This window comes from Oncorhynchus masou, chromosome 31, assembly GCF_036934945.1.
Source record: "Oncorhynchus masou masou isolate Uvic2021 chromosome 31, UVic_Omas_1.1, whole genome shotgun sequence".
Classification (NCBI taxonomy): Eukaryota; Metazoa; Chordata; class Actinopteri; order Salmoniformes; family Salmonidae; genus Oncorhynchus; species Oncorhynchus masou.
Window position 1 is genome coordinate 24,567,008 of NC_088242.1, and position 70,482 is coordinate 24,637,489.

Here is a 70,482-nt window from a genome sequence, read left to right on the forward strand (position 1 = left end):
AGGTCAATACCTCAGTCCCCTAGAGGTTTAAGACGACTCTACAGTCATTTGTGGAAGAAACAGATCAGTTAACAGAGGGACAGGTAGAGATCCTTTTGTACTTTAACTATTTGTACACCGTTACAACACTGTATATAGACATGCCATTTGAAATGTCTTTATTCTTTTGGAACTTCTGTGAGTGTAATATTTACTGTTAATTGTTATTGTTTATTTCACTTTTGTTTATTATCTACTTACTTGCTTTGGCAATGTTAACATGTGTTTCCCATGCCAATAAACCCATTAAATTGTCATTTAATTGACTAGAAGACATACAAATAGAGGAAAGATGGGCGTCACAAACAGAGAAGGGAGGGTTGAGGAAGACCTGCGAGTACAGAGACAGAACAACCTCCCCCACACACCTCTAACTGCTTTCAAGATGCTGCATTTACTATTTGATTTTTAATGGTAACCTTAGTCATTTCCCAACAAGTCCAACTAATTGTTTCCTATCTGTTTTGAATTCTGTATACAAGTGGGGCACAGTGTGCCAGGCTATACAAATAAACCTGTTATTACAGTTCAATAGCAATGATTGATGTTGACAAAATAATTGGATCTAACACACGAATACTAATTTTCCCCGTGAGTAAAGTTGTCGCCAATATCAATTTAGGGGCTTTATTGGCTTGCCAAAGCAAGGGAAATAGATAATTATCAAAAGTGAAATAAATAAAAAATGAACAGTAAACATTACACTCACAAACATTCCAAAAGAATAAAGACATTTCAAATGTCATATGTCCATATAGTGTTGTAATGATGTGCAAATAGTTAATGTACAAAAGGGAAAACAAATTAACAAATATAGGTTGTATTTACAATGGCGTTTGTTCTTCACTGGTTGCCCTTTTCTTGTGACAAGTCACAAATCTTGCTGCTGTAATGGCACACTGTGGTATTTCACCCAGTAGATATGGGAGTTTATCAAAATTGGATTTGTTTTTGAATTCTCTGTGGGTCTGTGTAATGAGGAAAATATGCATATCTAATATGGTCATACATTTGGCAGGCGGTTAGGAAGTGAAGCTTATTTTTGGAACCAGGTTCTCAATAGCAAGGCTATGCTCACGGAGTCTGTACATAGTCAAAGATTTCCTTAATTTTGGGACAGTCACGGTGGCCAGGTATTCTGCCACTGTGCACTTTGTTTAAGGCCAAATAGCTCTGTTACTTTGTAAATTCTTTCCAATATGTCAACTAATTGTCTTTTTGTTCTCATGACTCAGTTGGGTCTAATTGTGTTGCTATCCTGGGGCTGTTTGTTTGTGAACAGAGCCCCAGGACCAGCTCCCCTCATCCATTCGAATAATTAAAACAAGTGCATGCTATTGGTTGTCAGAGATCAGTGATTTTGTGAGGTTTTAATGTGGGAGAAGCAGGAATCAGATGATACCGCAAAGAGAAAAATAAATGAAACTCATTTCCTCATCGTCAACCTCTGCTTACGGTACGGTCCCTCTGGACTTGATTTATATCCAATTACTTCGTACAAGAATAAATAAAACCACATAACATTGAAATTCAATGCAATCTTCCTAAAAAACTGCATCTCAGTATCAACATTCTGTTCTTTAGAGGTCATAAATAAACTATGTTAAGGGTGTGTGGGAAATTGGCTTATTGTGCAACTGGTAAACAAAGGTATATTGTGAGAAGACAAAAGTCCTGACCACGCTTCCGATTATCATACACATTTATTTTAAAATCAGATCTTGTGGACATTGGTTCTGAAGTGTGTTCTGTTAATTTCTTAATGGATGCATCACATCAATCATCATGAGAAAGAAAGAAAGAGAAAAGTGCATCTTAGGAAAAAGAGGACAGTACTGTGAAGCGACTGAGCGCCACTCAACTCTAAACACTCACACACACAGCCTCTCCAATACAACATTAACACACTCAGGTTGCTCATCAAGTATCTCCACAGACTACCACTGTTCATTTCCCACATGACCAGAGTCCTTGGTGCATCCAAAATGGCTCCCTTATTCCCTATACCGTGCACTAGTTGACCAGAGCTCTATAGGCCCTGGTCAAAAGTGGTGCACTATATAGTGAATAGGGGTACCATTTAAGACACAGCCTATTGAAGTTGACGTCTCAGTATTTTTCTTTCTGCAGGCAAAAGATGCAGCACTGAGTCAGCAGGAGGAGGGGGATCCTCAGATGGTGGTGGTGGGGGGGGGGGGGGGTCCCCCTGGCTGATCCCCCCCCTGACATGGTAACTTCCTGTAAGACAGAGGTCTCATGGGAATGTTCACATGTTGGTGCTCATTCGTGATTGGCTGTTGGCAGAGTTGAGTTCGCCTTGGCTGCCCTCCCTGGGAGGAGACTGGAGAGAGAGGGAGGGAAAAGGGAGGAGAGAAAAATAAGGTTGAGTGGTTGACATCCTCTATAAGCAAAGACGGGGGAAAACCTAATTCTCATCCGGCATTCTGATGCCTTTACCAGTCTTCAGACATAAGAACATACAGTATATGTATCAAAAGGAAAACGTACCAGGCATACAATATAAAAAGTGTTGCAACTATTCTCTGGTACTGTAAGATCATGACAAACTGGGGAGAGAGGGACAGACGACAGAGATTCCTCCTCTGAATCAAAGGCATTTTATTTCAGAGCCAATGATGTGGAAATGAGCAGTAGTGGATGGCTGAGAGGAACAGAGGCGAGGAGGAGAGGGGAGGACGGCCTGTAGAAAAGATGGGTGGATCAGAGGTCAACGAGATAGAATGAAAGGAAGAAAAAGCGGATATGGGAAAAGGGAATGAAAGGAGATGATTAGATGGCGGCACTGATAGGGAGGCTGATTGAGGCAAGGATGTCAAAACAAAGAAAGACATAGCAGTTCTGAGAGATATCCATATCCTACAGGTAAAAGACAAAGGGGGGGGGGGTCAAGATAGATGAGTAGAGAGAGCAGCCTGAAAAGCCCAGGGAGACCCTGTGTGCAGAGGTACCTTGACGTGTATCTGGTTGCGCAGCACAGCAGCTCGCAAGATCATGGCTTTGGCTCGCCTCTGGAACTCCTTGCCCATGTGGATAGACTTCTCAAATGTGTGGCTCCGCTGGTCCACGTCCCGCGCATACAGGATCTGGGATGAGGAGGGAGAGTATTTCATAGTCTCTTTGTACATAAATGTGCTCGGCATCTCAAAGAGAGAAGGGAGGAGAGAGAGGCTGGGGATAAGAGCGCTGTGGAAAACCATTTGGGTCACTGTCAAATCAACATCCCATGCTGCATTATAAGATTATAAACTGTTAAACAATGAAAGAGTGATCGGAGCTCATCTAGTGTGAGTGAGAAAGCTAGGGGGTGGGGTGTATATGTGACTTGACTCTTGAGTGTGTGTGTGTTACCTTGCTGTGGGAGTCTATGCGTGCATTAATAAGTCCCTCCAGTATGAGCTGGGTGAGTTCGTCTTCCAGAGCTAGCACCGTGGTGTTGAAGGCCTGGGCCATCTTAGTCATGTCTGCAGACACGTACGGGCTGAAGTACTGCAACACACACACACGTTAACATCTTAGTCATACATGCAAATGAAAAGTAGAGACTGAGGTACTGCACACGCATGCATGACCCTCGCCCACGGAACTACACACAGAAAAGTGTACATTACAGCAAACACACACACATTAATACTGGGGAGAGAAAACCTGCTCTGAATGTTAATGATCCCCAAATCAAACTATTTTGATTACATATTTATTATTTACAAACTCACACCCTCCAACAAGTATCCCAACCATCATCCCACTGCAGTGAAACAGAAAAAGGAGACCAAGAGGTCAAGCAGAAGAACAATGTCTAATTTAGGGCATGATATTAAATAACATTAGCAGAACAACAATTTTAGGTGCCATACTTCACCTGCTAGTCCAGTTAACGGTCAGAAGTAGTGATCTATAGAAGGAATAGGGTGCCATTTGGAATGCAACCCCTGTAGATGTTTGACCCCAGGAGTCAGTGTCATTCAGACACATTTCCTCAGCTAAATGTAGTATTGATTGCTGCCTGAGCTAGAAGTGACAGGTTTCCATCCAATTAGTGACAGATTTTCATGTGAATATTCTAGAATCCACATACGGTGATATGATGGTTATTATATCAATATGTGCGCAGAGGCATTTACACCTCCATTTCTCACATAATTCATTTTACAGACACAAAAAGATCCTACCATGTCGAACCAACAAATTCTGTCAGCATTTTCAAAAATTGGACCGAAACGGTCACTTTTTTTTTTTAAATTTACAGTATGACTTTACTCGCATAAAAACTGGATGGAAACGTGGTTAGAGAGAGAAATGCTTTTTATCCGATTCTTTCCCCCAGACGCAACTATTGCCTATTTATTTTTTTACGCCTATGGGGGAGCCATTGACTGACTAATTGACTATTCAAACCCATCCATAGTTGTGAGTATATAAGGAAAACAGAATACTCTGGATGTCCATGATGTTCAGTATTATATGGGAGTACTGGAGGAAAAGTGTTCCTGTCCCCAGTCTCACCTGTATAAGGGCTCTGTTCCTGATCAGTGTGTAGAGGGTCAGTACGTGGGGGGCCAGGTACATGTCTAACAGCAGGTTATCCTGAGAAATAAGGCATTTAGGACAGGTTTCAAATGTGTTATCAACATAATGAAAATACAGCACTAGGAAAATACATCATAGCTAAGAAATCATGTTACTTGGTTCTTACTTCATTGAATTCCCATTTTGTGTTTTTCACATCAACGCAATCATTGGATCGATTGATAATCATAGATCATTAATTAGATCAATCTCACCTTGATCTCATCCAGCATTTTGAGACAGGAAGCGTACTTTGACTCATAGAACTTAAAGATGATGTCACGGACCTGAGGCTCCAACTCTAAAAATAATTTAAAGGAGCTGGGAGGACATAAAATACATGAATAGAGTATTGTGGATGGTAACACAGCTCGGTCAGTTACATGAAAAACATACACCATTTATACAGCAGGTACACAGGCGTTTGCGCGCTCACACACCTGCTTGAGATTACGTTCTTCTGTAGCTCCTGTCTGTCGAAGGTGGCGAGGGCACACATCCCTCCGTACACAGCTACATTGCTGGGGGACAGGAGCTGGACACACAATACAGGAGGTTGGTACAACGCCAACAGAAAAAAAAATATATATTTTAATTTGTCAAGCAGCAATCGTCTTTACAATTGTCCAAGTACCCTTGTCCTAGTTGTTGTTGCCTTCCCAATTGTTGATAAACAATACACAAATTATCACAGAACAACACAGGGAAGTCACAGACATCACCTTTAAAGTACTACACAGACAGGCAGACTGACTAACCTCAGCGAAGTCACAGTGGTCGAAAGAGGCCAGCAGGAAGCACTTGGCTGCTTGTTTGTACTTTCTGGAGGCCAGCTCAGCTAGGCCTGGGGGAGAGTGACAGATATACAGATGTGGAGGAGGAGGAACAAGGAGAAAGAACGAGAGGTCAAATTAACCAGAGTGTGGGAAGAGAACTTTGTAATCTAATCAAAGCAGAAGGGGGTTTAAAACAAATACATTTTCATTGAAACAAAACATTAGCATGAGTGTCTGCACCTGTTGAAGATTGGCATCTGTTAGTGAGTTGTATACCCTCTAGAGAACAACAGGTGAAAACACTTACAGTATGTTGCTCTAAAAAGAGATGTACAAAGAGTGAGTGAATTACCTGCAGCACATTTTAATTTGGTGAGGACTGACTGACTCTGGCAATCTCTCTCTCCTCTTTGCTGAAACAAAAATAAATATATTCCCTCAGTAAAGATGGACATGTCTGTGTTTTTTTTTAAGACAGTAGAGGACTTATGCACTCTGGCTCAGAGGAACCTACGACTTACCTCTGCTATCTCCGGAGTGGATTCAGCTTTGCTCACATAGCTAAGGACATGGGACCAGTTCTGGAGGTAGACGCTAACCTGATAGATGAAAACAGTAAACTCAGTAAGAAAGCCTGTAGGACACATTAATACCGCCCTCTAGTGCTAGTCATTGAAGTTAATCACATCACAGAGAAAGGAAGAGGCTGAGAACAAGTGAGGCTGAGAGAGAACGAAAGAGGAATATAGCCCTTCTGCCCTCCAGACTTTACATCAGGATTAAGAGCATTTACCAAAAAACCAGGACCACTAACTGTCATTATGATAAATGATGACATACCTTGATGACATTAAGACACATGTTTATGACATGCTTGGCGCTAGTGCAGTAGTCTCGGGCTCGGGAGTAGCACTTAAGGGCGTTGCTGAGGTCACCGCAGTCCAAGTAGTGGTCCCCAAGGTCATCATGACCCCTCCTGAGGTGAAAGAAATTATTATAGAGAGCGTTTGGGCCAGTACCAGAGAGGAAGAGAGGCCAGGAAAGAAAAATTCAGATCCCCCCTTAAGCCTGAGCAAAGCACTATGCAGAATCACTGATCAGCAAATAAATATTCCATTCCAAATGACCTTACATTAAAAAGCTACTACTACTAGTCAACAACTCAGTGATTACTTCAAGATCTGCAAACAGACGCAGCACATTGCTCAGGCCGATCCTCTTGGAGGTGAGGATTACCCAATCGGTTTATTATCTACTTGATATTAACAACCGTAGCGTCTCCCACCCACCTGATGCTCTCTTTGATGGAGTTGCCTTTGTAGTTCTTCAGGTCAGTGTCCAATTTCTCCAGTTTGAGCAGGGCCTTTTTCCTGGTCGACTCGGCCCATGCTGTGTCCAGAGGAGGGGGTTCGACTGCCCCGCCCTCCACCGCAGCATCTGGAGCCCCCTGGACCTCTCTGAACAAACACACACACACTCGAATCAATCAAACACTCAACAAAAACAAAAAGCCCTTTCCAAACCAACAATGAAAAATAACATACTATATACTAGTAGTAACCACTGTGCATTGTTGTACCTTCTCTGTGCTATGTTGGAGGGTACTAGGCTAAGCTAGGGCTGTGATACACCTACCTGGTGGCCTCTGTGAGCTTGCGGTGGATCTCCTCGTACACGTCTACGTTGAAGGTCCTGTGGACAAAAGACAGGGCCATCTTCAGGGCCTCGGCGCGGAGCTGGGGACAGTGCTCTGCGATGAACTGCAGCCTCTCAATACGCATCAGACCACAGTAGCTGGATGCATACTGCTCCAGGTCCTAGAGAGAGGGAGACAAAGACACACACTTCAGTGGGAAAAAATAGTCACTCAATAGTCTGCATTTCTATTTATTAAGGATCCAAACACATTAACGCACTTACATTACACATAAAACAGTACATCATATAACATTATTACATCACTACATATCTACAATACAACATGTATAATACCACCATACAACATTATAAGTATGCTCGTGTTTGTGTGTGTCTCTTCACAGTCCCTGCTGTACCATAAGGTGTACTTTTATCTGTTTTAAAATCTGAATATACTGCTTGCATCAGTTACCTGATGTGGAATAGAGTTCCATGCAGTCATGGCTCTATGTAGCGCCTACCATATTCTGTTCTGGACTTGGGTATTGTGAAGAGACCTCTAGTGGCATGTCTTGTGGGGTATTCCACTTCTACAGATACCTTTGATTTCAGTTTAACATTTAAATAGCAGTAGAAATGTCATTTGTGTGGTATTTGAGTCCCATCTACATGAAACAAGCCCGCCTTTACAATGCCAGTTGGGGGAAATTCTGGATAGATAGACCATACCAGCGTGGGGTTTTCCACGACATAGTTGACATCTGGTGCATTCTGCTGGTCCTCCTGTGGGTCAGCATCTATCTGCATGGGCTCAACAACCCCCTGAAGAAGAGCGAACATACAGGTAACTGCCAAAATAGAAGAAACACCAACATAAAGTGTCTTTAATAGGGTGTTGGGCCACCACGAGCTGCCAGAACAGCTTCAATGCTACAAGTGTGTGGAACTCTATTGGAGGGATGCGACACCATTCTTTCACGAAAATTCCATAATTTGTTGTTTTGTGGATGGTGATGGAAAACTGTCTCAGGTGCCGCTACAGAACCTCCTAAAATTTGGGCGGCAGGTAGCCTAGTGGTTAAGAGTTTTGTAGTAACCGAGAGGTTGCAAGACCGAATCCCCGAGCTGACATGGTAAACATCTGTCGTTCTGCCCCTGAACAAGGCAGTTAACCCACTGTTCCTAGGCCGTCATTGAAAATAAGACTTTTCAATGACGGCCTAGTTAAATAAAGGTAAAATAAAAAAAATGGGTTGAGATCAGGTGACTGACACACACACATTAAACCCCCTTTGCTCTTTTGAGACCCCCTCTTTCAAAGTCACAGAGATATCTTCTTCTAGCAATGATAGCCAAAATAACCGGCAATTTTTATACATGACCCTAAACATGATGGGATGTTAATTGACTAATTAACTCAGGAACCACACCTGTGGATGCACCTGCTTTCAATATACTTTGTGTTCCTGATTTTATCAAGTGTTATCTTTATTTTGGCAGTTATCTGTAAATACTGTTGATAAGTGTCATAGCAGCGTGGGACAATGAGGGGAATACTGACAGTCTTGCAACCAGGTTACCAAGGTAATAAATAGCCATACATACACGACACTCCCACAATAGACAGATCGCTCATGTCCCACTGGATACTTACATTGGAGACACAATGTACATGTGTTACTGAACAAAATTAAAAAGGGATGGCTAAACTACTACTAGCTGGATAACAGGTCAGTCAACTAACTACAATAACAGAAAACTAGCTAGTTAGCATGACTGTCAAAGTGCCTGAAGAAACCATAAATAACCAGCGAACAGTTTCCTGGGGTGCACCTTTCTAATTTTGTCATTCTAACATTAGTCAGTTGGTATAGAATAACAGTGAATGGAAATATAATGCTGTAGAGTTAGCTATATGAACTTACTAAAGTTAGCCTAGCTAGTTAGCTTGCCAGTACTGCTAGCGGCCCAAACTACTCCCGATGTATGCAAGGCTTGTGTGTTTATCGGAGTACCCACCGTCCCAGTTAAGCGCGGGGAAAGCCTTCTCCACGTGCATACCGTTTTTATATAAACATGCATCAAAATAGATTAATTATTACCTGAAAGTTGAATACTTGCACGGGCAAAGGCATATTTCACGGTTTGTGACGTTCAGCGGAAGAAGCGAAGCGAGAGGATAACTGGGACCAAAATCTGTCTTCTCCAGCAGGTGGCGTTTTTCCCGCTGATCAAGGGAGGAGTTGTTGTATGGAGATCAATGAATGTCGAATTTAGTTAACAAAAAAGTAATGTCTTGTTTTCTACTTGAGGCTTATTTGATCGAATATACGTTTGGTAATGCTTACGTTGTTATGAGTGTACTGATATAAGTAGGACACATGATATCCTGCCAAGTTTGAGGAAAAAACACTTTATATATGATTTGTGCCTGTTATCACACTCGTATCTGCCCTCTCATTGGCTAGAGTGGTCCCACCTGATCTTGCCTTCTCCAGAGTGCCTTCCATTTCTGAAGACATGTATTTTCATTGTTGGAGCAGCCAGTCGATTAACTGGTCGATATGGTCCCGTGTTTCAGTTGGTAGAGCATGGCGCTTGTAACGCCAGGGTTGTGGGTTTTATTGCCATGTGGGACCAGAAAAATTTACATTGTATCCACTCGCTACTGTAAATAGCTCTAGATAAGAGTGTATTTTAATAGACTAACATGTAATATGATGGATAATCTGAGACTACAGCAACAAACAACGTCTCGCTATCACATCCGGGGCATGGGTTCACAGGGCTCTTTACGTAATGACGTCAGCGCTGCTCCAGATGTGTCCGAGGCAGTGTTATGCAGCTTTCAAATCAACGCCGAACTCGGAAAAATACGAGGTCAAACATTGACGTCAGTGATATTCAGGTTGAACATTCAGAATTATAGAAAGAGGCCCGATATTCCCAGATCGATTTTTACCAATGGGAGATCGTTTGTTTCCGAGTTCCCAGTTGTTTCAACGCACTAAAGTCATCAGAGATTCCCGAGTTCCCAGTTGTTTTGAACGTGGAATATTTATATCAACAACAACAAAAAACAGTTGCAAACTGATGGTAATTTGTATTAAGATACAACTAGTTCAGATATAAAACATGAATTACTCAAATTGTACATTCTAACAATTTATGAGGTCACCCTTGAGATGAATACGTGTTTTTTTTAAATTACTTTGTCACACTAGTTGGCTAAGCCTACAGGAGGGATTTTGCCGCGAGTTGTTTTGTCTGACAACTTTTTCCATTGTCAGCACAAAATAGGCTACGCGAGCCTACGACATCCAGAGCGAAAATAGCAACACAGTGGCGACCCCAACAGCTGTAGCCTACTACACTACAGGGACATTTAATTTGCAAGGCCAGGTCAGCATCAACCAGAGGGCGCTCAGTTTCAGAGGAGTCGCGTTTGGTGCGAGAATCGCACAGTAGGTGATTTGAGAAGAATCCGAGAAACAGAGGTCGTTTATAATCGCAATAGAAACAAATGACGTTGTTTGACTCGCTTGCACTTGACTGGATGAGTGCACAGCTAGGCTTCTTAATCGCGGTCGAATAGAGAAAGCGGGCTGCTGATGGTTAAATTCTGAGCCCAATCAAATCATAGTCAAGACGAGGAGACAAAAAAAGAGAAGATCGTTTAGTATAAAAGCGTCTGGAAACCCTGTATTGTATTTTTATTTTCTTTGATCAGATTGGTGTTTTGTTGCTGCATTTGGGAGGAGGCACATCGGATTAAATACGTGATTTATTTTGTTTCCATGTAAGTATAAGGCATTTTCGTGATCATAGAATAAGTGTTTTAAGTAATTCGTCATAAACAGGGGTTTTCATAGAATTTTTTTTTTTTACTGAACACTCTTGCCTTTCTTTTGTTTACCGTAGGACAGCCTATAGACCCGTATGTGCACGACATGCACACGGAACAACTCCTAAACATCCCCGTAAACTTTAAAGTTACCTTTATAAGACCCAATAATGTTGGTTAATCGCGTTGTTGTTTTCATACATTTGTTGTGAACTCTACAGTTAAATGACCGAGCCCACAGCACTCAGACCTGTTTCTATTGGCAGTGACCCAATCTGGCAGATTTGAATCTACCAAATTTGCAAATTTGCATAATCCCAAACCAGGCACCAAAATATGAAATGTTAAGCATTATGTTTATTTATTTCCCCCTGTAAATTATGTATAACTCCTTCATAAACCATACTATCCTTCATGCTATATCCACATATGTGCTGAGAGCTCATATTTTACTAAGGGGGCTAATGTTAGTAAAGAAAAAAGGGTTTGATTACATCCCTCTGCTTCCTACAACTGACATCTGCTACTGGTTGAGGTATCATTGCCTCTGAAAATAGCATCAAACAGGAAATTGCTCACACACTGAAGGTAAATCTGTCAATTAAAGGTGACCTGTATAAACTGACTGGCAAATGGAAGGGCATGAGTGACAATGTGCCAAGAGGAGAACTTCCAGACGTTTCAGGCCTGTCTTTGCCAAATCAGCAAATGTTAGTGGTCAGACTGAGAAGAAATAGTGTCTGCCATTTAAGAGGGACTCAATCAGAATGTATATAGAGTTGTACAGTGAAATCTTGGCCCTTTTTTATTTTTTTTTATTTCACCTTTATTTAACCAGGTAGGCAAGTTGAGAACAAGTTCTCATTTACAATTGCGACCTGGCCAAGATGCAGAAACGGACTAGTCTGTCTGGCACCCAGGGTAGAGTAAACCCATGCAGGAGCCAGTATCCATACACTCAGATTAGGTTTTCAAGTGTGTCACTGTCATCTTATTATGCGGGGGGGTGGTGATGTCTCTTCAGGTTCCTGTGTGATGTCATAAAGATGGGACGCGGTGGAGTGGGAAGCAAAGCTGGCGCCGGGGGCTGAAAGGCCCCTCCAGCGGCCAATCAGGATGCATGTCTCCTCGATGGGTGTCAGCAAATTCTGCTTTCTGTTCTCCCTGGCCCTTTGTGCCCTCCTGCTGCTCCTCATCCCTGCCCTCCAGCCCTCACAGCATCAGGGGGACCTGCCTCAGCCCCGGGCCCAAATCAAGCCTGCCCGGGCGGGCACAGGTGCCAGCAAAATCCACCAGCACCCTGGAGGTCTGGTTGTCCCTCTCCAGGCAGATGTGGGGAAAGTGACAGTGGGAAATAATGGGATTGATGGTGGATCTATAGGGCAGGACACACCCAGAGAGACCAAGAGGACTGGGGATGGGGACTGGGTGTATACAGCTGGTCGAGGTGACACCCAGGGCAATGAGAAGCATACAGACTCTCAGATAGGGCCGAAGGAGGACTTCCTCCACAGAGCTGGAGTTGTGGTGGGGGCTGGAGGGTCTCGGTCCAGGACCCCTCTAGAGCTGAAAGACATTTTCATAGCGGTGAAGACCACCAGGAAGTACCACAAGTCCAGACTGGATTTACTGTTCCAGACCTGGGTGTCCAAAGCCAAAGAGCAGGTAGGGAGGAACACAGACACATGCATACAGACACACACACACTCAAGTCTGAACCTGGCAGTGGTTCAGATGCAGCCTATGGCCCTGGATAAGGGTATTTGTTATGTCAATACAAACACAGCCCCCCCCCCCCCCCCACCCCCCAGGTTATGTTTTGTCGACAGGGTAGATCATCTCATTTGTCTTGTACTGTTAGCAAGACCTCCAGACAGGGCATGTTTCTAGAGTACACAAGGACTCCTTCCCCTCTCTCTGTTCTCCAAGCAGCTGTAGTAACAGTAAAGAGTGAACATAATTTCACTGCAACCACACTGCAGCTCCATTTCTCTTAAGAGTTGACTGTACTCTTTCAACAAGGGTTTGATTATCATATAGAACATGGAAGTGGAGGAAATGTGCTGCTATGGAAAATTCTGGTTTAATATTCTATCCCAGTGAACACAAGATTTAGAAAATATTTATTTTCAACATCTTTCCAATGTCTTCATGTGCTCATAGGGATGGTTTTAGCCATAGGGCAGCAGGTAGCTTAACAGTTAGAGCATTGGGCCAGCAAACAAGAGGTTGCTGGTTTAAATACCCCAGCCGACAAGGTAAAAGAATCTGTCGACATGCCCTTGAGCCAGGCATTTAAACCTAATTTGCTCAAGGGATGTCATGAAACTATGGCTGACCCTTTAAAACAACACATTTCACTGCACCTATCCAATTCAACAACTTTTTTTGTTGTAGCCAACACTGCAGATTCATGCCCCCATGCTGGCCCACATCTGGGTTTCCTTTTGCTATTACAAAAGTAGAGACATCTGGGACATTGCAGATACCCAGTTCACTCCCTGTCAGCACAGAGCTCAAGCACTTGGAACTAATCTCAGAAAAACATCTCAACCATTAAATAAACAACTTCTCCCCCCTTGGCAAGAGTATCAGGTCCTGTGGTTCAGAATGACGAGATGTGCGTCAAGAGCATAAAGGCCAGTTGGAATCAATTGACTGCTTGGATCGGGTTCTATAACGATTCTAACAAATCACATGAGTAACTCATCTTGATGAATTGATGCCAAGCCATCTTATTGGCTCTTCTGCCAATCTCTGTTGGTCTTGTGGTTGTTTGGTGTGATATTGGGTGTTTCCTCATCTGCACGGTTAGAATCCTCCACTAAAGCAATGGTTGATGTTCAGTGGAGCCATAAAGTAAAACTGAAGCAGATTCTCTGAGATGAGAAGTCCATGTGTTCTCCACCCCTCATAACCTCAGCTACTATGGCCCAATCCTAACGTATTGTCCCATCAGTGCATGGTTTATGCTTAAGTTTGAGTTACCTGTATCTCTGGCTGGGATTCAGTGATCTGTATATACAAGACCATAATGAGACAGATGCTGGGGTAGAGAGTCAAATCAAATTTGATTTGTCACATACATATGTTTAGCAGATGTTAATGCGAGTGTAGCGAAATGCTTGTGCTTCTAGTTCCGACAATGCCGTAATAACCAACGAGTAATCTAACCTAACAATTTCACAACAGCTACCTTATACACAGAAGTGTAAAAGGATGAAGAATGTATACATAAAGCGATAGGAATGAGTGATGGTACAGAACGGCATAAGCAAGATGCAGTAGATGGTATCGAGTACAGTATATACATATGAGATGTGTAATGTAGGGTATGTAAACATTATATAAAGTGGCATTGTTTAAAGTGGCTAGTGATACATTTTTTACATGTATGGCAGCAGCCACTCAATGTTAGTGGTGGCTGTTTAACAGTCTGATGGCCTTGAGATAGAAGCTGTTTTTCAGTCTCTCGGTCCCTGCTTTGATGCACCTGTACTGACCTCGCCTTCTGGATGATAGCGGGGTGAACAGGCAGTGGCTCGGGTGGTTGTTGTCCTTGATGATCTTTATGGCCTTCCTGTGACATCGGGTGGTGTAGGGGTCCTGGAGGGCAGGTAGTTTGCCCCCGGTGATGCGTTGTGCAGACCTCACTACCCTCTGGAGAGCCTTAAGGTTGTGGGCGGAGCAGTTGCCGTACCAGGCGGTGATACAGCCCGACAGGATGCTCTCAATTGTGCATCTGTAAAAGTTTGTAAGTGCTTTTGGTGACAAGCCGAATTTCTTCAGCCTCCTGAGGTTGAAGAGGCGCTGTTGTGCCTTCATCACCACGCTGTCTGTGTGGGTGGACCATTTCAGTTTGTCTGTGATGTGTACGCCGAGGAACTTAACTTTCTACCCTCTCCACTACTGTCCCGTCGATGTGGATAGGGGGGTGCTCTCTCTGCTGTTTTCTGAAGTCCACAATCATCTCCTTTGTTTTGTTGAGTGTGAGGTTATTTTCCTGACACCACACTCCGAGGGCCCTCCCCTCCTCCCTGTAGGCCGTCTCGTCATTGTTGGTAATCAAGCCTACAACTGTAGTGTCGTCTGCAAACTTGATGATTGAGTTGGAAGCATGCATGGCCACGCAGTCGTGAGTGAACAGGGAGTACAGGAGAGGGCTCAGAACACACCCTTGTGGGGTCCCAGTGTTGAGCATCAGCAGGGTGGAGATGTTACCTACCCTCACCACCTGGGGTCGGCCCGTCAGGAAGACCAGTACCCAGTTGCACAGGGCGGGGTCGAGACCCAGGGTCTATGGTACTATGGTGTTAAATGCTGAGCTGTAGTCGATGAACAGCATTCTCACATAGGTATTCCTCTTGTCAAGATGGGTTAGGGCAGTGTGTAGTGTGGTTGCGATTGCGTCGTCTGTGGACCTATTGGGGCGGTAAGCAAATTTGAGTGTGTCTAGGGTGTCAGGTAGGGTGGAGGTGATATGTGATATGGTCCTTGACTAGTCTCTCAAAGCACTTCATGATGACGGAAGTGAGTGCTACGGGGCGGTAGTCGTTTAGCTCAGTTACCTTAGCTTTCTTGGGAACAGGAACAATGGTGGCCCTCTTGAATCATGTGGGAACAGCAGACTGGGATAAGGATTGATTGAACATGTCTGTAAACACACCAGCCAGCTGGTCTGCGCATGCTCTGAGGATGCGGCTGGGGATGCTGTCTGGGCCTTGCAGCCTTGAGAGAGTCCCAATCCACGTGATCGAAGCAATCTTGAAGCGTGGAATCAGATTGGTCGGACCAGCATTGAACAGACCTGAGAGCGGGAGCTTCCTATTTTAGTTTCTCTCTATAGGCTGGAAGCAACAAAATGGAGTCGTGGTCAGCTTTTCTGAAAGGAGGGCGGGGGAGGGTCTTATATGTGTTGCGGAAGTTAGAATAACAATGATCCAGGGTTTTACCAGCCCTGGTAGCACAATCAATATGCTGGTAGAATTTAAGGAGTTGTAGTGATAGTACAGAAGGAGAGAACCGATGCTCTACAGAACAGTGTCTTGCTGGCCGTAGTGTGTGTGGGTATGTACCCATGGTGGCCAGGGGACATGGAATGGTTAAGCACATGACGGCGTGTGTGTGCAGGAAGGGTGGAAAGGCATGCCCTGTGTGTGTCAGTATGTGCAGCGTGGGGAAGTGTTCTCGCGCTGGCCTGTATGTGGTTGTAGACCCTGGGCCACCAGAGGGAAGAAGTTCCTGGACAACCAGAGACTAGAGGAGAGCAGGATATGTGTGCAGGAGGAACACACTGCTGTGTTTGCTCTTTCTCTGTGCAGGAATTTCTGCCCACCACCCACCATTTAGAAGGCTGGAGGGCAGGAGGAATCTGTGGGAGCAAGGCTGGTTTAACTGGGAAGAAAGGGGGTGGGGGACAGAGATTCCAGAGAGAGAGCAAACACAGCAGTGTGTTCCTCCTGCACACGTCTCCTGCTCTCCTCTAGTCACTGGTTGCCCAGGAACTTCCTCCCTCTGGGGGCCCAGGGTCTACCACCACAGGAGGAATGAGAGATGTGTTTAGGGGATAAGTCAGAGGGAGGGGGAAGTGGGGAGAATTCTCTGGTGTTATCCTTCTCCAAACACAGAGGCCTGTATGGGAGGCTGTAGAATATAGATCAACATTCCCCATGCAGGGATCTATGGGAGGCTGTAGAATATAGATCAACATTCCCCACGCAGGGATCTATGGGAGGCTGTAGAATATAGATCAACATTCCCCACGCAGGGATCTATGGGAGGCTGTAGAATATAGATCAACATTCCCCATGCAGGGATCTATGGGAGGCTGTAGAATATAGATCAACATTCCCCACGCAGGGATCTATGGGAGGCTGTAGAATATAGATCAACATTCCCCACGCAGGGATCTATGGGAGGCTGTAGAATATAGATCAACATTCCCCACGCAGGGATCTATGGGAGGCTGTAGAATATAGATCAACATTCCCCATGCAGGGATCTATGGGAGGCTGTAGAATATAGATCAACATTCCCCACGCAGGGATCTATGGGAGGCTGTAGAATATAGATCAACATTCCCCACGCAGTGATCTATGGGAGGCTGTAGAATATAGATCAACATTCCCCATGCAGGGATCTATGGGAGGCTGTAGAATTTAGATCAACATTCCCCATGCAGGGATCTATGGGAGGCTGTAGAATTTAGATCAACATTCCCCACGCAGGGATCTATGGGAGGCTGTAGAATATAGATCAACATTCCCCACGCAGGGATCTATGGGAGGCTGTAGAATATAGATCAACATTCCCCACGCAGGGATCTATGGGAGGCTGTAGAATATAGATCAACATTCCCCACGCAGTGATCTATGGGAGGCTGTAGAATATAGATCAACATTCCCCACGCAGTGATCTATGGGAGGCTGTAGAATATAGATCAACATTCCCCACGCAGGGATCTATGGGAGGCTGTAGAATACAGATCAACATTCCCCACGCAGGGATCTATGGGAGGCTGTAGAATATAGATCAACATTCCCCACGCAGGGATCTATGGGAGGCTGTAGAATATAGATCAACATTCCCCACGCAGGGATCTATGGGAGGCTGTAGAATATAGATCAACATTCCCCACGCAGGGATCTATGGGAGGCTGTAGAATATAGATCAACATTCCCCACGCAGGGATCTATGGGAGGCTGTAGAATATAGATCAACATTCCCCACGCAAGGATCTATGGGAGGCTGTAGAATATAGATCAACATTCCCCACGCAGGGATCTATGGGAGGCTGTAGAATATAGATCAACATTCCCCACGCAGGGATCTATGGGAGGCTGTAGAATATAGATCAACATTCCCCACGCAGGGATCTATGGGAGGCTGTAGAATATAGATCAACATTCCCCACGCAGGGATCTATGGGAGGCTGTAGAATATAGATCAACATTCCCCACGCAGGGATCTATGGGAGGCTGTAGAATATAGATCAACATTCCCCACGCAGGGATCTATGGGAGGCTGTAGAATATAGATCAACATTCCCCACGCAGGGATCTATGGGAGGCTGTAGAATATAGATCAACATTCCCCACGCAGGGATCTATGGGAGGCTGTAGAATATAGATCAACATTCCCCACGCAGGGATCTATGGGAGGCTGTAGAATATAGATCAACATTCCCCACGCAGGGATCTATGGGAGGCTGTAGAATATAGATCAACATTCCCCACGCAGGGATCTATGGGAGGCTGTAGAATATAGATCAACATTCCCCACGCAGGGATCTATGGGAGGCTGTAGAATATAGATCAACATTCCCCACGCAGGGATCTATGGGAGGCTGTAGAATTTAGATCAACATTCCCCACGCAGGGATCTATGGGAGGCTGTAGAATATAGATCAACATTCCCCACGCAGGGATCTATGGGAGGCTGTAGAATTTAGATCAACATTCCCCACGCAGGGATCTATGGGAGGCTGTAGAATATAGATCAACATTCCCCACGCAGGGATCTATGGGAGGCTGTAGAATATAGATCAACATTCCCCACGCAGGGATCTATGGGAGGCTGTAGAACAGGAATGGGCGACTCCAGTCCTTGGGGGCCTGATTTTGCCCCAGCCTCAGCGAATACACCTGACTCCAGTAATCAACTGGAGGCTGTAGAATGTATTATAGATCAACAGGCAAAGTAGCACAGCTGGTGAGAACTGTGTCGTAGGGTAGAACCATAACCTAGTATATTATAGAAAGATCACCATTTAACACATGGGTTGTAGCGTTGAATTGAAGGGGTAGGCTGTGTGAGTGACGGGGTAGGCTGTGTGAGTGAAGGGGTAGGCTGTGTGAGTGAAGGGGTAGGCTGTGTGAGTGAAGGGGTAGGCTGTGTGAGTGACGGGGTAGGCTGTGTGAGTGAAGGGGTAGGCTGTGTGAGTGAAGGGGTAGGCTGTGTGAGTGAAGGGGTAGGCTGTGTGAGTGACGGGGTAGGCTGTGTGAGTGAAGGGGTAGGCTGTGTGAGTGAAGGGGTAGGCTGTGTGAGTGAAGGGGTAGGCTGTGTGAGTGAAGGGGTAGGCTGTGTGAGTGACGGGGTAGGCTGTGTGAGTGAAGGGGTAGGCTGTGTGAGTGACGGGGTAGGCTGTGTGAGTGAAGGGGTAGGCTGTGTGAGTGACGGGGTAGGCTGTGTGAGTGAAGGGGTAGGCTGTGTGAGTGAAGGGGTAGGCTGTGTGAGTGACGGGGTAGGCTGTGTGAGTGAAGGGGTAGGCTGTGTGAGTGACGGGGTAGGCTGTGTGAGTGAAGGGGTAGGCTGTGTGAGTGAAGGGGTAGGCTGTGTGAGTGAAGGGGTAGGCTACTTCATACTCTTTTTTTCCATAGCCAACATACATCACGTATTAACATACTTTCACACTTATGCTTATTTCACAAGTACTATTTTAGAATGTCCGGTCACACACATTTCCTAGGTGGCAAAGGTCTGGATGGATATAGTCATTTATCGGTGTAGTAACAAACCCCCACCTCGCAACCCCAAACTGTTCACACAACTCTTGCTGGTGGAGAGAACATGTTTCTTGCAATTCTACACATTTTGCATTGGGCAGAGAATTGTTTTTGCTGTTTTAAAGCTAATTTTCTGTAATTCTACACATTTTGCATTGGGCAGAGAATTGTTTTTGCTGTTATAAAGCTAATTTTCTGCAATTCTACACATTTTCCCATATCTGACTTGTGTTTAAATGATACCAGGGGTCGAAGCTCGACCCCATTCTGAGTCTGGACTGTTGTTCGCCAGTTGATTATAGGGAATAGGGTGACTGGTTCATATCCTGGGTCTGTTCTGGGCCTATAAAACAGATCAGCAGTGAGGCCCTTCAAGACAAAGAGTTCCAGTGTTCAGCTGCACATTAACAGGACCAAACACACTGGCCCAATTTGCTTAGTAACTAACGTCACAGCTCCATTTGTGTTGACATAAAAATACCCTATCTCCCAGGCAGCTCCAGGGGTGCATCCCAAATGGCACCCTATTCTCTTTGTAATGCACTACGGGCCCTGGTCAAAGTAGTGCACTATATAGGAAATGGGGTGCAATTTGGGGCACAGACCAGGAGAGGAGTGTTCAAAGACCGCATTGTGCCACCGTTCCACTGTGTGTCTACTTTCTAATGGCCACCTGCACAACTATTCACTAAAAGAACAAGTGTGACCACCGCTACTGTTCTGACCATTGGCTCAGACAGGTATAGGGCATTGGCCTAGTTCTCAGTCTTTTAGGTCAGCAATTTAACAAAACATTTTTTATTTATTTAACTAGGCAAGTCAGTTAAGAACAGATTCTTATTTAAAATGACTGACTAGGTTGTGCCACTCTAAGGAAAATGTTATGAGCCTCAGTTAAGAGCAGCCGCTGGGTAGTTCCACTCATTTATAGATCATATGGATGTGTCAGGCTCATCAGTTGTTTTACTGTTTGGAAATCAAGAGGGTTTAAAGAGTAGTGGGATCTACAGACAGACAGGCCTCTGATTGGTGTATGGGGTCAAATAGAATGGGCTTTCAATAGACATTCTGGCTCATGTGAGGTTTATGGAGTAGTATGAAGTTGCTCCTAATTCCAAGACACTGATCTAAGGTCAGTTTTGTGTTTTCCTCACTAGTGGTTAAGGTTCAGAATAATGGTGGGCTGATCCTAGGTCTGTGACTATGGGCAACGTATACCTGGAGTGGAGTTTAAAGGATGCCTGCTGGGTTTATTTGGACCTGTTAAAACCCTATGAGGGAAGTCTGTGAGAACACAGAGCAGCCATTTCTCTTTAGCTCCAGTCTTGCTGAGTGAACACGAGGCTAACCTTCTCTCCATATATGTGGAGAGATTTCTCTGGAAAGAAAAGAAGACATGGAACCACACTGAGTCACAGCTTTAGTCTCTGAGTATTTCAAATGTGGAAACTATTCTAGGAATCCTACAGTGTTCATAATAGAGCTGTTGGAAAATGACTTACGGGAGGGAGGGAAAAAAGGTACTGTAGATTGAAGGGATTGGAGGCTTTCTCCTGCACGGTGTAGCAACTTTGAATGAACGAGAGTAGAACCAGGGTATCTTGAAATGTTTTAACAAGATGTTATCACTTTTCTCGTGTGTGACTTTTTGCGCATTTGTGTTGTTTTAACAGCCTGTCAGAGAATTTACACCATCTACAGTGAGCCAGAATAGCCCCAGGCTTGCAGGTTGACTTAACATGGTAGAAATCTGTTTAAAACTTCAGCCAACGGGCCCCGGCAACCACACTGCCTCCGGGCCCCGGCAACCACACTGCCTCCGGGCCCCGGCAACCACACTGCCTCTGGGCCCTGGCAACCACACTGCTCTCCAGGCCATTTATGCCCTGCTGGCTGGCCAGGGATCTGCTGAGTTGCCAGGGTGACTGGGTCCTCCCCTCTTTGATCAGGGAAGGTCTTTGTTTGCCTGGCATGGTCTGGCTCATCCTGGTGGTGGTGGTGGTGTGTGTGTGTGTCACATGCCTGTGGTGTCCTGTGTAGTTTTCCACCAGTCCTGGCACGGATGCCCAGCATCTCCCAGGGCACACAGGAAAGAGAGGGCATGCCACCGGGCACGAGGCAGGGAGGAGACAACTGGAGGATAAAAGAAGGGGGGGATGAGGGAGGGAGGGAAGAAAGATGAAAAGGGGACAGAGGGATAGAAAGTGAAGGCATGCCACTGGGCACGAGGCAGGCGGGCAGCAGGGAGGGAGGGAAAGAATAAATGACAGGAGGAAGGGAGGGGTAACAGACAATTAGGAGAGAGAGGAGGAAAGGAAAGACGGAGCATGCCATATTTGAGGCGAGCAGGGTAAAGGGGAGGAGGGGGACTGAGTGCCAGGGAGAATGGGCCCAGTGTTGTTTGAGTTAGCATAGTCTGGTTATTGTTTTACCCAACTGCTTCACTCCATGAATCAGCAGTATAGGTCTAGGACATGGAGGTCTCATTGTGCAAGCCACATTTTTGATCTCTCTTCCCTCTCCTCTCTCTTTTGCTCTCTCTCGTTCTCTCTGTCTTGTGTGTGTGTGTGAGGGGGGTGTATACGTGGAAACAAACTTAGTGTTAACAAATCTCTCTCTCTGTTTGTCTCCTTAAGACCTTTATATTCACTGATGGGGAGGATCAGGAGCTGAGGAGGAGAGCAGGTCAGTCTACACTCTAATAGGTGGATACTGGAAGTACAAATAGGAGAGCAATTATTGTGTCACTGTACCTTCTTAAATGTAACTATTTATCAAATGTGATTGGAGTTCTTAGAAAGACTTGTAATATGTTATCAGGCATATGTGTATTTGATACCCGAGCATTACTGTCTCAGTAGTACGATAAGTAGACTCAACATCCTCATCTTTTCTCTCAGGGGCTAATGTCGTCAACACCAACTGTTCAGCAGCACACACGCGGCAGGCCCTGTGCTGTAAGATGTCTGTGGAATACGACAAGTTCATCGAGTCGCAGAGGAAGTGAGTCTTTACATACTTTACCTTACTTCCTGCTATTCACCATCACATTGCATTCTAAGAACATAACTATAGATTAAGTTCTTCATTATTCGGCCAATAAGAAGCCAATTCAGAAGTTAGTTTGTTCTCCTGCCCTGATCAGGGAGGCCAAGTAGTCCCACTTGCTTGGTGGTTAAGATGCTGCCTTTGTCAAGAGTACTGAGCTGCTCAGTTTCAGAAGACTGCCTGTCTTATGTAAAGAAATATTCATCTTTCGTTACTGGTGAGAAGAGGAAAGGCCTATTTTGAGAATACATCTCACGCACATGTCTTAGATTCTGTGTGTTTAGTTAAGGAGGTCAACAGATGGATAGGACTGTATGTCTTCACGTACAGTAGCTCTGGCAAGCACAGATTGTAGGAACACACTGGCCTATTAGGCTCCCGAGTGGCGCAGCAGTCCGTTGGCACTGCATCTCAGTGCTAGAGGCGTCACTACAGACCCTGTTTCGATTCCGGGCTGTATCACAAGCGGACGTGATCAGGAGTCCCATGGGGTGGTGCACAATTGGCCCAGCATTGTCTGAGTTAGGGGAGGGTTTGGCCGGGGTAGGCTGTCATTGTAAAATTTGAATTTGTTCTTAACTGACTTGCCTAGTTAAAGGTTAAATAAAAACAGTGAAAATATGGACACGTGTTCCAGTCCCATGTACTATTTATGAGCTGCTATACATTCCAATGAACACCATCATTGTTGTGATGATAACAACACCTTAACAAATCAGTAACACTTAATACAATTTATTTGTAATAACTTTATAATAACTGTATTAATGTAATAACTTGCATCTCTCTCTGTCCTCCCCCCTCCCTCCCTTTCTATTCTCTCTCCTCCTTCTCCCAGATGGTTCTGCCATATGGATGATGATAACTATGTGATTGTACCCAGTCTACTGAAGCTGCTGTCCTCCTTCCAACACACCCAGGATGTTTACCTGGGCCGGCCCAGCCTCGACCACCCCATAGAGGCTGCAGAGAGGGTCAAGAGTGATGGATCTGTGAGTACACCCTGTCTGTTTGTCTGTCTCTTTCTCCAGACCATCCTTCTCTCTCGCGCCATCCCTTCCGTCTCAGTCATTCTGTCTATGCCTCCCTTCCTTTCCCTCTCTTTATCTCTCTCTCCCTTACTCCTGACCTCTGACCCTTGTTTTCTTCTCCTAGGTGTCAGTGAAGTTCTGGTTCGCTACAGGAGGTGCAGGGTTCTGTATCAGTCGTGGTCTGGCCCTCAAGATGAGTCCATGGGCTAGGTGAGTTTGAACAGTTCAACACTCTCAATGTTCTTCAGTTGCACATATTATTGTAGCTGTTAAGCTAATAAGCCAAACTGTTTTGAGCAGTTCACTCACAACCTCACATCTTACCCCCCTCCTTCTTTTCTTTTTCATCCTTTCCTGTCCTCTTCCTCCCTAGTCTGGGGAACTTCATCAGCACGGCAGAGAAGATCCGTCTCCCTGACGACTGCACTATCGGTTACATCATCGAGGCGCTGCTGGAGGTGACGCTGACACACACCCACCTCTTCCACTCCCACCTGGAGAACCTGCAGAGGCTGCCCACAGACACCGTGCTGGAACAGGTAGGGGTGGGGGGCTGTGTGTGTAGGAGGGGGTCTGTCTGTGAGAGAGAGATTGTCTACACACAAGTGTGTGGGTGAAAGAGAAAGAGACCCTACTTTGTCTTTTGTCTGTGATGTATACAACAGATACCAATTGTTTGTGTGTGTGTCTAGGTCACTCTGAGCTATGGGGGTTTTGAGAACAGGAGGAATGTGGTCAGCATTGGAGGAGCCTTCTCCCTGGTGGAGGACCCCTCACGGTAATCAGACATTAACCCAACATCCCACCAGCATTCAGTAATGCACAAGACAATTACATGACACTGGTTTACTAAACCTCTGCCTCAGTGCAAAGCTTGCTCTAGCTGAATTGTGAATTACATGTAAATGGTTATCCCCTCTCTCTCCACCAACTCTTTTTCGTCTTACCATTTCCCTCACCCCCGGCATTGCTCATCTCTCCCTCTCTCTTCATCCATCTGCCCCCTCTCTCTTCCTCCCCTCCCTCTATCTCTCCGTCTCTCTCTCTCTAGGTTTAAGACTGTCCACTGCCTCCTCTACCCAGAGACTGACTGGTGTCCTAGTAAGGGTCACCATTGATGGCCACTAAAGTATATCTACAATACTTCCTACCAGCCTGGTTGACTGGTGTCCCTGTGTATGCTAGCTATATCATTGCCATGGCAAAATGACAATTTGGCCAAAACCTAACCAGACTGGCAACCTGGCTAACCCAACAGAACCACTTCACTCAGATAAAATGGTTAAATGTCTGTGTGTCTTTGAGAGGAGACAAGCGGAGGTAAATGGAGTGAGGATCACTTTTGTCATGGTGGGGTGATGAAGAAATGCCCCACTACTCTTATCAGTACTGTACCCTCCACTCATCGCAGTAAGTTGTCGTCGCTGGCTGTTGCTGTGGCGATGTGTATCACCACTTGTTGCTTTAAATCCCAAACTCTAATCTTTTAGTATTGTGGTCGAGGGTTTTTTGAAGGAGTGTTAAGGTACTTAAATTACTTTTGAAAAGGTACCTTAAGATGCTGAACAGGGTGAAATGTTAAATTATTTGCTTTTAGGTCTAAACATTTACCGGACTGATGTTTTTTATACAAGAGCTCATGACCAGAAGTCATCAGAGATGATTATCTGATATCAGTGTTACAGGAAGAGAGAGACCGTTTAAGTAATGAGTGAGAGACGTTTGTGCCAATGTAACAGAGTTAAGAATGTACCGTAAGCTGACTCCAAGGCTGGCTTGAAATGTCGCAGATGGAGCTATCCAATTGGATCTTTTTGTATAGCTCAATCGATTGGTACGTTGTCAAGGAGGTTGGTCACGTGTGTTTGCGAGCAGAGGATCACTAATCAAAGCCCGGTATGGGGAGAGGGACAGTGGAGGAAGCTATACTGTTAGCTGCACGTCGGATTCACTTCACAGACTACCCTTGTGCCCCTCATGTCCTGAAGTTAATGTCTTACTAGAATAGGTTTCAAACTGGTGTGTGTACATATGTGCAGGTTTGTGTGCAACCTAATAGTTTAACCACTCAATCCGAATTCTTTTAATATCTTATAGCCAAAGATGATACCAGTGCCTTATGTTTCAATCAACTAGACTTTGGAAATGCTTAAGAGCACATAATGAATAATGAATTGAAAGCATGAAAGGGATAGTATGTGTGACAGTAGGAATTAAAACAAGTGTGCACCACACATATACACACAGCCCTGCAGTAACCAAAACAGACTCCTCTGAAGGTGAGCACATTATCCTAAAGATCATTCATTAAAACCCTTTGTTGCGTTTCCCCCAATACATGTTATTTCTCTGTCAAAAGGACTACACATTTTGCACTCATCTCAATTCCCGTGTTTAATATCTCTGTGTATTAAAAGTTACATTTGTGTTGTTGACTCGTTGTAATGTGTGAGCTTGAGCTGGAAGTAGGTGTGTTTTACTGATGTCTCACATTCCTTTTTGCACGAAAACACTATAATCCAAATACAGAATCTGTCTTTCCCACTGCAGGTCAGTGGCTGAGAGAGAGGAGTCTGACTCAGATTCGAGTCAGGATGTGATATTTTTCCTCATCTTCTCCTGTCATCCGTTTCACCATTGATGTATTATTTTGTTTAATAAAGCATAAAGCATATTTTGCAGCATTACCAAACACTCCGCGCTGCCCTGTGCTTTACAGATTCTTCTGATCATTATACTTATTAAGACACAATTACCAACACAGTGATGTATAGGAGGACAGTGGAACAATGTTAATGGTGCCGAAATACACTGTCATGCTGTTTCTAGCTTCTAGCCACCTTTGCAGTGTTTTTTTGTGTGTTATTTCTTACAATATTTGCTCACAAAGTTTCTTGCATTATTATCTACAGCCGGAAATAACTTTGGGATTTTAGATTGGCAGTCACTCACCAGCATTTCGACCAGAATTGGTTCCTTTGTTTGAATTTCCAGAGCGAATCCCATTAATTCCAGGGTCTGCCGCAAGACGACTTCGCCAGAGAAGAGGAATAAGAAGTGGGCTTTTAGTCGGACTCGGGTGGCATGCATACCATCCACCACTTCCGAGTATATTACTCAATAGCGTTCAGTCCCTGGACAATAAAATATATGAGCTCAGGGCAAGGATCTCAGTCCAGAGAGACATCAGGGACTGTAACATACTCTGTTTCATGGAATCATGGCTGTCTCCGGATATACTGTCCCCATCCATTCAGCCAGCAGGGTTATCCATCCATTGCGTGGACAGGAAGAAAGAAATCTATATAAATAAAGGTGGAGGTGTATGTTTCATGATTATCAAATTTTATTTATCACATGCGCCCTTACAGTGAAATGCTTACTTACAAGCGGTTAACCAACAATGCAGTTTGGAGAAAAATGCTTGATAATTAAAAAATAAGAAATAAAAGTAAAAAATAAAGGACAGCAGTAAATAACAATAGCGAGGCTATATATTTATTTATCCTTTATTTAACCAGGCAAGTCAGTTAAGAACAAATTCTTATTTTCAATGATGGCCTAGGAACAGTGGGTTAGCTGCCTGTTCAGGGGCAGAACGACAGATTTGTACCTTGTCAGCTTGGGGGCTTGCAACCTTCTGGTTACTAGTACAACGCTCTAACCACTAGGCCACCCTGCCGCCCCAGGGGATACCGGTTAGTTGAGGTAATATGTACATGTAGGTAGATTTATAAAGTGACTATGCATAGAAAATAAATAGAGAATAGCAGCAGTGTAGAAGAGAGAGGGTGGGGGGCAAAGCAAATCATCTGGCTAGCCATTTGATTAGCTGTTCAGGAGTCTTATGGATTGGGAGAAGAAGCTGTTGAGAAGCTTTCTGGACCTAGACCTCCAGTACCACTTGCAGTGCGGTAGCAGAGAGGACAGTCTCTGACGAGGGTGGCTGGAGTCTTTGCCAATTTTTAGGACCTTCCTCTTGACACCGCCTGACATGAAGCTTGGCCCCAGTGATGTACTGGGATATAACCACTACCCTCTGTAGTGCCTTGCGGTCCTAGGCTGAGCAGTTGCCGTACCAGGCAATGATGCAACCAGTGCCCTCTGGTGCAGCTGTAGAACCTTTTGAGGATCTGAGGACCCATGCCAAATCTTTTCAGTGTCCTGAGGCGGAATAGGTTTTGTCATGCTCTCTTCACGACTGTCTTGGTGTGCATGGACCATGATAGTTTGTTGGTGATGTGGACACCAAGGAAGGGCGGTATGGAAATTGGAGTGGGTTTAGGGTTTCTGGGATAACGATGTTGATGTGGGCCATGACTAGCCTTTCAAAGCACTTCATGGCTACAGACGTGAGTGCTATGGTTCAGTAGTCATTTAGGCAGGTTACCTTCATGTTCTTGGGCACAGGGACTATGGTGGACTGCTTGAAACATGTTGATATTACAGACTCAGACAGGGAGAGGTTGAAAATGTCAGTGAAGACACTTGCCAGTTGGTAAGCTCATCCTCGTACACGTTCTCGCAGCTCGCTACTGTGCTTCCCTTTGTAGTCTGTAATAGTTTGCAAGCCCTGCCACATCCGATGAGCGTCGGAGCCGGTGTAATACGATTCAAACTTAGTCCTGTATTGACGCTTTGCCTGTTTGATGGTTCGTCAGAGGGCATAGCGGGATTTTTTACAAGCTTTCGTGTTAGAGTCCCGTACCTTGAAAGCAGCAGCTCTACCCTTTAGCTCAGTGTGGATGTTGCCTGTAATCCATGGCTTCTGGTTGGGGTATGTACTTGCAGTCACTGTGGGGACGATGTCATCGATGCACTTATTGAGGAAGCAAGTGACTACTGTGGTGTACTCCTCAATGCCATCGGAGGAATCCCAGAACATATTCCAGTCTGTGCTAGCAGAACAGTCCTGTAGCTTAGCATCTGCTTCATCTGACCACTTTTTTATTGACCGAGTCACTGGTGCTTCCTGCTTTAATTTTTGCTTGTAAGCAGGAATCAGGAGGATATAATTATGGTCAGATTTGCCAAATGGAGGGAGAGCTTTATATGTGTCTCTGTGTGTGGAGTAAAGGTGGTCCAGAGATTTCTTCCCTCTGGTTGCACATTTAACATGCTGGTAGAAATGAGGTAAAACCGATTTAAGTTTCCCTGAATTAAAGTTCCCAGCCATTAGGAGCGCCACGTCTGGATGAGTGTTTTCCTGTTTGCTTATGGCCGTGTACAGCTCATTGAGTGCGGTACATAGTGCCAGCATCGGTTTGTGGTGGTAAATAGACTGCTACGAATTATATAGATGAAAGCACTCTTGGTAAATAGTGTGGTCTACAGCTTATCATTAGATACTCTACCTCAGGTGAGCAAAACCTCGAGACTTCCTTAGATATCGTGCACCAGCTGTTGTTTACAAATATACACGGACCACCACCCCTTGTCTTACCAGAGGCTACTGTTCTATCCTGCCGAATCAGTGTATAACCTGCCAGCTGTTTGTTATTCATGTCGTCGTTTAGCCACGACTCGGTGAAACATAAGATATTATTTTTGAATGTCCCGTTGGTAGGATATACGTGCTTGTAGTTTGTTTATTTTATTATGTAATAGTTGTACATTGGCTAATAGGACCGATGGTAAAGACAAATTACCCACTCCCCGCCGGATACTTACAAGGCACACCGACCTTCATCCTCGATATCTCCATCTCTTTCTCCTGCGAATGACGCTTCTTCCCTCCTATAGGCAGAAACTGAAACAGGAAGTAACTGTGGTAAGGACGGTTCAACGTTGGTCTGACAAATCGGAATCTGAGAATGGTATTGACGTATACACTGACTCGTGACTGTTCATCAGAAGTGCACAGAGGATGTCGTTCCCACTGTGACAAATAGAACTCATCCAAACCAAATACCAAACCAGCTGCCTCTGACGTGTACAAACAGATTAGCAATGCTCTCCGTAAGGCAATCAATCAGGCAAAACGACAGTACAGGGACAAAGTGGAGTCGCAATTTCAACAGGTCAGATGTATGTGACAGGGACTCCAGACAATCGCACATTATAAAGGGAAAGCCACCCACATCGCGGACACCGACGCCTTGCTCCTGGACAAGCTAAATACCTTCTTCAGCTTCCTGAGGTTGAAGAGGCGCTGTCGCGCCTTCTTCGCCACATTGTCTGTGTGGGTGGACAATTTCAGATTTTCAGTGATGTGTATGTCGAGGAACTTGAAGTTTTCCACCTTCTCCACTGCGGTCCCGTATATGTTTCCTGAAGTCCATGATCAGCTCCTTCATTTTGTTGACGTTGAGGGACCATTCCGCCAGGGACCTCAGCCTACAGGGAGGAGGTATCTCGTCATTGTTGCTAATCAGGCCTACAACTGGTGTGTCGTCGGCACACTTGATTGAGTTGGAGGTATGCATTGCCACGCAGTTATGGGTGAACAGAGTACAGGAGGGGCCTGAGCACGCACCCTTTACATTTACATTTACATTTAAGTCATTTAGCAGACGCTCTTATCCAGAGCGACTTACAAATTGGTGAATTCACCTTCTGACATCCAGTGGAACAGCCACTTTACAATAGTGCATCTAAATCATTTAAGGGGGGTGAGAAGGATTACTTTATCCTATCCTAGGTATTCCTTGAAGAGGTGGGGTTTCAGGTGTCTCCGGAAGGTGGTGATTGACTCCGCTGTCCTGGCGTCGTGAGGGAGTTTGTTCCACCATTGGGGGGCCAGAGCAGCAAACAGTTTTGACTGGGCTGAGCGGGAACTGTACTTCCTCAGTGGTAGGGAGGCGAGCAGGCCAGAGGTGGATGAACGCAGTGCCCTTGTTTGGGTGTAGGGCCTGATCAGAGCCTGGAGGTACTGGGGTGCCGTTCCCCTCACAGCTCCGTAGGCAAGCACCATGGTCTTGTAGCGGATGCGAGCTTCAACTGGAAGCCAGTGGAGAGAGCGGAGGAGCGGGGTGACGTTAGAGAACTTGGGAAGGTTGAACACCAGACGGGCTGCGGCTTTCTGGATGAGTTGTAGGGGTTTAATGGCACAGGCAGGGAGCCCAGCCAACAGCGAGTTGCAGTAATCCAGACGGGAGATGACAAGTGCCTGGATTAGGACCTGCGCCGCTTCCTGTGTGAGGCAGGGTCGTACTCTGCGGATGTTGTAGAGCATGAACCTACAGGAACGGGCCACCGCCTTGATGTTAGTTGAGAACGACAGGGTGTTGTCCAGGATCACGCCAAGGTTCTTAGCGCTCTGGGAGGAGGACACAATGGAGTTGTCAACCGTGATGGCGAGATCATGGAACGGGCAGTCCTTCCCCGGGAGGAGGAGCAGCTCCGTCTTTTCGAGGTTCAGCTTGAGGTGGTGATCCGTCATCCACACTGATATGTCTGCCAGACATGCAGAGATGCGATTCGCCACCTGGTCATCAGAAGGGGGAAAGGAGAAGATTAATTGTGTGTCGTCTGCATAGCAATGATAGGAGAGACCATGTGAGGTGATGACAGAGCCAAGTGACTTGGTGTATAGCGAGAATAGGAGAGGGCCTAGAACAGAGCCCTGGGGGACCCCAGTGGTGAGAGCGCGTGGCGAGGAGACAGATTCTCGCCACGCCACCTGGTAGGAGCGACCTGTCAGGTAGGACGCAATCCAAGCGTGGGCCGCGCCGGAGATGCCCAACTCGGAGAGGGTGGAGAGGAGGATCTGATGGTTCACAGTATCGAAGGCAGCCGATAGGTCTACAAGGATGAGAGCAGAGGAGAGAGAGTTAGCTTTAGCAGTGCGGAGCGCCTCCGTGATACAGAGAAGAGCAGTCTCAGTTGAATGACTAGTCTTGAAACCTGACTGATTTGGATCAAGAAGGTCATTCTGAGAGAGATAGCGGGAGAGCTGGCCAAGGACGGCACGTTCAAGAGTTTTGGAGAGAAAAGAAAGAAGGGATACTGGTCTGTAGTTGTTGACATCGGAGGGATCGAGTGTAGGTTTTTTCAGAAGGGGTGCAACTCTCGCTCTCTTGAAGACGGAAGGGACGTAGCCAGCAGTCAGGGATGAGTTGATGAACGAGGTGAGGTAAGGGAGAAGGTCTCCGGAAATGGTCTGGAGAAGAGAGGAGGGGATAGGGTCAAGCGGGCAGGTTGTTGGGCGGCCGGCCGTCACAAGAAGCGAGATTTCATCTGGAGAGAGAGGGGAGAAAGAGGTCAGAGCACAGGGTAGGGCAGTGTGAGCAGAACCAGCGGTGTCGTTTGACTTAGCAAACGAGGATCGGATGTCGTCGACCTTCTTTTCAAAATGGTTGACGAAGTCATCTGCAGAGAGGGAGGAGGGGGGGGGAGGGGGAGGAGGATTCAGGAGGGAGGAGAAGGTGGCAAAGAGCTTCCTAGGGTTAGAGGCAGATGCTTGGAATTTAGAGTGGTAGAAAGTGGCTTTAGCAGCAGAGACAGAGGAGGCATTTCCGCTCGGCTGCCCGGAGCACTGTTCTGTGAGCTCGCAATGAGTCGTCGAGCCACGGAGCGGGAGGGGAGGACCGAGCCGGCCTGGAGGATAGGGGACATAGAGAGTCAAAGGATGCAGAAAGGGAAGAGAGGAGGGTTGAGGAGGCAGAATCAGGAGATAGGTTGGAGAAGGTATGAGCAGAGGGAAGAGATGATAGGATGGAAGAGGAGAGAGTAGCGGGGGAGAGAGAGCGAAGGTTGGGACGGCGCGATACCATCCGAGTAGGGGCAGTGTGGGAAGTGTTGGATGAGAGCGAGAGGGAAAAGGATACAAGGTAGTGGTCGGAGACTTGGAGGGGAGTTGCAATGAGGTTAGTGGAAGAACAGCATCTAGTAAAGATGAGGTCGAGCGTATTGCCTGCCTTGTGAGTAGGGGGGAAGGTGAGAGGGTGAGGTCAAAAGAGGAGAGGAGTGGAAAGAAGGAGGCAGAGAGGAATGAGTCAAAGGTAGACGAGGGGAGGTTAAAGTCGCCCAGGACAGTGAGAGGTGAGCCGTCCTCAGGAAAGGAGCTTATCAAGGCATCAAGCTCATTGATGAACTCTCCGAGGGAACCTGGAGGGCGATAAATGATAAGGATGTTAAGCTTGAAAGGGCTGGTAACTGTGACAGCATGGAATTCAAAGGAGGCGATAGACAGATGGGTAAGGGGAGAAAGAGAGAATGACCACTTGGGAGAGATGAGGATCCCGGTGCCACCACCCCGCTGACCAGAAGCTCTCGGGGTGTGCGAGAACACGTGGGCGGACGAAGAGAGAGCAGTAGGAGTAGCAGTGTTATCTGTGGTGATCCATGTTTCCGTCAGTGCCAAGAAGTCGAGGGACTGGAGGGAGGCATAGGCTGAGATGAAGTCTGCCTTGTTGGCCGCAGATCGGCAGTTCCAGAGGCTACCGGAGACCTGGAACTCCACGTGGGTCGTGCGCGCTGGGACCACCAGATTAGGGTGGCCGCGGCCACGCAGTGTGGAGCGTTTGTATGGTCTGTGCAGAGAGGAGAGAACAGGGATAGATAGACACATAGTTGACAGGCTACAGAAGAGGCTACGCTAATGCAAAGGAGATTGGAATGACAAGTGGACTACATGTCTCGAATGTTCAGAAAGTTAAGCTTACGTAGCAAGAATCTTATAGACTAAAATGATTGAAATGATACAGTACTGCTGGAGTAGGCTAGCTGGCAGTGGCTGCGTTGTTGACTTTGTAGGCTAGCTGGCAGTGGCTGCGTTGTTGACACTACACCAATCAAGTCGTTCCGTCGAGTGTAATAGTTTCTACAGTGCTGCTATTCGGGGGCTAGCTGGCTAGCTAGCAGTGTTGATTACGTTACGTTACGTTAAAAGAACGACAATAGCTGGCTAGCTAACCTAGAAAATCGCTCTAGACTACACAATTGTCTTAGATACAAAGACGGCTATGTAGCTAGCTAGCTACGATCAAACAAATCAAACCGTTGTACTGTAATGAAGTGAAATGAAAATGTGATACTACCTGTGGAGCGAAGCGGAATGTTGACCGGGTTGTTAAAGTTCTATTCAGTAGACGTTGGCTAGCTGTTGGCTAGCTAGCTAGCAGTATCTCCTACGTTAAGGACGACAAATAGCTGGCTAGCTAACCTCGGTAAATTAAGATAATCACTCTAAGTCTACACACTCTAAACTACACAATTATCTTGGATACGAAGACAGCAAAGACAGCTATGTAGCTAGCTAACACTACACTAATTGAGTCGTTCAGTTGAGTGTAATAGTTTCTACAGTGCTAGTAGACGGTGGGCGTTAGCTAGCTGCTGGGCAGATAGCAGTGTAGACTACGTTAGGACGACGAAATACGATAATTACGCAATTATCTTTGATACAAAGACGGCTATGTAGCTAGCTAAGAAGAAATTGCTAAGATTAGACAAATCAAACCGTTGTACTATAATGAAATGTAATGAAAATGTAATGAAAAGTGGGGCCTCGATTGCCTTACGGAGGGAATAACTACACTGTTGGTATTCAACCATATCGCGTTTTCAGTTTTGCGAGAATGCTGCCATCTATCCACGGTTTCTGGTTTGAGTAGGTTTTAATAGTCACTGTGGGAACAACATCCCCTATACCCTTCCTGATGAACTCAGTCACCATGTATGTGTAAACGTCAATGTTATTTTCAGAAGCTACCCGGAACATATCCCAATCCAGGTGATCAAAACAATCTTGAAGCATGGATTCCAATTGGTCAGACCAGCATTGAATAGACCTTAGCACAGGTACTTCCTGTTTGAGTTTCTGCCTATAGGAAAGGAGGAGAAAAATGTATTTGTGAATTGGTTTGCAGAAGGGAGGGCCTTGTATGCATCTCGAAAAGGCGAGTATCGGGGGTCTAGTGTTTTTCCTAAGCGAGAACTACAATCAATGTGTTGATAACTTCACCAAGGATCACGTCTGGAGGAAATAAGGCACCAGAGCGCTCAGGACATCTGACTGGGGGGCGAAGGTTCACCTTCCAACAGAACAACAACCCTAAGCACACAGTCAAGACAACGCAGGAGTGACTTCGGGACAAGTCTCTGAATGTCCTTGAGTGGTCCAGCCAGAGCTTGGACTTGAATCTGATCAAAAATAGCTGTGCAGCGACGCTCCCCATGCAACCTGACAGAGTTTGAGAGGATCTGCAGAGAGGATCTGCAGAGAAGATCCCCAGAGAAACTCCCCAAATACAGATGTGTCAAGCTTGTAGCATCATATCCAAGAAGACTCAAGGCTGTAATAGCTGCCAAAGGTGCTCCAACAAAGTACTGAGTAAAGAGTCTGAATTCTTACATAAAGTTGATTTTTATAAATTAGCAAAAATGTCTAAAAGACTGTATCCAGGCACTCCTCGTTGCGTCGTGCATAAGAACAGCCCTTAGCCGTGGTATATTAGCCATATACCACACCACCTCGGGCCTTATTGCTTAATTGTATTCTAGTCAAGGCTCATCCTATAACTACTGCTGTACAAACCTTTTTATGCATATACTGTCTACACACACCATCATATACACATACTGTATATTTATATTCCAGACTCTGACATTGCTTGTTCTGATATTTCTTTTTTTGGATTTGTGTTTATCGTTTTGTATTGTTCGGTATTACTGTACTGTTGGAGCTAGGAACATCAGCATTTCCCTGCACCTGCAATAACTCAACCAATAAAGTGGAATTTCATGTTGGCACATTTACTATTCTTATTACAGTAAATAAGGGGCAGATAGGTTTGAAATGTTTGAGTTAACAGAATCAGCTTGATTCTCCCACTCTTTGGAACAACGTGCTTGGCCCATGAAGTTTGTCAGTGAGCTAATGCCGTGATTCCCAGCCACAACAGTACACATTAAAATGTTTTTCGAGGGCTACAACAAAAAATGTGTGGTGTTTGGGGTACTCGAGGACTGGAGTTGGGAAACGCTGAGCTAATGCATGGAGGCCTATGAAATGTTTGTTTCATTGGAACATAATAACCCAGCTCGCATTAGATTTATGCCTGATTACCTCACTCTTCCCTTTATCCTATCGTGGGCTGCCATCAATCCAACCCCATTTCCAGCAGAGAGGGAAGATAACTCTGGGATAATTGCTTTATGCACTGGGGTAATTTCTCTCTCTGACTGAAACTCAATTGGAGAATGTGTTAACTCAGTGAGACAAATTCTTATCGCCGTATTTAATAAACCATGTCCGAGTAGGAGTGCTATACAGACTGGTGGGTACCTGATCTTAGATCAGCACTCCTACTCTGAGAGATGGGAGGGGGTATGTCACAGAACCAGAACAACAACAGTCATTGAATTGCTGCTAGTGCATGATTCCACTGCCTGTCTTAAAGAGACTGAAAATTGTAAATGACATAGTGCTGTGAAAAAGTATTTGCCCCTGTCTGATTTTCTCTATTTTTGCAAATTTTTTATACTGAATGTTATCAGATCTTCAACCCAAAACAAATTTTAGATAAAGGAAACCCGAGTTTACAAATAACAAACCAAATGTACTTATTTTATTTATTTAACTAACAAAGTTATGCAACACCCAATTCCCCTGTGTGGAAAGTAATTGCCCCTTTACGTGCTAACTGGTTGTGTCACCTTTAGCTGCAGTGACTGCAACCAAATGCTTCCTGTAGTTGTTGATTAGTTTAGCACATCGCTGTGGAGGAATGTTGGCAGAACTGCTTTAACTCAGCGACATTTGTGGGTTTTCAAGCATGAACTGCTCATTTCAAGTCCTGCCACAACATCGCAATTGGGATTAGGTCTGTACTTTGACTAGGCCATTCCAAAACATAAAATGTGTTGCTTTTAACCATTTTCATGTAGATTGTGTTTTGGATCATTGTCTTGCTGCATGACCCAGCTGTGAGTCCTCTTCAGCTCACAGGCGAGGTTCTTACTGTGGAATGCAGTGTTTGGTTTTCGCCAGGCATAATGGGGCCCATGTCGTCCAAAACGTTTTACTTTTGACTCATCTGTCCATGGAACATTCTTCTAATAGTCTTGATGATCATCCAGGTGTTTTTTTGGCAAACTGGAGTCAACTTTTTGGACGAGATGGGTCCCATTATGTCTGGCGAGAACCAAACACTACATTCCACAGTAAGAACCTCATACCAACGGTGAAGCATGGTGGTGGTAGTGTGATGGTTTGGGGATGCTCTGCTGCCTCAGGGGCCTGTACGACTTGCCCTAATAGAAAGAACCATGAACCATGAATTATGAGTTAAAGCAGCTCTGCATGCAAGAGTGGACCAAAATTCCTCCACAGCGATGTGAGAGACTGATCAACAACTTCAGGAAGCATTGGATTGCAGTCATTGCAGCTAAAGGTGGCACGACCAGTTATTTAGTGTAGGGGGGAATTACTTTTTCACACAGGGGAATTGGGTGTTGCATAAATGTGTTAATTAAATAAATAAACTAAGTATACATTTAGTTTGTTATTTGTAAACCTTTACCTAATATTAGGTTTTGGTTGACAATCTCATAACATTCAGTGTCAAAAATATGCAAAAATAGAGAAAATCAGAAAGGGGGCACATACTTTTCACCCACTGTATATGGTGCATGCATCACTATCATGTAGTTTGGCTAACTAGGTCATTTGATAGAGTAAAAAGGCCTTTTGCCTTTTGACTCAAATCTGAAGTTTTATTGACTTTGGCCTGTACAGTATGGTTTACTGAGATTATATTTTATAAAATGAAAGTATCTCTCTAAATACACATGAAAACATACCTATATTGAAATGGATTGTAAATATCAATCTACAGTGAATTTGATGTTGGTTGTTGAATACTCTGTTCTGATGCAAGACTGAATATTAAGTTGCCTATGTACCCGTTGCTTCTAGTGGTCATCTAGGAACAGTAACGTTTTTATCCATTAACTTTTTGCGCAATTTCGAGGTGCACTCTTCATACACCACATCCGTTTCCGCTAAAATTCATGAGAATAAACATTTGCTTTATGGTTTTAATTTAAGGTTAGACATACATTTAGCAGTGTGGTTAGGGTTAAGGTTATGTTTAAAATCACGTTTTAAGAAAATACATTGTAGAAATAGGCGGGGTTTATGACTTTGCGGCTGTCGTAATTAGTGACAACTGGGTAAGTAAATTACTTTATAGAGCTCAATATGTCTTGCACTGTTCATATAACGAATATTTATTTTAACGCGACATTTTTCAATATTTGAAAGTGAGGAGGGCATGTAGTATCGATTTCGCCCTTATCGCATGCGGATGATCTATTTTGTTGCATTGTATCTCTCACCCTTTGCTCTCCATATTGTGCAACATTTACTTGTCCCATAACTTCGCAGCGAAGGTCTGAAGAGCCATGGAAATCTCTTTCACAGGCAAGCGGGCCATAGTCACGGGTGCAGGAAAAGGTAAGAAAACTACCACCATATTTAAAGATAGTGTCGACGTCTGGTTTGCTGCGAAAACACAACCAAATACACTTACAACAAGTAAATCAACAAGTAGTTTTGAGCTCAAACTAAGCAACTTCCAATGTGTCCTGAAAGAACCACTGTCATGATTGTGGGTGACCGAATAACCCAAACACGGTCGAAATGTATGTGTCAGGTTAGCCGTCACACTGAGATCTCCAGTGAATAATGGTCATTGTGTTTATGGATATTTTCACACAGGCATCGGCCGGGCCACGGCGCTTGCTCTGGCGCGCTGCGGGGCAGAGGTCGTGGCAGTCACACGTACGCGGGCTGACCTGGACAGCCTTCTGCTGGAGGTAACCCCCGCAACACCCATATACACACCCAATGCCCATACAACAGTGGGGTGTCGGTACCGTTTAAGATTGGAGAAGACGTCTTTAAAAAAACATTTATGAGCATGGCCTTATTTTTATTACAGCATATTGGATGACTGTCATTCATATTTAATTCACCCAGCTCAATGTAACATTGATAGGTTTAGTCTAATATGTGATAATCAATGTTCCCTATACCCATCATGACGTTTCGATAATCGAGCCTACGAATTATAGTTTATAATGTAGGTGCACATGTCAAAAGACCAATTGGAGCAACCAAGGTAACAGACAGTGAGTAACATGCCCAGGAACGCCTTGCACACACTTGCCTGCATCTAGCAGACCTTGACTTGGAAGAGTTCCAGTGTTGGATAGCCATAGCTTAGTGTTGGATAACCTTTTCAGTTAAAAGAAATAACAAAAATAATAATAAGAGCCAGTTAACTAACATAAATAGCATTCCTCTCTGTTTGAGTAGGCTAAATTAGCTAGCTGCATTAGTGAGCTAAGTAAGTTATATTGAAAAGAAATCTAACAAAATATAGCTAGCTCTCTCTCTCTCTCTCTCTACAGCTTCTCCTTAATTTTTGAAGAAATGAATTTGTTAAACTATTGTCTTTCTCTCTCTTTGAATCAACTAGTCACCACATTTTATGCACTGCAGTGCTAGCTAACTGTAGCGTATGCTTTCTGTACTTAGATTCATCCTCTAATCCTTTTGATTGGATGGACAACATGTCAGTTCATGCTGCAAGAGCTCTGATAGGTTGGAGGATGTCCTCCGGAAGTCGTCATAATCATGTGTACAGTCGTGGCCAAAAGTTTTGAGAATGACACAAATATTAATTTCCACAAAGTTTGCTGCTTCAGTGTCTTTAGATATTTTTGTCAGATGTTACTATGGAATACTGAAGTATAATTACAAACATTTCATAAGTGTCAAAGGCTTTTATTGACAATTACATAAAGTTGATGCAAAGAATCAATATTTGCAGTGTTGACCCTTCTTTTTCAAGACTACTGCAATCCGCCCTGGCATGCTGTCAATTAACTTCTGAGCCACATCCTGACTGATGACAGCCCATTCTTGCATAATCAATGCTTGGAGTTTGTCAGAATTTGTGGGGTTTTGTTTGTCCACCCGCCTCTTGAGGATTGACCACAAGTTCTCAATGGCATTAAGGTCTGGGGAGTATCCTGGCCATGGACCCAAAATATCAATGTTTTGTTCCCCGGGCCACTTAGTTATCACTTTTGCCTTATGGCAAGTTGCTCCATCATGCTGGAGAAGGCATTGTTCATTACCAAACTGTTCCTGGATGGTTGGGAGAAGTTGCTCTTGGAGGATGTGTTGGTACCATTCTTTATTCATGGCTGAGTTCCTAGGCAAAATTGTGAGTGAGCCCACTCCCTTGGCTGAGAAGCAACACCACACATGAATGGTCTAAGGATGCTTTACTGTTGGCATGACACAGGACTGATGGTAGCACTGACCTTGTCTTCTCCGGACAAGCTTTTATCCGGATGCCCCAAACCATCGGAAAGGGGATTCATCAGAGAAAATTACTTTACCCCAGTCCTCAGCAGTCCAATCCCTGTATCTTTTGCAGAATATCAGCCGGTCCCTGATGTTTTTCCTGGAGAGAAGTGGCTTCTTTGCTGCCCTTCTTGATACCAGGCCCTCCTCCAAAAGTCTTTGCCTCACTGTGCGTGCAGATGCACTCACACCTGCCTGCTGCCATTCCTGAGCAAGCTCTGTACTGGTGGTGCCACGATCCTGCAGCTGAATCAACTTTAGGAGACGGTCCTGGCACTTGCTGGACTTTCTTGGGTGCCCTGAAGCCTTCTTCACAACAATTGAACCGCTCTCCTTGAAGTTCTTGATGATCCGATAAATGTTTGATTTCGGTGCAATCTCACTGGCAGCAATATCCTTGCCTGTGAAGCCCTTTTTGTGCAAAGCAATGATGACGGCACGTGTTTCCTTGCAGGTAACCATGGTTGACAAAGGAAAAACAATGAATCCAAGCACCAGCCTTTTTTTTGAAGCTTCCAGTCTGTTATTCAAACTCAATCAGCATGACAGAGTGGTCTCCAGCCTTGTCCTTGTCAACACTCACACTTGTGTTAACGAGAGAATCACTGACATGATGTCAGCTGGTACTTTTGTGGCAGGGCTGAAATGCAGTGGAAATGTTTTTTGGGGATTCAGTTCATTTGCATGGCAAAAAGGGATTTTGCAATTAATTGCAATTCATCTGATTACTCTTCATAACATTCTGGAGTATATGCAAAAATTGCTATCATACAAACTGGAGGCAGCAGACTTTGTGAAAATTAATATTTGTGTCATTCTCAACTTTTGACCATGACAGTAAGTCTATAGAAGGTGAAAACCATGAGCCTCCTAGGTTTTGTATTTAAGTCAATTTACGCAGAGGAGGACGGAAAATAGCTGTCATCCTGCTACACCATGGTGCTGTTGAGGCTACTGTAGACCTGTAGAACTTCATTGCAAAACAGTGTCTTTTAATTAGTTATTTGGTGACGTGAATATATTTAGTATAGTTTTATCCAATTTTTTTTCTCACTATTTTTCAGAAATTCACTGAGTAGGATGGTCCTCCCCATCCTCCTCTGAGCAGCCTCCACTGCGTTATGACCCTCGTATCCCTACAACCCCGCCCAGCCCCCCCTCCACTGCTCAGGGTCCGGACCCCCCCCCCCCCCCCATTGCATGCTCTATTGTCCCCTTATAGGACCTCTGCTCTCCACTAGCCCTATACGCATATCATTAGAGGCTAGCTAGTTTTTCCTGCTGCTCTTTTCACCTCCATGTCCCATTGTTTCGGCTCCGTGACGAGAGATGATGGGAGATTCTTTGGTGATTCGTTGGGGTGATTCTCTCTGCTGTCTTTTCTCTCTGTGTGATTGGTTCTGGTGCTGGTTGTTCCCTGCAGTGTCCGTCCATCAAGCCGGTGTGTGTGAACCTCGGTGACTGGGGGGCCACAGAGGAGGCGCTACGGGAGGCCGGCGGTAATGTGGATCTGCTGGTGAATAACGCAGCCTATGCCACGCTGCAGCCTTTCCTAGAGGTCACCCCCGACCAGTTTGACATGTAAAGATGCTCTCATCGCTGTCCTTTAAATCAGAAATTCTCAACTGGGGGGAAGGGGGGAGAAGAGGTTTCAAAAAACAACTACTAAAGCCAGGTAGAAAGTGTGTGGAAATGATAATGAATCTACATTTTGTTTATAAACAATTTAATGTCAGAATTTTTGTAAATTCAATTAGTATTTTCAGCAGAGCTTTTAGCAGCCTATTTAGTGTATTTGGTTGATTTTTGTGGTCTCAAACCAGTGAGCTTACTAACATTTTTCATCGAGCAAAATTGATTATTGTCAATGGAAATGGTCGGAATGTTGATCCCTTGTCATATAAATTGCTACATTACTGTCAATATAGCATTAAAAATAGCTTTCCAGATGGCATTTTGGCAATTTTGTATCGCAATGCGAATATTGGTTCGCAACTGAGACAACCTGGTCCAATTTGGGTCCCGAGGCAAAACCAGTTGAGAACCACTGCTCTAAATCATGTTGTGATTGTAATTCATATTCATAGAAGTGAAACACAAGTCACTCAAGACTCAGTAGAAGGACTTTGTATTAGACCTACACTACCGTTCAAAAGTTTGAGGTCACTTAGAAATGTCCTTGTTTTTGAAAGAAAACACTTTTGTCCATTAAAATAACATCAAATTGATCAGAAATACAGTGTAGACATTGTTAATGTTGTAAATGACTATTGTAGCTGGGAACGGCAATTTTATTTAATGGAATATCCACATAGGCGTACAGAGGCCCATTATCAGCAACCAATGGCACGTTGTGTTTGCTAAGTTTATAATTTTAAAAGGCTAATTGATCATTTGGGGCGGCAGGGTAGCCTAGTGGTTAGAGCGTTGGACTAGTAACCGAAAGGTTGCAAGTTCAAATCCCTGAGCTGACAAGGTACAAATCTGTCGCTCTGCCCCTGAGCAGGCAGTTAACCCACTGTTCCTAGGCCGTCATTGAAAATAAGAATTTGTTCTTAACTGACTTGCCTAGTAAAATAAAGGTAAAATAAAAAATTACAAAACTTGTCCTCTTGCTCCATTGTGCCTCCCACTCCCATGCTGTTCTGTGAAGGGAGTAGTACACCGCATTATACGAGATCTTCAGTGTCTTGGCAATTTCTCGCATGGAATAGCCTTAATTTCTCAGAACAAGACTAGACTGACGAGTTTCAGAAGAAAGGTCTTTATTTCTGGCCATTTTGAGCCTGCAATCGAACCCACAAATGCTGATGCTTCAGATACTCAACTAGTCTAAAGAAGGCCAGTTTTATTGCTTCTTTAAACAGAACAACAGTTTTCAGCTGTGCTAGCATAATTGCAAAAGGGTTTTCTAATGATCAATTAGCCTTTTTAAAATGATAAACTTGGATTAGCTAACACACCGTGCCATTGAACACAGGAGTGATGGTTGCTGATAATGGGCTTCTGTACGCCTATGTAGATATTCCATTAAAAATCATCAGTTTCCAGCTACAATAGTCATTTACAACATTAACAATGTCTACACTGTATTTCTGATAAATGTTATACTATTTTAATGGACAAAAAAATGGCTTTTCTTTCAAAAACAAGGACATTTCTATGTGACCCCAAACGTTTGAACGGTAGTGTACATATTATACCTGTTTATTTAAACATGGTTTAAAAATAGCTTTCCAGATAAGATGGTTTAAATAAACAAGGTTTAAACTGTGTTACCTCTGTGTGGCTAGTTACACAACAGCCTTCTATCTGGACATTAATAGGAATATCTCATAAATCCCATTAATTGATTGATTTATTTTCCTATTCCCAGATCCTTTAACATCAACGTGAAGGCTGTCCTCCATGTCTCTCAGGTAAGAAAAGGCTGTCAGAAATTGAATTGGCTCCCTGTAACCTAGTTATACGTTATAGGTAACTTAACAGTTTCTCCATACTCACTGTGCATTCTCTGTCTCTGTGTGTGTGGGTAGATTGTAGCTCGGGGTATGAAGGCCAGAGGAACAGGAGGCTCCATAGTGAACATCTCCAGCCAGGCGTCTCAGTGTGCCCTCCAAGACCACACCGTCTACTGTAAGTCACTGACAGGGACCAGAAAGAGCAGAACATACATCCCATCAAAACATATCTCAGCTATAGCTTGATTATATCAATTAACTTTTGAATGCATACTGTCTGTCTGTGTGTGCAGGTGCCACTAAAGGTGCTCTGGACATGCTGACTAAGGTTATGGCCCTGGAGCTTGGACCCTATCAGGTAACTACAGGAGGACTGACCCAATAGCAGAGAGCACACATCAAGACACACATGGTTCTTCTGATGTCAGACCAGTACTTTTAAATCTCTGTCTGCAACAGTTGTATTGTGGTGGCATCATGTTATGGGTATTCTTGTCACCGGCAGGGACTGGGGAGTTTGTCAAGATCAAAAGAAACATGAAAGGAGCAAAGCCCAGATAAAAAGCTAGAGGAATACCTGCCTCATTCTTCTTAATACCTAACCTTGGGATAGTTTTATTTTTCAGCAGGACAATGTTTTTATGCCAAAGACACCAGAATGGCTTTCCAATAGGTGTTGACTTCCAAAAACATCTGAAGCCCTACCTCTTCAAAGAGTATCTCCCTTTCGTGAATTGACACTCACGCTTGACGTTTCCCCACTTCCAGCACTTACTTTGCTGATAGATACGTTATTGATGAAAGATTTACTTTTTTACTAGGACTGAGATATACTGAGTGTACCAAACATTAGGAACACCTTCCTAATATTGAGTTGCACCCCCTTTAGCCTTCAGAAAAAGGTGTTGAAAGTGTTCCACAGGGATGAATGACTTCAATGTTTCCCACAGTTGTGTTAAGTTGGCTGGATGTGTTTTGGATGGTGGACCATTCTTGATACACACGGGAAACTGTTGAGCGTGGAAAAACCCAGTAGCGTTGCAGTTCTAAGATTTAAAAATCCTTCTTTAACCTGTCTCCTCCCCTTCATCTGCACTGATTGAAGTGGATTTAACAAGTGACATCAATAAGGGATCATAGCTTTCAACTGGATTTACCTGATCAGTTTAGGTCAAGAGAAGGAGTTCCTAATGCTTTGTACACTCAGTGTATGTCGTTGTCCCACCTAGCTATCTTAAGATGAATACACTAACTGTAAGTCGCTCTGGATAATAGCGTCTCCTAAATTACTAAAATATAAATGTACAAATATATGTGGAGCCCATGTATTTGATCCTGTCTGGCTAAAAAGATCATGACATGTCATATTCATTTTGGCCAGACTGCATCAGATACATGGGCTACAGATACTAAGAAAGAGGGGCGCTGTTTGCCTTGCTCGGTTGCTTTCTCTGGTGAAATGGATTCAGCCTCTTGCTAATTGAAGAAAATTATGAAACACGAATGAGAAATATATATATTTAAGTTTCTTTTTTTATTGTTAAAATATTTGGGGAAGTATAGCTTCCTTTTGCATCCATGAATACACAACCATTTTGTAAGCTGAATGTTATTAGACATATGGTGTTTGTAAAAGACGTCCCTTTCCATTCAAATGGTAAGTGCACTGCTCAGATGCTGGACTTATTTTGGAGTAGACGAACATGCATGGATAACCTACGTTTTGAAGTGACTTGTTTGACAATCAGATAAAAACATCATGACAGGTTGTGTTCACGACACATTAAAAGGTAATACATTTTTACAGTTAAATGACATCTTTACTATAAAGACCACAAACAAAAAATTGTGCAAGTGCGTGAAAAGAAGAAAATAGACCCCCCCCCCCCCCGAATATCAGGGTATAATTCGCACTCTGGATGGTACTTTCAAGTAAATTTACTGCTGCTGCTGCTAATACCCTTATTTAAAACCCTGACCCTTAATCAATGTTAGTGTTTGTTTTCATGTACCAAACCTAAGTTGAAGCATTTAATGCATTGAATCTTCATAATTATATTTAACAATTTATACCTTGCATCAATAAAGGTTCAAAGTGTTATGTCCCCCCTAAACTGGGTCTGTTCCCCACCTTGGCCACCCCCAACCAAAATGTTCTGGACACGCCACTGCCTCAGAGTTTGCGAAATTGGTGGAAGCACCGATGGCAGCCATTACAGCTGTGAAACATTTTGAATAAGATTCTACCATTAACTCTGAGGTGTGAAGACACGCAATCAAGACCTCTTCATATAAAATAATTCAAAAATGTTCTATCTTAGGAAATCTGGAGTAGTTTGTTTACATCGGTAGAAAAATATATAAAATGTAATATTTGTTTCAATTTTTAGGCAGAAAAATGTGAAGACTGCAAGGGGTGTGTAGACCTTCACTTGGCACTGTATTGATTTGATGTATTGATTATCTACAGGGACTAGGGTTTAGTGCCTTTCTCAAGGGCACAAGGACAGAGTTTTCAGCTTGGGGATTTGAACCCGCAACCTTTTGGTTACTGGCCCAACACTCTTAACTGCTAGGCTACCGCCTTATTGACTAATAAGTATTGATTGTTGGGGTGTACTTGTTTCTTGCTAGATCCGTGTGAACAGTGTGAATCCCACAGTTGTGATGACTAAGATGGGGAGACTGGCATGGAGTGACCCTGGCAAGGCCAAGACCATGACCTCACGCATCCCTCTGGGACGATTCGCAGGTCACATACATGTTGTTTTGTTACTAATAAGTTATTTATACAGTGCATTCGGGAAAGTATTCAGACCCCTTGACTTTTTCCACATTTTGTTACATTACAGCCTTATTCTGAAATGGATTACATAGTTTTTTCTCTCATAAATCTACATACAATACCCCATAATGACAAAGCAAAAACAAGTTTAGAAATGAGGGCGAAAAAACTAAAACACCTTATTTACATAAGTATTCCGACCCTTTGCTATGAGACTCGAAATTGAGCTCCGATGCATCCTGTTTCCATTGATCATCCTTGAGATGTTTCTACAACTTGATTGGAGTCTACCTGTGGTAAATGTGATTGGACATGATTTGGAAAGGCACAAACCTGTCTATATAAGGTCCAACAGCTGACAGTGAATGTCAGAGCAAAAACCAAGCCATGCGGTTGAAGGAATTGCCCGTAGAGCTCCGAGACAGGATTGTGTTAAGATCTGTGGAAGGGTACCAAAAAATGTCTGCAGCATTGAAGGTCCCCAAGAACACAGTGGTCTCCATCATTCTTAAATGGAAGAAGTTTGGAACCACCAACACTCTTCCTAGAGCTGGCCGCCCGGTCAAACTGAGCAATTGGGTAGAAGAGCCTTGGTCAGGGAGGCGACCAAAAACCTGATTGTCACTCTGACAGAGCTCCAGAGTTCCTCTGTGCGATGGTTGTCCTTCTGGAAGATTCTCCCATCTCTGCAGCACTCTACCATTCAGGCCTTGGTAGAGTGGTCAGACGGGAGCCACTCTTCAGTGGCAGGGACTGGGAGACTAGTCAGGATCGAGGGAAAGATGAACGGAACAAAGTTTTTAGAGAGCTCCTTGATGAAAACCTGCTCCAGAGTGTTAAGGACCACAGACTGGGGTGAAGGTTCACCTTTCAACAGGACAACAACCCTAAGCACCAGCCAAGAAAATGCAGGAATGGCTTCGGAACAAGTCTTAATATCCTTGAGTGGCCCAGCCAGAGCCCAGACTTGAACCCAATGAAACATCTCTGGAGAGACGTGACAATAGCTGTGCAGCAATCCTCCCCATCCAACCTGACAAAGCTTGAGAGGATCTGCAGAGAAAAATGGGAGAAACTCCCCAAATGCACGTGTGACAAGACTTGAGGCTGTAATTGCTGCCAAAGGTGCTTCAACGAAGTACTGAGTAAAGGGTCTGAATACTTATGTAAATGCAATATTTCCGTTTAAACATTTTTGCCCTCCAAAAAAATAAGTAAGCTGGTTTTACTTTGTCATTATGGGGTATTGTGTGTAGATTGACGAGGGGAAAAAACAATGGAATCCATTTTAGAATAAGGCTGTAACGTAACAAAATGCTGAAGTCAAGGGGACTGAGTACTTTCCGAATGCACTCTATACTGTATATTATATGTTCTTGTTTTTATTAACACAGTTAACCATGAATATCTGATGACACACAGACTGCCCAACCCCACTCTTTATCATGTGAAAGCGGCACATGATGATGTGGAGGTGTGTTTGTATTATTTATTATTATTGTGTGTGTGTGTGTGTGTGTGTGTGTGTGTGTTCCTCTCTGCAGAGGTGGAGGATGTGGTGAACTCTATCCTGTTCCTGCTCAGCGATAAGAGTTCTATGACCAACGGTGTCACCCTGCCTGTGGACGGGGGCTTCCTGGCCTGCTAACCTCTAACCTTCTCATTCTGCCTTCTGATTGGCTGGCGTAGTCATTTTCCATGGTGTCCACTAGTACCCATTTAATTCCTCTTCAAGCACTGATTATATTCGGACTTGATTTTGTTTTATGTTACTGATTACATGTGTTACCCAGAACAATAGAATGAGTCTTTATGAGCTGCCTTGTTTGTTCTAACCGTAAGCAATTGTTTATTTTTTTGCAGATTGTGGGTGTGTGTGTTAGCTTATAGAGAGAACTGCTGGATGAGACTAGTGTAATATACAGTCGTGACCAAATGTTTTTGAGAATGACACAAATATACATTTTCACAAAGTCTGCTGCCTCCAGTTTGTATGATGGCAATTTTCATATACTCCAGAATGTTATGAAGAGTGATCAGATGAATTGCAATTAATTGCAAAATCCCTCTTTGCCATGCAAATGAACGGAATCCCCAAAAATAATTTCCACTGCCCTGCCACAAAAGGACCAGCTGACATCATGTCAGTGATTCTCTCGTTAACACAAGTGTGAGTGTTGATGAGGACAAGGCTGGAGATCACTCTGTCATGCTGATTGAGTTCGAATAACAGACTGTAAGCTTAAAAAGGAGGGTGGTGCTTGGAATCATTGTTTGATCTCTGTCAACCATGGTTACCTGCAAAGAAACACGTGCTGTCATTACTTTGCACAAAAAGGGCTTCACAGGCAAGGATATTGCTGCCAGTGAGATTGCACCTAAATCAAACATTTATCGGATCATCAAGAACTTCAAGGAGAGCAGTTCAATTGTTGTGAAGAAAGCTTCAGGGCGCCCAAGAAAGTCCAGCAAGCGCCAGGACCGTCTCCTCAAGTTGATTCAGCTGCGGGATTAGGGCACCACGAGGACAGAGCTTGCTCAGGAATGGCAGCAGGCAGGTGTGAGTGCATCTGCACGCACAGTGAGGTGAAGAATTTTGTAGGATGGCCTGGTGTCAAGAAGGGCAGCAAAGAAAAAAGGGATTATTTTTATTATGTCATGGCTTTAGAAGCTTCTGATAGGCTAATTGACATAATTTGAGTCAATTGGAAGTGTACCTGTGGATGTATTTCAAGGCCTATCGTCAAACTCAGTGCCTTGACGTCATGAGAAAATCAAAATAAATCAGCCAAGACCTTACAAAAAAATTCTGGCTCATCCTTGGGAGCAATTTTCAAATGCCTGAAGGTACCACGTTCATCTGTACAAACAACAGTACGCAAGTATAAACACCATGGGACCACACAGCCATCATACTGCTCAGGAAGGAGACGTGTTCTGTCTCCTACAGATGAACATACCTTGGTGCAAAAAGTGCAAATCAATCCCAGAAGAACAGCGAAGGACCTTGTGAAGATGCTGGAGGAAACGGGTGCAAAAGTATCTATATCCACAGTAAAACGAGTCCTATATCGACATAACCTGAAACCAGCTCAGCACGGAGGAAGCCACTGCTCCAAAAAAAGCCAGACAACGTTTGCAACTGCAAATGGGGACAAAGATGATACTTTTTGGAGAAATGTCCTCTGGTCTGATGAAACTATTTGGCCATAATGACCATCGTTATGTTTGGAGGAAAAAGGGGGAGGCTTGCAAGCCGAAGAAAACCAGCCCAACCGTGAAGCACGAGGGTGGCAGCATCATGTTGTGTGGGTGCTATGCTGCAGAAGGGACTGGTGCACTTCACAAAATAGATGGCATCATGAGGCAGCAAAATTATGTGCATATATTAAAGCAACATCTTAAGACATCAGTCAGGAAGTTAAAGCTTGGTCGCAAATGGGTCTTCCAAATGGACAATGACCCCAAGCATACTTCCAAAGGTGTGGCAAAATGGCTTAAGGACAACAATGTCAAGGTATTGAAGTGGCCATCAGAAAGCCCTGACCTCAATCCTATAGAACATTTGTGGGCAGAACTGAAAAGGCGTGTGCGAGCAAGGAGGCCTACAAACCTGACTCAGTTACTCCAGCTCTGTCAGGAGGAATGGGCCACAATTCACCCAACTTATTGTGTGAAGGTTGTGGAAGGCTACCTGAAACGTTTGATTGAAGTTAAACAATTTTAAAGACAATGCTAACAAATACTAATTGAGTGTATGTAAAACTTCTGACCCACTGGGAATGTGTGATGAACGAAATAAAAGCTGAAATAAATCCTTCTCGACTATTTTTCTGACATTTCACATTGTTAAAATAAAGTGGTGATCCTAACTGACCTAAGAGAGGGAATTGTTACTATGATTAAATGTCAGGAATTGTGAAAAACTTGAGTTTAAATGTATTTAGCTAAGGTGTATGTAAACCTCCGACTTCAACTGTAGCTTTCACCTGGTCAGTCTGTTCTGACTTCAACTGTAGTATGATGAGACAAACGTGTTTACAAACCACAATACAGTACAACATTTTGTATTTATTAATAAACATACACTACCATTCAAAAGTTTGGGGTCACTTAGACATTTCCTTGTTTTTGAAAGGAAAGCACATTTGTCTGTTTCAAATAACATCAAATTGATCAGAAATACAGTGTAGACATTGTTAATGTTGTAAATGACGATTGTAGCTGGAAATGGCTGATTTGTAATGGAATATCTACATAGGCGTACAGAGGCCCATTATCAGCAACTATCACTCCTGTGTTCCAATGGGACGTTGTCAAATCTAATTTTATTTGGCACATACACATGGTTAGCAGATGTTAATGAGAGTGTAGCGAAATGCTTGTGCTTCTAGTTCCGACTATGCAGTAAGAACCAACGAGTAATCTAACCGAACAATTACATAACAGCTACCTTATACACACAAGTGTAAAGGGATAAAGAATATGTACATAAGATATATGATTGAGTGATACAGAATGGCATAGGCAAGATGCAGTAGATGGTATCGAGTACAGTATATACAGTGCCTTGCGAAAGTATTCGGCCCCCTTGAACTTTGCGACCTTTTGCCACATTTCAGGCTTCAAACATAAAGATATAAAACTATTTTTTTTGTGAAGAATCAACAACAAGTGGGACACAATCATGAAGTGGAACGACATTTATTGGATATTTCAAACTTTTTTAACAAATCAAAAACTGAAAAATTGGGCGTGCAAAATTATTCAGCCCCTTAAGTTAATACTTTGTAGCGCCACCTTTTGCTGTCTATCAGTTTTGCACATCGAGAGACCAATTTTTTTTTCTCCCATTCCTCCTTGCAAAACAGCTCGAGCTCAGTGAGGTTGGATGGAGAGCATTTGTGAACAGCAGTTTTCAGTTCTTTCCACAGATTCTCGATTGGATTCAGGTCTGGACTTTGACTTGGCCATTCTAACACCTGGATATGTTTATTTTTTAACCATTCCATTGTAGATTTTGCTTTATGTTTTGGATCATTGTCTTGTTGGAAGACAAATCTACGTCCCAGTCTCAGGTCTTTTGCAGACTCCATCAGGTTTTCTTCCAGAATGGTCCTGTATTTGGCTCCATCCATCTTCCCATCAATTTTAACCATCTTCCCTGTCCCTGCTGAAGAAAAGCAGGCCCAAACCATGATGCTGCCACCACCATGTTTGACAGTGGGGATGGTGTGGTCAGGGTGATGAGCTGTGTTGCTTTTACGCCAAACAACGTTTTGCATTGTTGCCAAAAAGTTCAATTTTGGTTTCATCTGACCAGAGCACCTTCTTCCACATGTTTGGTGTGTCTCCCAGGTGGCTTGTGGCATACTTTAAACAACACTTTTTATGGATATCTTTAAGAAATGGCTTTCTTCTTGCCACTTCCATAAAGGCCAGATTTGTGCAATATATGACTGATTGTTGTCCTATGGACAGAGTCTCCCACCTCAGCTGTAGATCTCTGCAGTTCATCCAGAGTGATCATGGGCCTCTTAGCTGCATCTCTGATCAGTCTTCTCCTTGTATGAGCTGAAAGTTTAGAGGGACGGCCAGGTCTTGGTAGATTTGCAGTGGTCTGATACTCCTTCCATTTCAATATTATCACTTGCACAGTGCTCCTTTGGATGTTTAAAGCTTGGGAAATCTTTTTGTATCCAAATCCGGCTTTAAACTTCTTCACAACAGTATCTCGGACTTGCCTGGTGTGTTCCTTGTTCTTCATGATGCTCTCTGCGCTTTTAACGGACCTCTGAGACTCACAGTGCAGGTGCATTTATACAGAGACTTGATTACACACAGGTGGATTGTATTTATCATCATTAGTCATTTAGGTCAACATTGGATCATTCAGAGATCCTCACTGAACTTCTGGAGAGAGTTTGCTGCACTGAAAGTAAAGGGGCTGAATAATTTTGCATGCCCAATTTTTCAGTTTTTGATTTGTTAAAAAAGTTTGAAATATCCAATAAATGTCGTTCCACTTCATGATTGTGTCCCACTTGTTGTTGATTCTTCACAAAAAATACAGTTTTATATCTTTATGTTTGAAGCCTGAAATGTGGCAAAAGGTCGTAAAGTTCAAGGGGGCCGAATACTTTCGCAAGGCACTGTACATGTGAGATGAGTAATGTAGGATATGTAAATATAAAAGTGGCATTGTTTAAAGTGGCTCGTGATACATGTATAACATAAAGATGGCAAGATGCAGTAGATGGTATAGAGTACAGTATATACATATGAGATGAGTAATGTAGGGTATGTGAACATCATATTAAGTGGCATTGTTTAAGTGGCTAGTGATACATTTTTTTCATAAAATTTCCATTATTAAAGTGGCTGTAGTTGAGTCAGTATGTTGGCAGCAGCCACTCCATGTTAGTGGTGGCTGTTTAACAGTCTGACAACCTTGAGATTGAAGCTGTTTTTCAGTCTCTCGGTCCCTGCTTTGATGCACCTGTACTGACCTCGCCTTCTGGATGATAGCGGGGTGAACAGGCAGTGGCTCGGGTGGTTGTCATTGATGATCTTTATGGCCTTCCTGTGACATCGGGTGGTGTAGGTATCCTGTAGGGCAGGTAGTTTGCCCCCGGTGATGCGTTGTGCAGACCTCACTACCCTCTGGAGAGCCTTACGGTTGTGGGCGGAGCAGTTGCCATACCAGGCGGTGATTCAGCCCAACAGGATGCTCTCGATTGTGCATCTGTAAAAGTTTGTGAGTGCTTTTGGTGACAAGCCAAATTTCTTCAGCCTCCTGAGGTTGAAGAGGCGCTGCTGCGCCTTTTTCACCACGCTGTCTGTGTGGGTGGACCAATTCAGTTTGTCCGTGATGTGTACGCCGAGGAACTTAAAACTTTCTACCCTCTCCATTACTGCTTTACAGTACCCGATTTCTGATGTCTATGTATGTTCTGTATATGGATAATGAAATTGTAAGACTGACATTTCTCAACATGCTCACAATCTGCCAATGGATACAAATGATTAGAACAATTGTGCATGTCAAGTTTAAATCATATAAATCAACAATATTCAACAAATGAGAGGGGGGTCAAAATCAAAAGCAACAGTCAGTATCTGGTGTGGCCACCAGCTGCATTAAGTACTGCAGTGCATCTCCTTCTCATGGACTGCACCAGATTTGCCTGTTCTTACTAGGAGATGTTACCCCACTCTTCCACTAAGGCACCTGCAAGTTCCCAGACATTTCTGGGGGGAATGGCCCTAGCCCTCATCCTCCGATCCAACAGGTCCCAGACTTGCTCAATGGGATTGAGATCCGGGCTCTTCGCTGACCATGGCAGAACACTGACATTCCTGTCTTGCAGGAAATCACGCATAGAACAATCATTATGGCTGGTGGCATTGTCATGCTGAAGGGTCATGTCAGGATGAGCCTGCAGGAAGGGTACCACATGAGGGAGGAGGATGTCTTCCCTGTAACGCACAGCGTTGAGATTGCCTGCAATGACAACAAGCTCAGTCCGATGATGCTGTGACACTGCCCCAGACCATGACGGACCCTCCATCTCCAAATCGATCCCGCTCCAGAGTACAGGCCTCGGTGTAATGCTCATTCCTTCAACGATAAACGCAAATCCGACCATCACCCCTGGTGAGACCAAACCGTGACTCATCAGAGAACAGCATTTTTTGCCAGTCCTGTCTGGTCCAGTGACGGTGGGTTTGTGCCCATAGGCGACGTTGTTGCCGGTGATGTCTGGTGAGGACCTGCCTTACAACAGGCCTACAAGCCCTCAGTCCAGCCTCTCTCAGCCTATTGCGGACAGTCTGAGCACTGATGGAGGGATTGTGCGTTCCTGGTGTAACTCTGGCAGTTGTTGCTATCCTGTACCTGTCCCGCGGGTCTGATGTCCGGATGTACCGATCCTGTGCAGGTGTTGTTACACGTGGTCTGCCACTGTGAGGACGGACAGCTGATTGTCCTATCACCCTGTGGCGCTGTCTTAGGCGTTTCACAGTACGGACATGGCAATATATTGCCCTGGCCACATCTGCAGTCCTCATGCCTCCTTGCAGCATGCCTAAGGCACATTCACGCAGATGAGCAGGGACCCTGGGCATCTTTCTTTTGGTGTTTTTCAGAGTCAGTAGAAAGGCCTCTTTGGTGTCCTAAGTATGCCTACCGTCTGTAAGCTGTTAGTGTCTTAACGACCGTTCCACAGGTGCATGTTCATTAATGGTTTATGGTTCATTGAACAAGCATGGGGAACACAGTTTAAACCTTTTACAATTAAGATCTGTGAAATTATTTGGATTTTTACGAATTGTCTTTGAAAGACAGGGTCCTGAAGAAGGGACGTTTCTTTATTTGCTTAGTTTATTATATGGTGACCCTCTATTAGTCTTTCTAACCAGCACTGTAAAAAAATATTTTGGTATCTGACTAAATGGTGAGCCTATCAATATCTGTTGTATATAACTAAATGTTCTCATGGTATTTCTATTTCTATTTCCCCTTTATTTAACCAGGTAGGCCAGTTGAGAACAAGTTCTCATTTACAACTGCGACCTGGCCAAGATAAAGCAAAGCAGTGCGACACAAACAACAAAAGAGTTACACATGGAATTAACAAACGTACAGTCAATAACACAATAGAAGAAAAAAAATCGATATACAGTGTGTGCTAATGAGGTAAGATTAGGGAAGTAAGGCAATAAATAGGCCGTAATGGCGAAGTAATTACAATATAGCAATTAAACACTGGAGTGATAGATCTGTAGAAGATTCATGTGCAAGTAGAGATACTGGGGTGCAAAGGAACAAAAAAATAATCTATGAGCTGCACTGACAGCTGATGCTTATTGTTAGTGAGGGAGATATGAGTCTCCAGCTTCAGTGATTTTTGTTGTGTGGAAGCTTGGACCAGTTTGTGCTTCATAAAGGCAAGAGTTTCATAGTGATGCTGGAAGTGAGTATCACAGAAAGAGGCCAGACAGGACTTGAAAGCATTGAGTTTTATCCCACTACAGGTGTCACATGCCACATCTCAGGTCCAGCGTAATAACGAGCAAGAAGAGCAGCCTGGAGTCCTGTCTTCTTCAGATTCTCCACCAATTCAGCCATTTGTGTTTCTGTTTAGAACAGGCCTAGGGATGAAGGTCTGGCTGCAACTGTATTTGTATTATGGATCCCCATTAGCTGCTGCCAAGGCAGCTCCTACACTTCCTGGAGTCCGGAAGAATTAAGGCAAGGGTATACAATTTTTTTTTTTTTACAATACATTCATTACAGAATTCACAACACACTAAGTGTGTGCCCTCAGGCCCATACTCCACTACCACATATCTACAACTAAAAAAATCAATGTGTACGTGTGTGTATAGAGCGTATGTTATCGTGTGTGTGTGTATGCATGTGTCTGTGCCTACGTTTGTGTTACTTCACAATCCCCGCTGTTCCATAAGGTGTATTTTTACCTGCTTTTAAAATCTGATTATACTGCTTGCATCAGTTACCTGTGGATAGAGTTTTATGTAGCCATGACTCTATGTAGTACTGTGCGCCTCCTATAGTCTGTTACGGACTTGGGGATTGTGAAGAGACCTCTGGTGGAATGTCTTGTGGGGTATGCATGGGTGTCTGAGCTGTGTGCTAATAGAATAAACAACCGGCTTGGTACCTTCAGCTTGTCAACACCTCTTACGAAAACAAGTAGTAAAGAAGTCAATCTCTCTTCTACTTTAAGCCATGAGAGATTGACATGCATGTCATTAATGTTAACTCTCCTTGTACTTTTAAGGGCCAGCCGTGCCGCCCTGTTCTGAGCCAACTGCAATTTTCCCAAGTCCCTCTTTGTAGCACCTGACCACACTACTAAACAGTAGTCCAGGTGCAACAAAACCAGGGCCTGTAGGACCTGCCTTGCTGATAGTGTTGTTAAGGCAGATCAGTGCTTTATTATGGACAGACTTCTCCCCATCCTAGCTACTGTTGTATCAATATGTTTTGACCATGACAGTTTACAATCCAGGGTTACTCCAAGCAGTTTAATCACCTCAACTTTCTCAATTTCCACATTTTTCATTACGAGATGTAGTTGAGGTTTAGGGTTATGGTCGTCCCGGTCAAAGCAGTCGTTAAGTTCAGCCTATACGGTAGCTGTGTCCACAAGGAAAAGCCTCATGATCCTTCAGCAGATCTGACAACTAATGGGATCCACAGATGTTGCCATGTTGGAGCTGACACTAACAGATTGAGCTGCAGAGTATAAGAGATCACTATTGTTTCTCTAGAAGTATTGATGTTTCTAAGAGGGAAAATGTACTGGTTGAGTATGTTTACTCTGTACCTGTACAAGGTGTGGTGTTAGACCAAGACCAGGAGGAGAGTGGCTGTGATTGGACAACTGATGGATGTGATAGGGGAAGAGTGGAGTATTTGGACTGGAGTCATGCCTCCATTAATCAGAATCAGAACATTTTAAGAATGCAGAAGAACCAGACTTGAACTTTATCTTGACAGAAAGCAATCAAATTGGTCTGGGAGCAGGGAGATGTGTTTTTTTGCTGAAGTTGAAAACCCACACACATTGCAAAGAATGATAAAATAATGTAGACACTAGTACACTTCAGGACATTTGACACAAAAAACCTGTTACATATACATTTGTATTTATTATACAAAATTGAAAGACATCACGACACTGACATGTGAAGTCATAAAAAATAAGACAAACAATTAAACCATTATACAAGTCATCTTACAGTACATTGCCAGTGCATTAAAAAAAGCTTTCTTCTTAATAACAATGGCCTCGAATCACCAGTTCATATCCATGCAGTAGTAGTTTTAGTAGCTTTTCAGAATTCTGATCTACAGTATTGAGGAATAGGATGAAGTTACCCCTAGACACTGAACTAAGACCAGTTTTGCAAATCCCCCCTAATGGTTAAGGTTAGGATTGAGTAATGGTAAGCTGATCCTAGATCTGCTCCCGAGGAAAACTTTTACCCAAAGCCAGTATTGACACCTTGGACAGGCTCAGAGACACATTATTCAACCACAGTTGCTATGCCAACCAATAACGTCATGACAGAGAAGACTGCAGTTCTGTATCTCACCACCAGAGTGGGACATACAGTTATACTGCAGGTCCACAACCACCACAAATGCACTGGTTATATATTTTTGCAATATGATACCTCCTAGAGTCAAAGTGAGTTACTATTATCCTTTTATTTTGAATTGTCTGGAATTAAAGAGTTAAATATTCAGGTACATAATAAATAGATATATCCATAATTAATTCCTCCTCCAAAGGTTTTTTTTTTAATTTTTAAAAACATTACTAGACTTAGTTTGGTTAACACATAAAACAGACCACGATTGTGATCGTCCATTTCCCTTTTCTTTTTTTAAGTCGACAGTTTGTTGCAAAGTCTTGTGTATTACTACAATACGAAATAGTACCAAAAACTTGACACTGCTTGAAACTTTACTCTCTCACACATACAGTGACATGCGAACACACACACACACACACACACACACACACACACACACACACACACACACACACACACACCCACCCCCACATGCGCAAATGAACATATACAAAGGACGTTGGGAAAATGAAGACAGATTGTTTAGACCCATGCAGGCACCTCCATCAGAGGCATTACTCAGGCAGCAAGGATGTACAGCCCCCACTTTTGGCATGCTTGTCTGTTCATCACATTATTCACTTCACAGAGTAGGATGAAATTGACCCTAAACACTGATCTAAGGTCAGTTTTGTGTTTTTTTCTCCCTGTAATGGTGAAGGTTAGGATTTGAGGTGGGTACGCTGATCCTAGATCTGTAACTAAGGGCAACTTCAACCCAGAGCCACATATTCACAGTACAGGCTGTTTTGAGTGCTGTATCAACTCAAGCAAACAAGACTGAGAGGGAGGAGGGTTGTATGAGTGAGAGTAGACACTTTAACTGTCCACAGAGGAGTACTTTCCTTTGTGGAAAACAGACAAATGGAAACTTGACGACGCATATCTACACCAGATCAAATCCTTTTCCCACTGTAAAAAAAAAAGTCCAGTAATTCTCTTTCTCTTAGGGCCAAATCCTAACTTAAGATCAAATATTCCATTGACATGAATGCGTTATTTACACAAACATCAGTTAAATTGCCGTTACTTGGTGTCTCAAGTCAAGATTCGTCCCGAAGAGAAGTAGTGGTCATTATGGTGATGTTTTAGTAGTACCAGACAATGGCCGCCATATTGGCTGTTTCTCCTGGACCAATGAGAGCCCTCAGAACACGGTGCACCTCTTGCCCCTCTTCTTGACGGGTGGGGGGCAGAGCACGGCGCGGATGGCCTCATCAAACACAGTCTTCAACCCTCGCTGGGTCAGGGCAGAGCACTCCAGGTACTTCACAGCACCTGACCACCAGACACAAACAACAACACGCTTATTTCACATCTATAAACATAGAACAAAAAAACATCTGACTCTGGGTAAGAAGATAAAGGGCTTAATTGACAATCTCGGCAATCTGACATTATCTCACAGAGCAGGTCACTTCCTGCTTAGAGTAAAACCCTGTGAAAGTAACCACCCCTTCAGCTGTACTTCTGTATCATGTCCCCTAATCTTTTGAACGGGCTTCACGATTATATCATGACATTTGTGAAAACACGGCAGTTTAAGATATATACATCAAATAATATTTATATTTGTTGATGAATTTACTTCTACCAGATGTCTTTTATAAAACATTTTGCCCTGAAGACCATTCAAAAAGCCTACAAAAGTTGTTTTTTTAAACTACTACAAGGCTACTTCCTGGAAAACCACACGTCTCTTGCATAGCGTATTAACAACAGAATCCAAATCTGCCAAGACCACCACCAATGGCTCTTCCCAATGTGGGTATAGATGGGCAGACACCCACACAGACTGACCTATCTCCCGTGCCATGGCCAGACCCTGGGGGTAGGTGATGGGGGACAGCTTCTTGTCCCTCAGCCTTTCGATGGTGTCCTTGTCATCTCTCAGATCCAGCTTGGTGCCCACCAGGATGATTGGGGTGTTGGGGCAGTGGTGTCTCACTTCAGGGTACCACTGAGACAGAGGGTAAAGGTCATTAGATCAAAAGTCAAAGATGGAGAGCAAGGTTGGGTGGAACAGAGCTATTGAAATAAAACCTCTAATCTAGTCTGTAGGGCCATAGTTGGATTATAGGACTATTATGGCGAGAGTAGAGCAGAATAGTATAATAATATAGAACACAATTAGGCACTGCTGAAATAACCTCACCCATTCTTTAAAAACACAACACCCCAATTAGTGAATCTTCATTTTGAACCAGAGTCATAGAGAGAGAGAGAGAGTTTGACAAACAGAAAGGTGTGTGATGTCATCTAAGAGCATTGTAATGCTTTTGGGTTGAAACCACAATGGCCAAACTCTCTCTCTCTATATGCAGGACTGTAGCTACAGAACATGAACCAGGGAGAGCTATAGATGTGCTTCTTTAGGTCAGGCTCGGCAGGTCCCTTGCTCCTGTGTCTGTGAGCAGGAAGGTTCAGTACTGACCTTAGCTCGGACGTTCTCAAAGGAGGCCGGGCTGACCAAGGAGAAGCATATCAAGAACACATCCTGGGGAGAACCATAGAGAGACAGACCTTAGGGTGAAACCACTGAGATCAACCAACCACGGAATCACCTGACTCCACATGGGACAGACTGGAAGAAAAGCTCTGCTGCGGAATGGTAGATTGCAAATCAATCCTTCACAGAAATGTAATGGGTTGTGTGTGTGTGTGTGTGTGTGTGTGTGTGTGTGTGTGTGTTTTACCGTCTGTGGATAGGACAGTGGTCTGAGTCTGTCATAGTCTTCCTGTCCTGCTGTATCCCATAGACCCAGATTCACTGGTTTCCCATCGACCATCACATTGGCAGAGTAGTTGTCAAAGCTAGTGAGACAGATAGGGAAAATATCTTTATCTCTGAATGCCCGCTCTATGTAAAGTATACTCGTCAGAAACACAAACACTACATAGAGGAAAGCAGACTTTCACTCACTCACTCACTCACTCACTCACTCACTCACTCACTCACTCACTCACTCACATCTATGTGTGTGTGTGTGTGTGTGTGTGTGTGTGTGTGTGTGTGTGTGTGTGTGTGTGTGTGTGTGTGTGTGTGTGTGTGTGTGTGTGTGTGTACTCACACAGTGGGTATGTACTCTCCGGGGAAGGCATTGGTGGTGTAGCTGATCAGCAGACAGGTCTTACCCACGGCCCTGAGAGAGAGATATTTGGTTCTTACTCACTGCTATAGAAAAACACAAGTCCAATAACGAGACGAAAAAAATGCTGCTGAGTTAGGTAGGCTAATACTCAGCATGTGTGTGTGGTTCTGCCCTTCTCGCTCTTTCAGTTTAAGTGTCACACAGCCACTGGCCTACATTCACTTTGCCTGGGGGACATACTACCACCCTCACGCCCTACTGCCCCCATCCCTGTTATCGACAAACACACAATACAGGAAGGGATGGTGACAGTGGTGTGTGTGTGTCTATGATTATGTGTATCCTGCATGTCAAAATTATATGAACAGATTGATGGTGGCATGGCAGGGTAGGGGATGAATGGTGTGTGTTAGAATGTGTGTGTGTGAATAGGAAAAGAGGGGAAGAGGGAGGGGTAATGAAAAATGTTTTTTTTTTGTGATTGCAGGCCACTAAAGGTCTCTTAGTTGCTCTGGGAATGACTGATTAGCAGATGCAATTTTAACACATTATGCTAATGCACTGATGTCATTAATTGATTAATGACCCCTAGCCATCAGAAATCCTCCAAAAGGGATGTGGCATTAGTAGGGCACTGTAGATGTCAACATTTAGCCTAGTACAGAAAAACTCAAATATAGGATCAGATCAATTCTTTCTATAGTAAAATAACTACATAGGTCTACTCAGCTGTTTTTCATACCAAACCCCCAAATACATTTATTATGCGTCGTAGTTAATTATGGATCGTGCATGAAGGCAGCCAAAACTATAACTGTATAGATTATTTATATTATCACACAATGTTGAAAAAAACGGCTGTAAATTAAGATGATTATAAAACAACGCCTAGAGATTCCTTAGCCCGCATCGTCACTGATGAAGTCTAATTCAGACGGCCTACGACGCGAGTAGGTGTTTCCCATAGCATCGCTACAGCCTGGGCGTTTTCTCAGCGTAAAAAATACAAAAGTGTACATTTTACACATCCCGCATGATATTACAAACATTCCACAAATTAACGGAATTTAATTTGTTTTTTTTATAACCTAGCTGTGCATTTCCAAGTGAATGCTTAGAAAGAAGACTTCCCATATAACAGAGCCCCAGCCCCTTTTCCTACACACTGCATCTCCCATCCATGACCGCATCACTGATCACACACACAGAAAGGATGAGAAAAATATCTCTACGTTGAGATTGAGATTCTTACCCGTCGCCGACCACCACGCATTTAATTGCTTGCATTTGCGAAGGAGCAGGCGGTGTCACAAAGCCGACAGAAGTGTTTTAAAAAATATATATTTCACAATGAAAGCTAGCTGTGATTTGTATGAGAAGCGGGCCAGTCCGCTCAGCTTTTGAGCCGCAGTGAAAGGGGGTCGATGAAGAGTGGCGCCAGAAAACAACGGAAAAGACCGAGCGTATTTAAAGGGCCAGTGACCATCCGAACTGTATTTACTGCCTTCTCTTAGTATTTCTTTGTATCCCCAATTAGCCGCTGCCTTCCTGGGGTCCAAACAAAAGACAACAAATACAATACATAATATACATAACACAATACATAATACAAAGCAAAATACAGTACAACATATATAAACATGTCTGTGTCTCTTTACAGTCCCCTGGTCCCATAATGGTTTTTTGAATCTGGTTTTATTGCTAGCTTGAGTTGCCTGGGGTGGCAGAGAGTTCCATGTAGTCATGGCTCTATTTAATACTGTGCGTTTCCCAGCCTCTGTTCTGGACCTGGAGACTGTGAAGAGACCTCTGGTTACATGTCTTGTGTTGTACTGATGAGTGTCCGAACTGTGTGCCGACTGCTTGAAAAGACAGTTCGGAACTTTTAACCCATCAACACCTCGCACAAAGACCAGTAGGGAGATATACATGCATACCACTGAAATTCACCCTCTGTGTACATCTAAGTACAATTCGTGCTGCTCTGTTCTGGACCAACTGGAATGTCCTTCTTTGTCGCATAGGACCACACAACTGGGAAGTAGTCCAGGTGAGACAAAACTAGGTTCTGTAGGACCTGTCTGTTTGATTTAGATGTCAAGAAAGCAGAGCAACACCTTATCATGGACAGACCTCTTCCCGTTTAGAAAACATTGAGTCTACATTGAGCTCCAAAAGGATTGGGGTATAAATTATACAATGACTATGAGGTTAAAGTGTAGAGTGTCAGAATTACTTTGAGGGTATTTACATCCATATTGGGTGAACCATTTACAAATTACAGCACTTTTTGTACATATTCCCCTCATCTTAGGGGCCCAAAAGTATTGACACATTACCTTTGGTGCCACATTCATAGCACACAATGACTACATCAAGCATGTGACTCATTTGTTGGATGCATTTGCTGTTTGTTTTGGTTGTGTTTCACATTATTTTGTGCCCAATAGAAATGAATGGTAAATAACGTATTGTGCCATTCGAGTCCCTTTTACTGTAAACAAGAATACAGGTTTCTAAACACTTCTACATTCATGTGGATGCTACTATGATTACAGATAATCCTGAATGAATTGTGAATAATGATGAGTGAGAAAGTTCCAGATGCACAAATATATACCCCCAAGACATGCTAACCTCTCAACCTGTACAATGACAGGGGAGGTAGCATTTATATTGGGGGGGAGGAGGGTTATGATAATTGTGAGTCTAACCTCCTCACTCATCATTATTCACATTAACTTTTTACTACTTTCATACACATAAGTGACACTGAGTGTACAAAACATTAGGAACACCTGCTCTTTCCATGACACAGACTGACCAGGTGAAAGTCGGAGGTTTACGTATACCTTAGCTAAATACATTTAAACTAAGTTTTTCACAATTCCTGACATTTAATCCTAGTAAAAATTCCCTGTCTTAGGTCAGTTAGGATCACCACTTTATTTTAACGTGAAATTTTTATGTGAAATGTCAGAATAATAGTAGAGAATGATTTATTTCAGCTTTAATTTCTTTTGTCACATTTCCAGTGGGTCAGAAGTTTACATACACTCAATTAGTATTTGGTAGCATTGCCTTTAAATTGTTTAACTTGGGTCAAACGTTTTGGGTAGCCTTCCACAAGCTTCCCACAATAAGTTGGGTGAATATTGGCCCATTCCTCCTGACAGAGCTGGAGTAACTGAGTCAGGTTTGTAGGCCTCCTTGCTCGCACACGCTTTTTCAGTTCTGCCCACAAATTTTTTATGGGATTGAGGTCAGGGCTTTGTGATGGCCACTCCAATAAATTAACTTTGTTGTCCTTAAGCCATTTGCCACAACTTTTGAAGTATGCTTGGAGTCATTGTCCATTTGGAAGACCCATTTGCGACCAAGCTATAACTTCCTGACTGATATCTTGAGATGTTGCTTCAATATATGCACATAATTTTGCTGCCTCATGATGCCATCTATTTTGTGAAGTGCACCAGTCCCTCCTGCAGCAAAGCACCTCCACAACATGATGCTGCCACCCCCGTGCTTCACGGTTGGGATGGTGTTCTTCGGCTTGCAAGCCTCCCCTTGTTCCTCCAAACATAACGATGGTCATTATTGCAAACAGTTCTATTTTTGTTTCTTCAGACCAGAGGACATTTCTCCAAAAATTACAATCTCTGTCCCCATGTTAAGTTGCAAACCGTAGTCTGGCTTTTTTATGGTGGTTTTGGAGCAGTGGCTTCTTCTTTGCTGAGCGGCCATTCAGGTTATGTCGATTTAGGACTCGTTTTACTGTGGTTAAAGATACTTTTGTACCGGGTTCCTCCAGCATCTTCACAAGGTCCTTTGCTGTTGTTCTGGGATTGATTTGCACTTGTCAAACCAAATTACGTTCATCTCTAGGTGTCACGACTTCTGCCGAAGTCGATGCCTCTCCTTGTTCGGGCGGTGCTCGGTGGTCGACGTCACCATTCTTCTAGCCATCATTGATCCATTTTTCATTGGTTTTGTCTTGTCTTCCTACACACCTGGTTTCAATCCCATTCATTACCTGTTGTGTATTTAACCCCCTGTTTCCCCTTGTGTCTTTGTCACAGATTGTCTGTTGTTCAGTCTTCGTGTTGTTTATATTGGAGCGCGACGGGTCCTCGTGCCCACTTTGTTTTATTGTATTCATGGTTTTGGAGTCATGTTTGTTTTTCAAGTTATTAAACAACTCCATTCCACTAAGATTGATTCTCCTGCGCCTGATTTCCCTGCCACCTATACACACTACTCAGACAGAATCTCTGACCCAACATAAAGTCAGCAGGAGAAGGTACCCCTGCCATGGAGGTGGAGGTGCGCGTCATGGAACATACGGAGATGATTTACAATCTGAGCACCGCAATGGATCGCTTTGTCCAGAATATGGACCGCTGGGAGACACAGGGAGGTTTTCCAGCGCCTCCACCAGCACAACCGAGGTCTCCCCTGAGCGCCCCTTTCCCGCCTGAACCCAGCAGGATCCATCTATCCATGCCACAGGGGTACGACAGAGATGCTGCTCCCGGCTGCCAGGGTTTCCTCCTAGAACTAAGCCTGTACCTGGCCACGGTCCACCCAGCTCCATCGGACCGTGAGAAGAGTTTCGCCCTCGTCTCGTGCCTCACCGGGAAAGCCCTGGAGTGGGCCAGCACTGTGTATAGAGGGGAGATGCGGCGTTAGACCATTTTGAGGAGTTCACCCGCCATTTCAGGACAGTATTCGACCACCCACCCGAGGGCAGAGCAGTGGGTGAGCGCCTCTACCATCTGAGGCAGGAGACGAGGTGCGCCAAGGAGTTTGCGCAGGAGTTTAGCACCCTGCATGCCGGCGCTGGATGGAGCGACAGGGCCCTGATCGACCATTACCGCTGTAGTCTACGCGAGGACGTCCGTCGGGAGCTGGCCTGCAGAGACACCACCCTCACCTTCGACCAGTGGGTGGACCTGTCCATCCGGCTGGACAACCTGCTGGCTACTCGCAGATGTCCAGATCGGGGTCTAGTTGTTCCAGCCTCCCGCACACCCTCTGGGAGGGGCGGTGCGCAGGGAGACCGGAGGGGGTTCCCGCTCGTGCACCTTATGTGGTCGCAGAGGTCACACCCTTGGTCGGTGCCGGGTTGGTTCCTCTGGGAATCGAGGTAGCAGGCAGGGCACTCTGGCATCACCCCTGGTGAGTAGACACCATTCTCATCTAGAGCCCTCTGTTGCACATATGTTTGTCTCTTTCACTTTTCCTGAATTTTCCCTGCGTTCCCAGCATTAGGCGCTAGTAGATTCAGGCGTGGCTGGGAATTTCATTAATAAAGTATTAGCTCATAGTTTAGGGATCCCCATTGTTCCTGTAGATGTACCTTTCCCCATTCACGCCCCCCGTTTCCCCGGTAATGCAGGGGGGGTCACAGGGAAAAGATGAGTCTTTTTCTTATTGATTCTCCCGCGTATCCCGTGATGCTGGGCCTACCCTGGTTAGCTTGTCATAACCCCACTGTTTCTTGGCCACAGAGGGCTCTCATGGGGTGGTCACGAGAGTGCTCAGGTAGGTGTTTAGGGGTTTCCGTTGGTGCTACTACGGTGGAAAGTCCAGACCAGGTCTCCACCGTGCGCATTCCCCCGGAATATGCTGATTTGGCTCTCGCTTTCTGTAAAACAGAAGGCGACTCAATTACCACCCCATCGCCGGGGGGGATTGTGCAATAAATCTCCTGGTAGACGCTGCACTTCCCAGGAGTCACATGTATCCCCTGTCGCAAGCGGAGACGGTGGCTATGGAGACATATGTCTCCGAATCCCTGCGTCAGGGGTACATTCGGCCCTCCATTTCACCCGTCTCCTCAGGTTTCTTTTTTGTGAAGAAGATGGATGGAGGTTTGCGCCCGTGCATTGATTATCGAGGTCTCAATCAAATCACGGTGAGGTACAGTTACCCCCTACCTCTTATCGCTACGGCGATTGAGTCAATGCACGGGGCGCGCTTCTTCACTTAACTGGATCTCAGGAGTGCGTACAACCTGGTGCGTATCCAGAAGGGAGACGAGTGGAAGACCGCATTTAGTACCACCTCAGGTCATTATGAGTACCTCGTCATACCGTATGGGTTGATGAATGCTCCATCAGTCTTCCAATCCTTTATAGACGAGATTTTCAGAGACCTGCACGGGTAGGGTGTAGTGGTGTATATTGATGACATTCTGATATACTCCGCTACACGCGCCGAGCATGTGTCTCTGGTGCGCAGAGTGCTTGGTCGCCTGTTGGAGCATGACCTGTACGTCAAGGCTGAGAATTGCCTGGTTTTCTAACAGTCCATCTCCTTCCTAGGGCATCGGATTTCCACGTCAGAAGTGGAGATGGAGAGTGACCGCATTGCAGCCATGCGTAATTGGCCGACTCCCACCACCGTAAAGGAGGTGCAGCGATTCTTAGGGTTTGCAAACTACTACCGGAGGTTTATCCGGGGTTTTGGTCAGGTTGCTGCTCCCATTACCTTGAAACTATGATGTGGGGGACCGGGAGCTGTTGCCTGTCCTCAAGGCTTTGAAGGCGTGGAGACATTGGCTTGTGGAGGCTAAACACCCTTTTCTCATCTGGACTGACCATCGCAATCTGGAGTACATCTGGGAGGCGAGGAGACTGAATCTTCGCCAGGCAAGGTGGGCCATGTTTTCACCCGTTTTGTGTTTACCCTCTCTTACAGACCAGGCTCCCAGAATGTTAAGGCAGACGCATTGTCCCGGCTGTATGACACAGAGGAGTGGTCCATGGATCCCACTCCCATATTCCCAGCCTCTTGTTTAGTGGCGCCGGTAGTGTGGGAGCTGGACGCGGACATTGAGCGGGCATCACGTGCAGAGCCCTCTCCCCCTCAGTGTCCAGCTGGGCGTCTGTACGTTCCATCTGCTGTCCGCGACTGACTGATCTATTGGGCTCACACGTCACCCTCCTCTGGTCATCCTGGGATAGGTCGGACGGTGCGCTGTCTTGAAGGGAGGTACTGGTGGCCCACTTTAGCTAAGGACGTGAGGGTTTGTTTCCTCCTGCTCAGTGTGCGCCCAGTGCAAGGCTCCTAGACACCTGCCCAGAGGTAAGTTACAACCCTTACCCGTTCCACAACGGCCATGGTCACGCATGTCGGTGGATTTCTTAACTGATCTTCCACCTTCACAGGGTAACACCACGATCCTGGTCTTTGTGGATCGTTTTTCTAAGTCGTGTCGTCTCCTCCCTTTGCCCGGTCTCCTTACGGCCTTACAAACTGCAGAGGCCCTGTTAACACACGTCTTCTGGCAGTATGGGGTGCCTGTGGATATAGTGTCTGGTCGGGGTCTCTAGTTCACGTCAAGGGTCTGGAAGGCATCCATGGAACGTCTGGGCGTCTCAGTCAGCCTTACCTCAGGTTTTCACACTGAGAGTAATGGGCAAGTGAAGAGAGTTAACCAGGATGTGGGTAGGTTTCTGCGGTCTAATTGCCAGGAACGGCCAGGGGAGTGGGCGAAGTTCGTGTCCTGGGCAGAGATGGCCCAGAACTCGCTCCGCCACTCCTCCACTAACCTTTCAATGTGTATTAGGGTTTCAGCCGATTCTGGCTAATTGGCATCAGTCAGACCGAGGCTCCTGCGGTGGACAATTGGTTCCGGCGTGCGGAGGAAACCTGGGAGGCCACCCACGTCCACCTTCACCTTGCCGTACTGCGCCAGAAAGTTGTCGCAGACCGTCACCCCAGTGAGGCCCCGGTGTTCGCACCAGGGGACAGGGTATGGCTCTCGACCCTCCACCTGCCCTGCCGGTAGATGGGACTGCGGTTTGTGAGGCCGTTTAAAGTCCTGAGGAGAGTGAACGAGGTATGTTATAGGTTACAGCTACCCACCAATTACCATATTACCCCCTCGTTCCATGTCTCTCTTCAGGCCGGTGGTGGCTGGCCCGCTCTGTTCCGCCACCCGTTCTGGACATCGAAGGGGTCCCGGCGTACTCCGTTCGATCCATCTTGGATTCGAGACGTCGGGCGAGGGGCCTTCAGTACCTCATGGCCTGGGAGGGGTACGGTCCGGAGGAGAGATCCTGGGTTCCGGTGGAGGATGTGTTAGATCATTCCCTGCTGCGAGAATTCCACCGTCTCCATACTGATCGCCCTGCGCCTCGCACCAAAGTACGTTCTTCTCTAGGTGTCACGACTTCTGCCGAACTCGAAGCCTCTCCTTGTTCGGGCGGTGCTCGGCGGTCGACGTCACCGGTCTTCTCGCCATCATTGATCCATTTTTCATTTCCCATTGGTTTTGTCTTGTCTTCCTACACACCTGGTTTCAATCACATTCATTACCTGTTGTGTATTTTAACCCTCTGTTTCCCCTCATGTCTTTGTCAGAGATTGTTTGTTGTTCAGTATTCGTATTGTTTGTATTGGTGCGCGACGGGTCCTCGTATTCACTTTGTTTTATTGTATTCATGGTTTTGGAGTTACGTTTTTTTTCAAGTTATTAAACAACTCCATTCCACTAAGTTTGATCCTCCAGAGCCTGACTTGCCTGCCACCTATACACACGACTGACACTAGGAGACAGACCGCGTCTCCTTCCTGAGCGGTATGACGGCTGCGTGGTCCCATGGTGTTTATACTTGCATACTATTGTTTGTACAGATGAATGTGGTACCTTCAGGTGTTTGGAAATTGTTCCCAAGGATGAACCAGGTCTACATTTTTTTTCTTCTGAGGTCTTAACTGATTTCTTTAGATTTTCCCATGATGTCAAGAAAAGAGGCACCGAGTTTGAAGGTAGGCCAAGAAATACATCCACAGGTACACCCCCAATTGACTCAAATGATGTCAATTAGCCTATCAGAAGCTTCTAAAGCCATGACATAATTTTCTGAAATTTTCCAAGCTATTTAAAGGCACAGTCAACTTAGCGTATTTAAACTTCTGACCCACTGGAATAGTGATACAGTGAATTATAAGTGAAATAATCTGACTGTAAACAATTGTTGGAAAAACTACTTGTGTCATGCACAACTTGCCCAAACTAGTTTGTTAACAAGAAATTTGTGAAGTGGTTGAAAAACAATATTTAATGACTACAAACTAAGTGTATGTAAACTTACGACTTAAATTGTATATCCCTTATTGATGTCACTTGTTAAATCCACTTTAATCCGTGTAGATGATTGTGGACTACAGGAAAAAGAGGACTGAGCATGCCCCCATTCTCATCGACAGGGTCACAGTGGAGCAGGTTGAGAACTTCAAGATCCTTGGCGTCCCCATCACCAACAAAGTAACATGGTCTAAGCACACCAAGACAGTCGTGAAGAGGGCACGACAAAACCTATTCCCCCACAGGAGACTGAAAGATTTGGCATAGGTCCTCAAAAGGTTATACAGCTGCACTATCGAGAGCAGGTTGGTTGCATCACTGCCTGGAATGGAAACTGCTCGGCCTCCAACCGCAAGGCAGTACAGAGGGTAGTGCGAACGGCCCAGTACATCACTGCAGTCAAGCTTCCTGCCATCCAGGACCTCTGTACCAGGCGGTGTCAGATGAAGGCCCTGAAAACTGTCAAAGACTCCAACCACCCTCGTCATAGACTGTCCTCTCTGCTACCGCACGGCAAGCGGTACCGGAGCGCCAAGTCTCGGTCCAAGAGGCTTCTAAACAGCTACCACCCCCAAGCCATAAGTCTCCTGGACACCTAATCAAATGGCTACCCAGACTATTTGCATTGCCCCCCCCCCACCCCTCCCATATTTTACACTGCTGCTACTCTCTGTTGTTATCATCCATGCATAGTCACTTTAATAATTCTACCTTCATGTACATATTACCTCAACTAACCGGTGCCCCGGCACATTGACACGTGACCAATAAAATTTGATCTGATGTGGAGGAGCTTTCCAAGCCTTGAGACAGTTGAGAGATAGATTGTGTATGTGTGCCATTCAAAGGGCGTGAATGGGCAAGACAAAAGTTGTAAGTGCCTTTGAATGGGGTATGTTAGTAGGTGCCTTGCATATTGGTTTGAGCGTGTCAAGAACTGTAATGTTTTTCATGCTCAAACGTTTCCCGTGTGTATCAAGAATGGTCCACCACCCAAAGGATATTCAGCCACTTGACAACTGTGGTAAGCATTGGAGTCAACATGGGCCAGCATCCATGTGAGTCGCTTTCAACCCCTTGCACAGTC

At 44.6% G+C, this 70,482-nt stretch overlaps 4 protein-coding genes across 9 annotated transcripts in view; 2 read left to right on the forward strand and 2 right to left on the reverse strand.

Moving 5' to 3' along the window:
- Positions 1-1,723: 1,723 nt before the first annotated feature.
- Positions 1,724-9,788, reverse strand: LOC135523614 (COP9 signalosome complex subunit 1). 2 transcript variants are annotated; one of them, XM_064950399.1, is made up of 15 exons: positions 9,520-9,788; positions 9,143-9,267; positions 7,770-7,862; positions 7,038-7,219; positions 6,692-6,859; positions 6,243-6,378; positions 5,924-6,001; positions 5,755-5,815; positions 5,385-5,470; positions 5,067-5,161; positions 4,842-4,947; positions 4,564-4,644; positions 3,409-3,546; positions 3,009-3,143; positions 1,724-2,380 (listed from the first exon to the last, which is right to left on the reverse strand). In XM_064950399.1, the coding sequence occupies exons 2-15, from the start codon at positions 9,173-9,175 to the stop codon at positions 2,306-2,308; spliced, it is 1,467 nt and encodes a 488-aa protein (XP_064806471.1). In that variant the 5' UTR covers positions 9,176-9,267; positions 9,520-9,788; the 3' UTR covers positions 1,724-2,305. The 2 variants fall into 2 exon arrangements, with proteins under 2 accessions (XP_064806471.1, XP_064806472.1); XM_064950400.1 differs by lacking the exon at positions 9,520-9,788 and having other exon boundaries at positions 7,770-7,888; positions 9,143-9,439.
- Positions 9,789-10,284: 496 nt separating this feature from the next.
- On the forward strand, positions 10,285-25,902 carry LOC135523615 (beta-1,3-N-acetylglucosaminyltransferase radical fringe-like). Its single transcript, XM_064950401.1, has 9 exons — positions 10,285-10,839; positions 11,909-12,549; positions 22,025-22,073; positions 22,289-22,391; positions 23,275-23,428; positions 23,592-23,677; positions 23,841-24,006; positions 24,160-24,245; positions 24,519-25,902. The coding sequence occupies exons 2-9, from the start codon at positions 12,001-12,003 to the stop codon at positions 24,583-24,585; spliced, it is 1,260 nt and encodes a 419-aa protein (XP_064806473.1). The 5' UTR covers positions 10,285-10,839; positions 11,909-12,000; the 3' UTR covers positions 24,586-25,902.
- Positions 25,903-37,381: 11,479 nt separating this feature from the next.
- On the forward strand, positions 37,382-49,852 carry dcxr (dicarbonyl/L-xylulose reductase). Of its 2 annotated transcripts, XM_064950402.1 has the most exons (9): positions 37,382-37,585; positions 37,800-37,868; positions 38,133-38,230; positions 41,215-41,372; positions 43,168-43,210; positions 43,328-43,427; positions 43,546-43,610; positions 45,887-46,004; positions 47,582-49,852. In XM_064950402.1, exons 2-9 carry the CDS (start codon positions 37,817-37,819, stop codon positions 47,683-47,685), a joined length of 738 nt encoding a protein of 245 aa, XP_064806474.1. In that variant the 5' UTR covers positions 37,382-37,585; positions 37,800-37,816; the 3' UTR covers positions 47,686-49,852. The 2 variants fall into 2 exon arrangements, with proteins under 2 accessions (XP_064806474.1, XP_064806475.1); XM_064950403.1 differs by lacking the exon at positions 37,382-37,585 and having other exon boundaries at positions 37,592-37,868.
- A 6,845-nt stretch (positions 49,853-56,697) lies between these two features.
- Positions 56,698-70,482, reverse strand: part of rac3b (Rac family small GTPase 3b) — a 15,274-nt gene continuing 1,489 nt past the window's right edge. Inside the window, exons 1-6 of one of the 4 annotated variants that reach the window (XM_064950445.1) lie at positions 61,551-61,739; positions 60,278-60,349; positions 59,903-60,020; positions 59,641-59,703; positions 59,003-59,166; positions 56,698-58,484 (exon numbers count right to left, since the gene is read on the reverse strand). In XM_064950445.1, the coding sequence (XP_064806517.1) occupies positions 58,424-58,484; positions 59,003-59,166; positions 59,641-59,703; positions 59,903-60,020; positions 60,278-60,349; positions 61,551-61,585 (513 nt within the window). In that variant the 5' untranslated portion in view covers positions 61,586-61,739 and the 3' untranslated portion in view covers positions 56,698-58,423. Of the gene's footprint in view, positions 58,485-59,002; positions 59,167-59,640; positions 59,704-59,902; positions 60,021-60,277; positions 60,350-61,550; positions 61,740-70,482 lie in introns of those variants that run through there. The other 3 variants (XM_064950441.1, XM_064950442.1, XM_064950443.1) reach the window with 3 other exon arrangements.

What these genes read in the sequence shown, in the direction of transcription:
- LOC135523614 (XM_064950399.1), bottom strand. Translation starts at nt 9,175, where the DNA reads ATGCCTTTGCCCGTGCAAGTATTCAACTTTCAG. An exon ending in TCGTGGAAAACCCCACGCTG is followed by an intron (nt 7,220 to 7,769) that starts GTATGGTCTATC and finishes CCCTCTCTCTAG; the next exon opens with GACCTGGAGCAGTATGCATC. An exon ending in CCACTCCGGAGATAGCAGAG is followed by an intron (nt 5,816 to 5,923) that starts GTAAGTCGTAGG and finishes TTTTTGTTTCAG; the next exon opens with CAAAGAGGAGAGAGAGATTG.
- LOC135523615 (XM_064950401.1), top strand. Translation starts at nt 12,001, where the DNA reads ATGCATGTCTCCTCGATGGGTGTCAGCAAATTCTGCTTTCTGTTCTCC. An exon ending in AAGATGAGTCCATGGGCTAG is followed by an intron (nt 23,678 to 23,840) that starts GTGAGTTTGAAC and finishes CTTCCTCCCTAG; the next exon opens with TCTGGGGAACTTCATCAGCA. An exon ending in CTGGTGGAGGACCCCTCACG is followed by an intron (nt 24,246 to 24,518) that starts GTAATCAGACAT and finishes CTCTCTCTCTAG; the next exon opens with GTTTAAGACTGTCCACTGCC.
- dcxr (XM_064950402.1), top strand. Translation starts at nt 37,817, where the DNA reads ATGGAAATCTCTTTCACAGGCAAGCGGGCCATAGTCACGGGTGCAGGA. An exon ending in CTGTCCTCCATGTCTCTCAG is followed by an intron (nt 43,211 to 43,327) that starts GTAAGAAAAGGC and finishes GTGTGTGGGTAG; the next exon opens with ATTGTAGCTCGGGGTATGAA. An exon ending in CCCTCTGGGACGATTCGCAG is followed by an intron (nt 46,005 to 47,581) that starts GTCACATACATG and finishes TCCTCTCTGCAG; the next exon opens with AGGTGGAGGATGTGGTGAAC.